Below are 72,089 nucleotides of genomic sequence, written 5' to 3'. Positions count from 1 at the left end.
GTGCATATAGGTTGATAATTGTTATTTCCTTTTGGTCTATTTCCCCTTTTATTAGTATGGAATGATCTTCTTTATCTCATTTGATCAATGTAGGTTTGAAGTCTACTTTGTCAGAGATAAGTATTGCTACTCCTGCCTGTTTTCAGGGGCCATTGGCTTGCCAAATCTTCTTCCAACCTTTCATCCTAAGCCTATGCTTATTTCTGTCATCAGGGTTCTTTTTTATGGAATAATGTTTTATACTTAAACGTAAACTGAGGAAATTTGATTACAGATCTATTCTGTGACTGGCAATAAATTCAGAAAACCCTGCTATATTAAAACTAGAACAATTTTTCTTTATATGACAGTTTATTGTGATTTTGTCAACAAAGTAATTCAAATAATTCTGTGTTGACATCACTCCTTCTAAACCCATAAATCAATAAGCTGTAATGTAACTGCCTTGAGAATGTGCTTATTACCTAGTAGGGACATCTTTGTTGCCAAAGTTCTATATGGAATCCCAAGTCTTGAGGTACTTTGGAAAAGACAACCAGGTTTTATTAAATATATATCTGGGTGACCCAAGGCAAGTATTCAAGTATTCACTCCTTGAAAGCATTGCTTCTCAAAATTTAATTTGACTGAAACATTTTCCTGAGAATCTCCTAGTGAACAGATCCCTGAACCCATACACCTGTCCTACTGTTCTTACCTGCTAAGATTCAGTGCAGGAAATTGAAGCTACCACAGGCATTTCAAACATGAAGAGATTTAAGGTAGGAACTTAGGTGCTTAAAATATCATGGAAACAGGTACAGGAGTAGGCTGTGGGCTTGGACTTCAGAATAAACTAGAGTCAACTCACCTTAAATAGCTATCACCTTTGAGGCTGTCACTGGAGATAGGAATTCAAAGACACATTGTCCTAGATATGGCCCAATTTCAAGATTATATTGCTGCCATGCTTACTGCTGATAGGGCCTTTTGACACCCAGAAAGCTGGAGAGTGGACACCTGTAGCTATGAGCCATGGGTCAGAAAGCCAGAATGAAGAATTAATTCACTGCTGCACCAGCCTCCTCCACAACTCAGGACCACATGACATTTCAAGAGTTGGAATGTTCTGCAGCAAAACTGCTTCTGTAAACTTTCTTGCCAAAATAACAACCAAGACAGGTAGGAAAATCACCTCTGCCTCACTTCCACCTTCCAAATGTTATGTTATGTCCCTCTAATAGGCTAATCCTCATTCATATCGGGAGTCCTAATGGCTTTAGCTTTTTAATCTTTCCAACTAAATTAGAGGCTGGAAGGGAAGTTGAGAAAGTCATCCCTTTGCACTGTGGTTCACCCTTTCAGAAGTGTCTTTATGCAGCTTTTCTTATATTATATGTGTAGTACATGTTAAACATAACACAACCAAAATATATTGTGTCTTCTTTCTCCCCTCAAAATATGTCCTACAGAACTTCATGAAGATATATAAATATAACTCTTTTATTTGCTGCAGAGGAGGGGGAGCAGTACTGGTATTTGAAAGTCGGGGCTTTGTGCTTGCTAGACAGGCACTCTACTGCTGGAGCCACACCGCCAGTCCCTTTTGTTCTGGTTATTTTGGAGATAGGGTTTCTCTTTTTGCCCAGGCCACAGCCTGGACCATGATCCTCCTATTTTATATTTACTGTTGCAGCTGGGATGAGGGGTGTGCACCACCAAGCCCAGTTTTTGTCCATTGAGATGGGGGTCTTGTAAACTTTTTTCCCCCTGGGGCTGGCCTGGAACCATGATCTTCCCAATCTCTGCCAACCAAGCTAGGATAACAGGCATGAGTCACCAACTCATTATTTTTTTGACAGTGCCTGGCATGTACCTATGGGTTATATCTAGTCTTTGCTGGAATTAAAACTGCAGCAGAAGTATGCTTGTACATACATCATGTTACATGATTTTATTGTTCATATTTCTAGAATTCAAAAGTTACCTTATTTAAAATTTTGTTAGATGTTGCCAAATTCTAAGAGCCAAAACATTGAACCCAAGTATCTTCCTTGATGCTTGGGAGGTTCAGGAGGTTCTTGCCTTTATCATGTTTTTTCCAATACTAGATGTTTGATTTTATCACTCTGATGAATGAAAAATAATAATTCATCACTTAATTTGCATTTTTTGGGTTATGAGTGAGGATGTCTTCATAGTAGTTTTTCAAATTTTGTAGAATGTTCAAGTGTTTCACCCACTTAAAAATTGAGTTACCATTTTTCCATTGATTGAAGTAAACTCCTTTACATTGTAAATAATATTTCTTTGTCCATTATTGGTTTCAAATACTTCCTGTCTATCACTTATCTTGTAATGTTTTACGATAGTCTTTTTGGTACAGACTGTTTATATACTTATAACATCAAATATGTCCTTCTTTTTCTTCATAGTTTCTGTATTTTGAAGGCCTTGCAGATCCCAAGATTATTAAAATATTCTCTTTTATTTCCATCTGGATGTTGCAATGACTTTGTGAAACTCAAGATTCAGCCCATGGCCCTGTTCTAGACTGCCATTGCTCTAGTGCTCTCTGCAAGTATGGGATTCTCTAGAGCAACCTTCATTTATAACCAGCTGGCTACAAATTCAGGGGTTCCCATGGCTATGCTTAGGTTTGACAATTCACTAGAAAGAGCCACAGAACTCACCCAAAAGGTCACCCTTATAATTGCAATTTTATTTTAACAAAAGATACAAATTAGAGCCAGTCAAAAGAAAATGCGTAGTTGATGCCTGAGGGAGGTCCAAATGCAAAGCCCTGAGTCCTTTTCTCCCTGTGTAACCCTGGATGGTATCGCCTCCTTCCAGCTCTGAGAGGGAGAGTGCCGAGCATGGTCAACCAGGGAAGTTCACCTGAAGTTTTTATTATTGGAGTCCCATTATGTACACATGATTGAACTATTGACCATGTGGCCAATTTCTGTCCCTTCTCTTAAGGGGGTTCAACTGATATCACATTCCTCAAAGCCCCAACTCTAGTTGCATGATTGCTCTTTCTGTGTGATCAGTTCCTATCTTGAATCATCTTGTTTTTTTTTTTCCTCTGGTGCTGGGAATTGAACTCGCGGTTTTGTACCTGCTAGACAGGTGCTCAATCTCTTGAGCCACTCCTCACCCCTTTTGGAGTTGGTTATTTTTGACATAGGATCTTGCTTTATCTGTGGGCCAGCCTGGGATAAAGGTATGTGATTCTCCTATTCGTGCTTCCCCTTGTAGCTGGGGATGACAAGAATGTGGCACCCATCCAGTCATCTGTTGAGATGGAAGACTAAGAACTTTTGCCCAGCTGGGCTCTGTGATCCTCCTGATTGCTGCCTCCTGAATAGCTAGGATTACAGGGTTGAGCCACTGTGCTCAGACTCAATCATCTTTTTACCACAAACCACTTAGCCATCCATCATGAGTGAACTTGTTAGAACAAACTGTCTGCTGTGTTTCTGCTATGAATAACGAAAGCACTCCAGTCACTTGGAAAATTCTAAGGGTTTAGGGGTTACCTCTCAGGAGCTGGAACAAAAACTAGAAATTTTATAATTTAGAACTTATTAGATTTTGATCTTTTTGGAATATTATTCCTCCTAAATAAGTAGCTAGTTGTTGCACAAAATTTATTAATTTTGCATCCTTTCCTGTTATTTTGAAGGTTTTACTTTTGTATGGGGGGAGGTGCTGGAGATCAAGACTAGGGCCTCATGTATGCTAAGCAAGCACTCTATCACTGAGCTATATCCCCAGTCCTTGAATTGTCATCTTTATCATGTACTAAGTTTTTATATATACATGGCATTTTTTCCTGACTCTCTATTCGGTTCATTTATCTTTTTTCTATACTTGCTCAAATATCAGACTCTTCTGATTACTAAACTTTATGGCATTTAAAAAAGTTATAAACTGTGATAACTGATAGATCAATTTCAAATCAATTGTTCTTTCCCCCAAATGCTCTGACTCTTCTAGTATATTTTCTTTTCCATATATACTTCATACTTTTGTTAGATACTACAAATATGTCTAATAGGATTTTTATTGAGATTTTATCAACTTTGTGAATTGTTTCAAGGAAGTTAGAATTGGTAGCATATTGAATTTTCTCACTGCACATGATGGTGTGCTATTCTATTTATTCTCTTCCTCTTAAAAATGTCCTTCAGTAAAGTAACATTTCCTGTCAATATTTTCTGCATACTTTTAAAGATTATTTCTAAGCATTTGCTTCTTGGTTTGCAGTTGTGAATGGATTTTTTTCTGTTATTGTTCCTGATTATTGCCTCTAAGTAAGAAAGCTATGGATTTATGTCTTAGATCTAGTACAATATTAAATTCTATTTATTGACTAATAATTTTTTCAGCAGAAAAAATTATTTTGAATATTTTTAGATAGATAATCATGTCTTCTGCATAATGATACCACTGTCACCTTATGAATAAATATTGGAAGGTAGAGGTAGAGAAAGTGACAGAGAATGGAAGGATTTTGAGCAGGCACCATTATTCAATTGATAATTTTAATATGAATGCTTCTGGTATTTCACTTTTAAAAAAAAATACATTTATGATATTCTTCTACATTTTATCTTTTGTCAATCTTAGTAAGCTGTTTCTTTTTCTGTCACAATGTCAGCTTAATCAGGTATGAGTGCTTAATATATAAAGTGCTTTGGAAATTTAGCAAGCTCATTTTATTTCATTTGTAATTGTTTATTATAGTGATTTACATAAATACATTTCATAATAATAAATCTTTTCTAAAAATTTTTTTGGTCAATCATAATTGAATCATATCTAGCAGGCTATAATATATCATAGAATTTAATTTGCTAAAGTTTTATTTTGGATTTTTATGTCATTTTGATGAGTAGGGCTTTTTAGTATTCTATTTATGTAAAATTGACATCAGAATAATGCTGTCCTTAGGAAGTGAGGTTTGAAAAGCTTACAACAGTCTTCCATCCTTGGGAAAAACCTAAATAATATAAGGATTATGATTTTTTAAAGTGGTAGAAATTACCTGTAAAGCCACTCAACACTTAATTATTTTTGCAGGAGTAGAAATTTAATCAGCTTTTAAACCTCTTCTCTGACTGTTGGTCTCTTTGTTGACCTGTTTTGAGTTTCTGTGGTTTTTTTTTTTTTGAGTGTTATTAGTTTGCATTTTCTTTAAAGTGACCTCTTGGACTGATGGAGTAGCTCAAAGTGTTAGAGTGCTTACCAAGCAAGCTTGAGGCCCTAAGTTCAAACTCTAGTACAACCACCAAAGAAAAAAGTAAGTAAATGAATAAAGTGACCTGTTCTGCATAAATTTTCAGATTTTTTGTGTATACCTATATTTCCCTTTGTTACTTCCCTTTGTTACTTCAAGCATTTCTCCTATCTGTACCCATTTGTGCTTTTTCATTCCTGTTGCCTTTTCTAATTTGTATTTCTTTCTTTTTAAGTAATAATATGACTAGATTTATAAAAGACATATAATTTATCCTTTCAGAGTCAGGTTTTGGTTTTCCTGATAAGTTTACTTTAAAAATTCATCAACATCATTCATTTCTCTCTTTACTATTAATTCCTTCATCTGACTTTATTAGGGTTGTTTTGTGATTCTCTTTCTAACTTTTTGGCTGAATACTTCTTTATACTTATTTCCTTTAATATTTAATTTCTTCTATTTTCTAATAAATTGATTTAAATCTACATATTTTCCTCTTTATTAACATCCAGCGTATTTTGGATTTGCAGTGCTTCTGTTTCATTAATTTCTGAATAAGTTGCTGTTAAATCTTGACTTTTTCTTTTACCTAAGAATTATTTGTATCTGATTTGAAGTTGTATAAGTGATTGAGTTTAACTTTTAATTTTATTGCATTGAGATCAGAAAAAAATGTGGCTCATATGACTTGTAATTTCTGTTTGGGAATAATAAATTTCTTTATGGACGAAGACATTGTTAAATCTTACAAATGTTTATAGGACTTTTTTTTTTTTTTAAGGAGGAAAGACTTTGGTTTGTGGTTTCAGAGATTTTAGTCCATAGTCCTTGGGTCCATTGATTCTGGCCCATGGTAAGGCAGAACATCATGTTGATGGAAGCCTGTAGTAGAGTTGCTTCTTCACCTCATATCAGACAGGAAGCAAAGAGAGAGAGAGAGAGAGTTAGAGAAAAGAACTGGAGACCAGAAATAACCTTCAGAAGTATGCCTCTAGTGATCTACTCTTCCAGCTAAAAAATAGCACCCCTAACTAAGGATTAAGCATTCAACACATGAGCCTATAACGGACATTTCGTATTCAAAGCATAACATTCTACCCTTAGCCCCCAAAGACTCATGGTCATCTCAAAACACAAAATGCATTTAGTTCATCTCCAAAGTCTTAGCAATTCCAACATTGTTCAAATGTCCTAATTCAGTCTCTTCCGAGACTCAAGCAAACTCTTAGCTGTGAGCTCCTATAAAATCAAAAAGAAAGTTATATGCCCAACATACAATGACACAGAGTAAACATTCTCATGCCAAAAGGGAGAAATGGATGTATAGAAAGGAGGAAGGGGACCAAAGCAAGACCAAAACCCTGAAGAGCAAACATTAAATCCTGTAACTCCATGTCCAGCATCTGGGGCATGTGTTGTCTTGATGTGGGCTCTAACGGGCATGGGCAGCCTGCCCCCATAAGCTTGCCATTTGCAGCCCACATAGCCTCTCTTCAGCTGGCTCCACTTGTTGCCTGTGTCATTTATCAGCAGATGTTCCAGCGTTCTGGCATCTCCTACATTTTGAAGTTTCAACTGGAGTTTAGACTTCATCTTCACAGCTTTATGCATCTCTCTCTCAGGCAGCTGCCTTTAGGGACTCCAACCCTGCCCCATATTGTGTGGCTTCTCAGGCATTCCTTTGAAAAATGGGTGAAAACTTCCATGACACTATAACTCTTGCATTCTCATGGCTACAAAACCAGAATCACGTGGGTGACAGAAAAGTCTACCACCAGCTTAAATAGCAAGTAGGTATCTTTGGGCCATGGATACAGTGCTCAGGCAGCCATGCTCATCAGAGGATCCAGAGATCTCTTCTCAAAGAGGAGTCTTTCAAATAAGCTAACGTCTTTACACCCTTGAAAAAGGAACCCTGAGACCCTGTTGATGGGAATGTAAATTAGTGTAGCCACTTTGGAAATCAATATAGAAGTTCTTTAAAAAGCTATGAATAAAACCTCCATATGACCCTGCTATACCACTCTTGGGCACATACCAGAAAGAATGGAAGTCATTTCTGAGATACCTGTCCACCCATCTTTTTTGAATTACTAGTCACAATAGTCAAATCATATAATCAGCCTAGGTGCCCATCAACAGATGAATGGATAAAGAAAATATGGTACACCTGTCATCCTAGCTACTCAGGAGGCAGAGATCAGGAGGATCATGGTTTGAAGCCAGCCCTGACAAATAGTTTGCAAGACCCTATCTCAAAAAAACCCATCACAAAAATAGTCTGGTGGAGTGGCTCAAGGTGTAGACCTCAAGTTTAAACCACAGTACCACTAAAAAACAAAACAAAACAAAACAACAACAACAAAAAAAGAGAATATTGTATTTACACACTTTGGAGTATTATTAGCCAGAAAGAAAAATGAAATTATGTCATTTGCAGGAAAATCAATGGAACTGGAGATCATGTTAAATGAAAGAAGCCACATGTTTTCTTTCACATCTAGATCTAAAGATCTTTAGATCTGGAACCAGATCTAAAGAAAAACAGAATGGACATGATTGTGGACAACCAATAGGGTGGGAGGGAGGGGAAAGAAGGCAGAGAGAGTACAATTGGGGTGCATTGTATGCATGTATGAAAAGGTGATAATGAGATCCATTTTAGGAAAATGAAAGAAAGATAAAAACAAAGGAGGTGAGGGAAGAAGGGGGATAAGAAAGATTAATGGAGGGGTGAATATGATCAAAGAATATTACATGCATGTATGGAAATATCACAATGAAAACCTCCTGCATTATATGACTAATATGTGCTAGAAAAAAATCTGAGACTCTTTCCCCTCCACCCCCTCTTAGCTTAGTTACAAAAGAAAAACAAAACAAAACAAAAAACCTTTATACCCTTGATCCTGTAGTGGGTGGGGACTGTTCAATTCCTGAGATGTCCTCAAGGCATCTTTCCTATTGTCTTGCTGCAAAGTACTTGATTTTAATGATGCTGATCTTTAGCAACTACACCCTCCTTGTCTGCAGCTTTAAATGCCTCCCTTTTCTGTCCAAACTGTATGTTTTTCAAGTCTTTCTGCTCTGCCTTTTGCTCCCAATTATCACCATAAACCTGGCTTAAAGCAGTCAGCAGTATACATGCCACAGTCTGAATGCTATGCTGTCTTGAAATTTCCTTTGCCCAATTAGCCCATTACTTTTTTTTTGTACTGGGACTTGAACTCAGGGCCTACACCTTGAGCCACTCTACAAGCCCTTTTTGTGTTAGGTATTTTCTAGATAGGGTCTTGTGAACTATTTGCCCAGGCTGGCTTCGAACCATGATCCTCCTGATCTTTGCTTCCTGAGTAGCTAGGATAACGGGTGAGCCACCATAGCCTGGCAGCTCATTACTTTTAAATTCAGTCTCACTCAAAGTCTCAGGGCACAGACAAATGTAGATTCATTCTTTGCCAGAATGTAGCATGCACAGTTTTTAATCCATTTCCCAATGGAGTCCTTATTCTCACCTGAAACTTCATGACCCTAGCCTTCACTGCCCACATTCCTGTTGGCATTCAGTCTTCTGAGCTCCCACCAAAATCACTGATTAAGCTCTGCATATAGCATTTTGAGCTTTTCTAGCCTGTTTTTACAAACTCCTCCAAATTCTTCCCATAAACCAGGTCAAAAGGCTTCTACACAACATGGTCAGGTAGTCAAACCAAGGAACCTACTTTTCTGGCACCAATTTTCAGTATTAATTACTTTTCTTATTGCTGTGACCAAATATCTTGTAATGAAAACAAGGGAGGAAAGATTTATTTTTGATAATGGTTTCAGATATTTAGTCCCATAGTCCTTGGCTCCATTGATTTTGGTCCCATGGTGCAGCAGAACATCATGGTGGCAAGATGATGTAGAGGAGGAGGCTGTTGACCTCATGGTAGGCTTGAACCACACTCCAGGCCTTGACAATCTTTATAAATACACACACCTGTACTGGGTCTTTCATTAATCTGCTTATCTACTTTGTGCCTATGTCACACTTTAAAATCTGTAGTTGTCTTTAGTAGAGCCAGTCTTCCTACTTTCTTGTTCTCTAGCTCCTCTACTATATAAGAATACAATTGATTTTTCCAGTCAGCTTTTTAAAGTTCACCATTAAATAAAAATGAAACCAAAGTTCACCAGATATATAAGGAAAGCCTCTAACATGAGCAGTGGAGACTTACACAGACAAAAGAAGCAACCTGGAAGAAACAGACCACAGAGAAATGAAAACCTAATAAGAACACAAGTCTTTATGGTCCTTAATAATGTGGGGCGATATGTTGTGTTCTTAAAACTAGAACAGTGTGGACTAGGATGTAGCTCGGTAGTAGAACGCTTGCCTAGCATGCACAAGGCCCTGGGTTTGATCCCAGCACTAAAAAACTAAAACAGTGCCAGGCACCAGTGGCTCATGCCTGTAATCGTGGCTTCTCAGGAGGCAGAGGTCAGGAGGATCACGGTTAGAAGTCAGGTGGTCAAATATTTTTCGAGACCCTATCTCAAAAAAAAAAAATCACAAAAAAGGGCTAGTGGGGTGACTCAAGGTATAGGCCTTGAGTTCAAACCCCAGTGCCACAAAAAAAAAAACCAAAAACCATAAGCAGAAGCCAGACATGGTGGTGCACACCTGTAATCCTAGCACTTGGAATGCTAAAGCCTGAGGACGAGGGGAGGGTGAATTTGAGGCCAGTCTGGGGCTACGTAGTGCATTTCAGGTCAGCCCAAGCCACATAGTAAGATCCACTCTTCAAAAAAGAAAAATAGAAATGGAGAAACAATAAGTAAAAAGATTCTGAAGACAAACTTGAACTCTCCAAAGAAAAAAGGTGTAATCATGAATGAAATAAGTCAAGAAAATACCCCCATTACAAAAGAATATTACTTTCTAACCTGCGAGGGCCCACCACAGGCTAGAGACAGATATGAAAATAAACTTATTCTAAGGTACATAGTGTTGGCAATAATGGCGCTGATAGGTTTCAGTTCTTACTGCACCCTTAAGCTTCCATTTCCCAGGGTAACAGTCCTGCCTCAAGTCTAGCCCGAATCCTCCTTCTGCCCCAAACTCCAATCAGCATGAACCATAAGATCCTAATCAATCAGATCATGCTGAGTCTCACTGAGGAGTATTTAAGCCCCTGCCCCTCTCTCTCTCTCTCTCTCTCTCTGTCTCTCTCGGCTTTCTGCTCTCTCCCTCTCCCACCCGGCAATAAATAATCTTTTGGCCAGATCACTCCTCTCCACGTGGTCACTTTTGGGGGCCTATATTTCCTTACAGCCTTTTCATAGGACTTTTGAGTAACAAGTGGAAGAATGGAGAACTAAGATTGGAAAAATATATATGAAGATGGCTTGGTGAGATAAGGAATTCAATTTGGGATATTTGTGTCTGAGGTATCTGTTAAGCATTCAGATAGAGCTACCAAGCAAGTAGAAAGTTCTGTAAGTCAGGAAAATAGTTTGAAGATTTGACCTAAAGATACAAACTTGGGAACTGTCAGTGTATTGATGGCATTTACAACTTTAAGATTGACTGACCTCAACAAGGATTTGGTTTTAGATAGATTTAGAAGGGAAGAAAATTAAAACTGAGCCTCTGAATGTATCTAACATTTAGAGGTTGGAGGGAAGATTGGGAACCAACTAAAGAGATTGGGAAGAAGCTACCATTGAAGGTATACCAGATGCTTAAAAGCTGCTCTTGCTGATGAACATTGATGCTTTACTTGGGCTCACAAATTAAAGGCAGGAAACAGTTAGATGACTGAGACAACCATTCCATAGAAATGGAAGTGAGCGAAGCAGGAAGATAGCGATGGACTTGCGAGTTACCCAGGAGGAAATTAAGAAGGAACCGGAGAAAGACATGCCCCCTGCTGCTGCGGGTCTTCACCACCAATAACGGCCACCGCCACCGAATGGACGAGTTCTCCCACAGAAACATGCCTTCTAGCGAGCTGCAAATCTACATTTGGATGGATGCAACCTTAAAAGAACTGACTAGTTTAGTGAAAGTAGTCTACCCAGAAGCTAGAAAGAAGGACACACACTTCAATTTTGCAATTGTTTTTGTGGATCTTAAAAGATCTGGCTACAAGTAAAGGAGATTAGCAGCACCATGTCTGGCAGAAAGGAGACCAATGATTCCATGACCCTTCAGTCACAGAAGTTTCAAATAGGGGATTATTTGGATAAAACTATTACCCCTCCTGTACCACCTCCTTCAGGACATATGAGACCATGTTAAATTATGTTTACTCTCTTGTATTTATTTTTGAGCCACTTATGTAAAATAAACTTAGATACATTTTTCTTTCCCTAATTTTTGCCATTAAACCTTTAAATTCTAAACAAATTGTAATGCATTTACTTAGGAGTTAGATTTGGATGTACTATGGTATATTAATAGAAAGTCCTCATGTTTCAAACCCTTCTGTAAAATTTGAAGAAAAGTGCCCTTAGCATTTTGTGTAAAACTGTATTGTGAAATATATGTGTGCAATCAGAAAAAAAAAAAAAAGAAATGGAAGGAACAATTTGATAGTGGCGAAAAATATAACTGGGACTACAAAGGGGAGAAAACTTTTGAGGTAGTCAACTTGTGTACTGTCCAAGTTGCTGTGCTTATTATTTAAAGTGACATTTTTTTTCCCATTATTTCTCTCTCCACATGCTGAGGAGCCTAAGATTTAACAGTTTTTACTCTCCAATTAAACCAAGCAACCCTCTCCCCCTTTTTCTCTCTAATCACCATTAAGGAATAAATCTCTGTCAACCAAGACATAACAGCTTTGGAGAAGCGGGGCCTACAAGTTGGAAGATAAAAATCAAAGTTCTGGAACGTGTATTTTGTCATGTACTTCAAACCGAGCCCCTGAACTCCCCTTTAAAAAGTGGGATGACAGAACTGAGAGGTAAACTCTCTCTTTCCTCCTCTTTGGAGAATAAAAACATTATTTCTTTTTCTTCAAAACCCTGCTCCCATTATTTGTGAATTGGCATTGAGGCCAGGGGACTAACTTTCCTGTAAGAGGGAACAGGAAAACTAATGATGACTTAGAAGCTTAATGAAGAGGATCCCTAAGGGGAAGGAGAAGTCAATTGCTTCCAGTGCTAGTAGTGGACCAAGAAAGAACAGGACTGAACATTGACCATCGACTTTAGATGTAAAGGGGTCATTGGGGCCCTCCATGAGAGTATTTTCTTGCTTTACACTTGGTCTTGCTCAGATGTAAAATAAACTTAGCTATGAGTTAGTAAATATATTCATCTGCTTGAGCTGCCATGACAAAACACTACTGACTGGGTCTCTTAAACAATAGGAACATTCCCTCCTCATAGTCTTGAGGCTGGAAGTCTAAGGTTAGGGTCTGGCCTGTTTGGTTTCTGGTGAGGGCTCTCTTCCTGGCTTGTAGACAGCCATCTTCTTCCTATGTCCTGTGTGTCATTTCCTTGGTATATGCCCTTGGAGAGAAAGAGTGAGGATGATGTGAGTTTGTTGGTGTCTCTTCTTATGAATAGTTTAAGGGTTCTACTCTTTTGACCTAGTTTAACCTTGATTACTTCCTTAGAGTGTCCATCTCCTAATATAACCACACGAGATTTGCATAGGGGTGGAGGCTAGGACTTTAACATATACATTTTAGGGCACAAAAATGTTACTGAAATGTCAATCAAAAAATGTGACTAGAAAATCAGCACAACTATCTACCTTAGTCTTTGCAAGAGAGAAATTTGGGCAAGATGAGAAAATGTAGTGAAAGTGATAGTAAAGTTTGTTACCTTTCAGTCAATAGACTGAAAGCAGGTCTTCTCTAGAGTGAGGATGAGAACAATTATTTTTACACTGGAACCAGTTTTTATTAAGGTGGAAGGGGCTTGGAGCATTAAGTTTCTTCCTAGCAACAGCTCACAAGGTTGAGGTCATGGTTAAGAACATGAGGCTATGGTATGTCTACAGATTTACAACATACAAATTATTTTTATAATATACAAATTATTTCCCTTAGGGTATGGTCTTTGTTTTGTTAAGTAAAGATCTATTGTTTTAGGAACTGATGTCAACCCGCCTTAGGATGGGTGACTCAAAACATCTTGTGACATCCCATGACTTTGGTGAAGCTATTTTGATCCCAATAGGCTATTAAGTGTTTCTCTCAGAGACCTTGAAGAATCCTCCATTTTTTTTCTTTGCATATCCCCATCATTCATGGCTAACTGTTACCTAACAATAAATATTAGTACATAACAGTAAATTAAATCCATGGGCCAAATCTGGCTTACTACTTGTGTTTATAAATAAAGTTGTATTGGAACAGAGCCATGTTTGTTAATTTATGTATTGGCTTTTTTGCACTATAATAGTAAAGTTGAGTAGTTGCAACAGAGGTCACATGATCCCCAATGCCTGAAATAATTACTATCTGGCCTGTACAGAAATTTTTGCCAGCTCCAGCACACATCTGAGTTCCTCTAAGACTAAATTGATTATTCTTCTGAACTCCTGTGGTTTTTACATTCTGATCCAGTCATCTGATTCCTTTTAATTCATTATCTTGTATTGTTATTTTTAACTGGGGTTATCTTGTCCAATTATATTAAGACCTCTTCAAAGATAGAAACTCCATGCTATTTTTCTTTGTTTCTACCTTAGTGTTATATACAAAAAAACCCCAAATATTCATTAATTTATTATATATTTGTAGATTTTATTGCTTGTTCTGCTCACAACTTCTAAAATACTTGCCCCACCAACAGCTTGTGAAAGGGGTGGGGCTATGTGGCATATGATTACAGCTCTGGGCAGCAGCTATTCAGATTCTGAATTAAGACACTGAGTGGATGCTGTTGGCAACCTGTGGGAGAATTGCCTCAGACAAACAAGAGGTATTTCTACCATGGGTTGATATGCAAATCCCCTGCTGGGTGCTTTGCCCATCTCCCAAGAGCACTCCCCCACTCAATACCTCAAATGACAATTTCCCATCTCAGTCTCTGCTTCAGAGAATCAGACCCAAGAGCAAAGATAAGGACCTTCAACTTGCACCAGGATTTATGCAAGTTCATGCCTCAAGCAATTTCCAAGTCTTAATCAAATTTCCAGAATATATTATCTATGTAAAAAGTAGGCGGCTACATTGTTGGAGAGATGGGACTTTTCCATAGCATCTTTCTCACTGATGGACAATGGAGTAGGAAAATCTAGTGGGCAGAGTCTTCTTCCTCTTAGGTCAAAGTTAAAGCAGTTTTCTAGCTTGCTAAAAAAATAGCAAAAGGCTGATGTGGTTGAACTTTGTTGAACCTGCCCTGTAATATATGGCAATGTGATCATTTTGCCTCCAGTAGGTACTGGATACCAGTGCTAAAAAGAATATATCTGTATCTGGGTTGGGGTGAGGTGCTTCAGTCAATTTGTCCTACAGTCTGCTGAATATGCTTTAAACTTGTGCCATCACACAAACTTTTTCTTCCTCCCTTCTATCTTTTTTCTTTTATAATTGCCTTGTTTTTCCTCTGTTATTATATATTTGGAAGTGATGGTTAAATCTACTGTTTAATCCATGGGTTCCAAAACTGTAAGTGGAGCTCCAGAAGAAAGTGACTTCACTTGAAAGAAAAATCTCCATGGCATCACCTCAGGACAGTGTGACAGTGGATGTAACTTTGGATCATCCCTGGCTGGGTGGAGGGAAAAGTTGTTACCAGAGAAAGGAAGGGAATGGGGAGGACTCCCCAGTAAGTGAGAAGAGCAAAGAAATTCTCAACTTAGCTTCCCAATTTCCACGCAAATCACAGAAACTTGACATCCACAGTGAAAAGCATTTTGAGGGGCTTCAAAAAAGGAAACTCACAAGTAGAAGTTTAGCAAAGATTTATTTAGCAAAATCAGATAAAGTAGGGAGAAATAGAAAAGAGAAAGAGCAGCACCTATTTCTTTATACACAGGAGGCTGGAACAAGGAATGGCAATCTTTGTCTTGGGTGTATTTATACTTTCTGAGCTAGGGCACTTTCTCTTGAATCCTCATCTAGACACATGTTTACATCAGCTGGCAAACCCTAATCATTTTGCTTAAGTTTTCAAGCATAGAGACAATGGGTGGGTCTAGTATTATCCAAAAGTAGGAGACAAGGGCTCTGCTAAATCTTACTACTCAAAACAAGGAGACAGGTAGCCTAGGATGGGTCTGTTATTACCCAAAACACAGGGACAATAGGTGTCCTTTCTGAGCAAAGGATTTACTTATCAGACATGCCCTTTTATTCTCCTATCTCCCTATCCATTCAAAGAGTTTGCAACTTACTTAAATCTAAAAGAAGGAAGGGTGAGAGAGGGGAGGCTTGCTTTTCTCACTGTTTCTCAGCTTTACTTCCTGATTCTATTTTAATAGCTGAACCTGGCTTAATTTGTGACCCATGTAATTTTTAAATTTTAATTTCCCAGTCACCTTATCTATCTATTCTGCTTTAAAAGTAATTATGGCTTTCATGTGGTTATTCAGACTATTAGGGAGGTACATACACCTTTAGAATTGTAAATGCCATGGTGTGTATGGAGGATGTTCCAGATAAGTTTGATTGACAACACTGGTTCTTTCTCCTATTGTGCTTGCAGCTGTTTTGCCCTGCAGAACTCATGTTACTCTCTTCAACCATTGTCCATTGTAGCTCCCTTAGCCAAAACCAGCTGATCCCATGACTGACCAGTAACCAACCAGAATCCCTCCTGAGGATGGAATTAAGAAAAGAAGAGACTGGAGTTGATAGTTCTGAACCAGCATTGGAACTTTGAGTTAATACAGGCTCAGGAGCAAAGAGGCACATATTGGGCCATCCACAGGAAAGGAAACCTGACAGGAGAGAAAAAAAAATTGAGAGAAATAATGAAGAGATAATAATGATGTTAAGAGATGTTAGAGGACATGGAGAGGGATCATGGGAGAAAAAGGTAGAAATGAAAAAGACTAGAAAGAAGAAGAGACTTTACAGAGACATTGAGAGTCATCTTTGTGCCTCACATTTAAATTCCCAACTCCTCCTCCCCATAATGTACATCTGCAATAACAAATATCATCTGTGCTTTCTAATGGCATCTAATATTAAAGAAATCTCACTCAGATGAACTATCATATATAGAGGACTGACACACTAAGTGCCTAAAGATAAGTGAAAACAAAGCATAATATATTGGAACTAACATTCTATTTTACTTGCTGTCCTTAGAAAGCATGAGACTCACATTCTCTGAACAAACCCATCTTACTTTCTTGATCTAGCATGAGAAAATTTATGCTCCACGTAACTAAAAGAGCCTTGACTACAACATGTCAACTGATGAGAGATATTTTCCAAAGCTTGGCAGAACAGACTTATCAGGTTTCTACATCCTTGGGGACTAAGATCAAAATCTAGAGAAGAGATTATAAACATGGACAATGAAAAGTAGTACAATTATGCAGGGGAATTACCTTTTAAAAACACCAACAGGAAGGCAACAGGCTACATAAAATATGGCAGAAATGATAGAACAGAGACTAGGCCTGGGATATTGTGTGGCTGGGAAGTTTCTTATTGTGATAAACACAAGAATTTATGAACTTTGGAGAACATGTTTCTTTTATACCTAACATTGCAAATTCAAATCCATAAAATGCAGTATGTGAATAAATGTGTACTTGCTTATGGTACCCTTCTAAAAATAGGACTTCTATTCTCCATGACTTATAAACTAAGTCATTGGAGATTAGCTTTAACCTAAAGAAGACTTGAAGATTTATTGCAGCAAATTAAGTACATATAAAGCATTGCTAGAAAAAGTGTTCTGCTAACTTTTAAAGACACTTTCAGTATTTCACATGCTTTTAACAAGAACCAAAGAAATCTTTGGGCTTTGTGGATTGGGTTATCTGACTCTTTGCCACCTCTGGTCTTCCCCCATTTCAATTAATCTGGTTTGCTACCCTACTGAGTTCAGCAGGGTCTTTTTTTTCTGTTCATCTACTGGGGCCCATGGATTGGCCATTATGTTACTTGGAATTATAGTCTCTTGATTGAATTAAAGGTGGGGGCTGGGTGTAATCATCATTACTTTTGAACTGGGCGTGTGTGATTTACTTGGCATAGTTGTTGCCATACCTCAGCAACCTTTGGCTCTGTATACAGGAGCCTCTGTGATAATCCCTTGAGATACTACAAGGTCCTCTTGCTACTCAAGGGAATCCTATAGTTTATTTGTAGTTGAAAAATACATAAGAACATGTTGAAAGAACCAGGGGCAAAAATACATGGGGTGGTAGTAAAAGTTGATTAGCTTATCGTGTGTCCTTGGGCAAGTCACTAGAGAGCCTTCAATTTCTTCATATTTCAAGCTGTGGGTATTGGGGAGAGTAGGGTGGAAACAGGAGGCTGCTGGCTTGAGATGATTTCTAACATCACTTCTGGCTGTAAAATTTGATGACTCTCTCAGACAAGGAATAAATTCAATTTCTTTTTGATTCTGAGGGCTCTTACACAAAAGACAATGGCCAGCTTTCATACATCTTCTCTGTGGATAGAACAGAAAAAATAGATGGAACGAAATCTCCCCAGATTTAGGCTAGAGATAAGGCAGACTTTCCAGACTGTGAGAATTATTTATTGGTGTGAATTAATGAGGGAGAATGTGACACTGCAGCAGGAAAGATTTCTATCTTTCTCTGGACAAAGTTGGTCCCTGAAATGAAGACTACATTTGCAGTAAAGGAGGATAGGGGGTGTGTGAGGTGGCTCTGCCAGCCCCATGGCCCTAGTTAGGTCTCGCTAATCTGTAGTCGTGGGTTTTGACACATTTATGCCCCTTGGGGTGTTTAGTAAGTTTGGTGACTATCAGTGAGTTACTATCAGTATGCTTTGCATTTTGACCTGACAGGAAGGTATTAATTATCACATAGAACACAACGTTTCAACCTCTAGTTAGTTTTACCATTGTGGTTGAAAAGACAGTAAAAGTCCAGGGGATGGTCATGTTTTAAAAGTGTAAATCTTAGGGCTAACAAAATGATGGCTCTTCTTCCCCTACTCTTCCTCCCCAAGTTCCCAAATTGAGCAGACAATGCATCTGGTGGGGTGACCTGGGGTGGAGGGGAATCATCATGCTGACAGCCAGAAGCAGTGGAAGCTGTGGCTGTCATCCTCAGCATTTCAGGCTGTGCTACCTGCCCTGTGGGAAATGACCCTCATCCTTTCACTAAGAGGGCACTTTTGTTGCCTATATTTAGACCATCTGAGCGCTTTGATGTTGCTCCTTTAATCTTTATTTTTAAAATCAGTATTCTTCACATTCACTTTCTCTTGGATCCAGCCTCTTTGTCTAAGCTTCAGTTTTGTTGCTGTTGTTGTTTGTATGTTTTTTTTTTCACAATGGGATTTTTACAGAAAGTATTTTATGACATCTCAGGACATTCTTATATTCACCTATTGTGGTTTATCATTTCATTGCATTTGTTCTGGCCAGTCTTGTTTCAATTTGGAATTACTGTAGGCCCACTAGGGGGCCACAAGTGCTGTAGTGACAGCCTGCAGAATTCTAGAAAGTGAAGTCTGGCACAGACATTAGAAAGGACAAAGTACTGCTGAGACCCTATTGAACTAAAGAGTCCCTTGCTTTGATGATGAAACTGATTGTATCTTCAGAAAAACAGAAAGCAGTAAAAAAAAACCCCAAAAACAAAAACACCTAAATCTGGCTTGCTATTGCAGGTGATAGTGGGACTTGGGAGCATTGTGTTCTTTCAGAAGCAGAGAGGGAACATGAGGAAAGGACAGGTGACCAGGGATGCTTGGGAAGAGGTGGTCAGGGCTTTGTGGATTGGTTTGTCTAACTCTTTGCTGCTTCTTGTCTCTCTTCATTTCAATTCATCTGGTCTGCTATTGATAGCATAGTCTTCTAAAAATTCTGTAATCTTCTTCTCTATCTCAGGAATCATCATCCTAAATTCTCATCCCTCAGAGTAAAAGGTTAAAGTTAAAAAAAATAAAAGAAAAGAAATACATGTCCACACTAGAATTAACTCACTACACTTTTTAGTGAAATTGTATCTGTATATCCATCACAGCATCCTATAAACATCAGCCAGACTCAGAAAGACAAATACCACATTTTCTTTTGTGCTTATTTCTCTTGTATTCAGGATTTGGATCTAAAAAAGAAAATGGACATGAATATAAAAGACAGGGAGAAAATATGATTCAAGTACACTGTATGCATGTACAAAAAATTCATCATGAGACTCATTAAAATTTCTCAAGCAAGTTAAAAAGAGGGGAGGGTTGGGAAAGGAGGAATATGATCAAAGCATATTACAGGCATGTATAGAAATATAACAATGAATTTTACAATTAATATATGCTAATACAAAATGGCCCAGATAGGAGGTGTTTATTTTGTCAAGTCATAAAGCTTGGCTTTCTCCTATACCTCTTGTGATGGCTCCTTGGTCTCCCATGATGAATGTAGCCTGTATTGTTTTCTTTACTCTGGGACTTTTACAAAGTATGGCTTACTGGCAACCTCTCAGTCCTGGGGAGTACATGAGCCAATGTAACATCGGACCTGTTGGTGGGGGCATGATACAAAGTATGGCTGTGTGGAATTCCCAACAATGACTCTCTTGTAACATTCAGCACATGCGGGAAACCTTGCAAGGGCCAACCCAAAAGGTAAGAGTCCAAATGTATAGAGGAGAGCAGGGGTGCATCCTGTGTTCGAGCTTCTGCCAAGCAGAGACTAGTCAGTCAGCTTCCAGCGTGACTAGAGCAGGGCTGTTGTCCCGTTGCTGTGGGGATACACAAGACAACAACAAAGGGGCCCCTCCAATGGGGTTTATTTTTTTACCCAGACAGTATCTTTTTTTTTTCTCAATAGAATTACCATAGCAACAACATATTATCAGTATATATGTCCAAGAAAATACATTGTTTTAAAAAAGTTAAAATCACCTTCTCTATGTATGAAAGGACATGTTTAGAGCCAGTAAAAATAGTCACTTTGTTCCTATTTAAGTAGAAGATCCTGTCTAAAAAATATGAATTTGTGTCTGGAAAGGCTTTAATGCCTGATAGCCACACATGTGTAAGAACCATTTTCTCAATCCTTTGGCCTTGGTTATTTTTGAGGGGTCTGGCAGAGTGACTCCATTTGAACTTTGATGGCATTCCCCCCTTGTCTCTAAACTGCTTGTCTCTGAGCAGGCTCCTGTGAAAATCTTTCTCCCATCCAAGCACTAACCAGGCCCGACTCTGCTTAGCTTCTGAGACCAGATGAGATCGGGTTCATTCTGGGTGGTATGGCTGTAGACTGAAGATCTTTTTCCATTGGTCATTTTTTTCCTTTATCGTGAGGATTTATTTTCTCCTGGATTTTGTTTGTTTGTTTGGATTTGGTCCCACGTCAGGGGGGAATAATGAGCACATCCGGTGGGAGTCAGTGTCAGTTAGACCCTTTTGGCCAAAGTTAAGCAACAAAGAGTCTTAGAAGGAGTGGCTCTTAGGCAGTGGGCTTCTAGACAAGGACAATACAAAACAAAATCAGACATCTAAAAAGCCAACCTGGCTGACACATAAGTACTTATTAAAGTTATTTTTCATAGACTTGATTGCAAATGCCCCAGAAGGATCACAACTGTATGTAAAAACTTAACAGATCCATGGTTAAAATTCTGATTGACAATTTAGCAACTAACAGAACGGTATATCAGTGCCATTAACTTTTTGTTACTGTGTTTATCTAAATTTTGTATTTTAGAAAGCTTGATATACCTGAAAAACATAAATATATTTAGTATACAGGAACCAGCAACAGCATCACAGCTCTATAGAGGTCATATAGAAACCTCTACAGAGGTTTAGTTGTTCTTAAAGAAAAACCTTAGATTTTTTTCATCAACTGGGGTGGGGGAACAGTGTCAGTGACCACAAATAGCCTAGTCACAGACACATATAGGGTACTGACTGCATTAGAATCACTCAAGATAACAGTTGTTTAACCATGAGGTCATCTAGAAAATTTTACATAAACCAACTCTTAAATGAACTTTTATTTAGTTAAGACTCAGTTACCTTAGTATTCAAAATCCTGACAAAAATTACCAGAGGCACAGGTAAATATTTATGGGGACTAAATGTGGAATTAGGAAACCTAATGACCAAGAATCATGGCTCAGATGTTGATAAGGGATCACATCTCAGATTGTTGACATTAACAGATGACTCATGACATAGAGCAGGATCCCACCAACCTGTAGTCAGTTGAGGCCCCCTAAAATAACAGGCTCAATCTGGTCATCCCAGGCCAAAAATTGCCTCTGCCTGACATGTGGAAGGAGTAGGACTAACATCTCCACTCTGTTGACTCTAATAAAAACTAGAGGTCTTGACCTCCAGTGTAGTGCTCCTTTTTGAGTTGTTTTTCCTTTATCTTATCTGGAGGGTACACTTTGGCTTTTTTTTGTTTTACTTTGCTTTACATAAGTAAATCTGTCTCAACCCTCATATGGGTGCAGTAGCACTCCCTGTGCTTAGCTGCCTCTTGCCTCTCTTGTTTTAGTAAATTCTTGTTGTCTTGACAAATTTGTGGATTAACCTGTAGCTGACAGTTATCTTGACAAAACAAAAACCACTTTTAAGACAGCTTTTTTGTAAATGTTATCAAAAACAATATAATATTTTTAAGATAGCCTGGTTGTTATGAGCTTAGAGAATTAAGTGTTAGTTTAACATCAGTACATTAAAATTTGACTTTATAAAACCTTTAATGTAACTGGATTTGAGTCAATTTAATCACTTATATAAGCATTTATAAGTTCTATCTGCTACGGCAACTTACTCTGAATCTTTATGACAACTTATTTTGTATCCTCTGGGGGAGCTTGTTTTTATCCTTTTTTTAAAAAAGTGTTTCTTTAATCTCTTATTTTTAAAAAACCATATCCTTAATACCTTATATATATTTTTGTTAATTGTTGAAAATAACTCATAATCCCTTTTAACTTAGAGTCTTATATTTGTATGAAAAAAAAAGAAAGCAACCTTAAAATTTTTTTTTGTATAAAAACAATTTATAGAAATCCCATTTGTTAATAGACCCATGTATTATAAGAGATAATTAAATCCAAGATTTTATTTATGACAGAATGAAACAGGCTAGGTCATTTTTTTAAGTACCCAAATTTTAAGATTTCTGCTGCAGGCCCCCTTTTCTTTTCTTCTTTTTTCTTTTTTCTCCTCTGCTCTGAGCCAGAGCATTAATCCCTGAATGCCTGTATTCTAGTGAGACCTGATTAAAATAACTTTGAAAACTGGTTTTCTTTAAAGTAGTAGTAGAACAGAGTAACAATTTTTTTTTACATTGACTCTATAATAAGAACCATCCTCAAGATGTTTACACAGTCGTATGTAAAAAGCTTAAGCAGTTTATAATGGAGATCTTTAAAATAAACATCCTGTATTTTTTGTTACCTTGAATATCACATTAACCTTATAATAGCAGTTTAAGAATCATTTTGAAGATGCTTACACACACACACACACACACACACAAAGTTTTATAAATCAAGCATGCCAGGAAAAAATGTCAACTTAAGCGCACACAAGAGGGGATTCAGGAGCAAATTAAATTTTGCCCGATGTTGTAAACAAATCGACACACACAAAATTGTAGTGCACTCTTAGATAAAAACTTTTTAAACCATAACCAGAGGGCTAGCCAGTGGAATGGTGGATGATGCATCTGTTTTCTTTTGAGTCTCCCTCTTTGGAACTGAATTTTTATTACCCATCCTTTAACCTTGGTTGTGGCTATTTTTAGGGGAGAGCTTAAACTCCCTCCTCCCCCAGTACTGGAGGTTTCTTGCATTTTACCCAAAGTGCTTTCTTTTTACTTGTGTTGTTTCTCATCCTGGTCTATCTTGCTGGTGAGAAAACCCAGTAGGTGCTCAATCTCCCTAATTCCCAGAGGTGTTTCACACACTTTGACCCTGCAGCATAAACCTGAGAGATCCAGTTTCACCCCAGACAGGGTTACTCAGGGGTCTCCTGGAGGTGATCAATCTCCCCTTCTGCCTCCCAAGGGTAGGCCTATTATTTGAACCCAGTTCTTACCAGTCTGACAAGTGGTACTCCCCTCCCCTTGCTAGTTCCTGCACCTGCCTGGGATCTGTTGTGCATCTAAGGCCTTCACCCTGATTTGCTGGGAGGATGGGTCCCTCTTCTGGATCAAACTATCTGTTGGCACCTGGTGGGATCAGTTCTCCTGGTGGTCCAGGGGATGCATCCAGAGACAAGGGAGGTCTCCACAATCCTGGCAGCAAGCCCCCAAGAAATGTTGCAGGAATCTCAAGCTGAGATACAGGACACTGAGGCAGTTTAGCAGGAAGCAATGTTTTATTGTGCCAGCACAGATTCAGCAGACTCATGTCCAAAGGCTGAGCCCTGAGAACAAAGGGGTCTCACCTTATATACCCTTGCGAGCAGGTTACAGAAGCGAAAAGTAAAGCTTAACCCAAATATGGCTGCATATGACTTAATTGGCTATTTCATTCCCCCAGTGCTATGTGACCTTCTTCATGTTTCAGTTTTTTAACTTTTACCTCTCTGCTATGCCATCCCTTTCCCCTGCTACATTATCAGAACACAACTTGTCTGTTTCTTTTCTGGTCCTTCTCCCTGCAATAAACTGACAAAATGCCTAAAGTAATAACTAACATCAGGAAGAAAAAAGTATGAACAAAAAGAAGCTTAAGATGGCTTCAGAGGGTGCACAGCAGTCTCCTTTAATAGAAGCAGATGGGTGTGCAGGAAGGCCTTGCCACTCTTCTCCTTGAACACCTGCAGCAGCTCTTCAGTCTCATCTTTCAGGTCCTTGATTTTCTGGATACATTGGCACAGCTCACAGATGAGGAATGCTCCAAGGATGGTTTCTTTGCAGTTGTCTGGGATGTCCACATTGATCACGTGCACAAGTTGGCAAGTCTCCTGTTCTCTGGAATTCAGATCTTCTACCACCTAGTAGTAAACTCACTCTTTGCAAATGAGGATCAGATCAAACAGATCGTTGCAGTTCTGGAACTTTTCAGGATGAGGCTTGATTCTCTTATTTTCTGTCCAGCATATGTGAAATGCCATTATGTGTATAGAGAGCTTTATCTTTCTTAATTAGATCCTTATACATCTGATAATAGTTTTGAAATCATAAACATTTGGCTGGTAGGGTGCTGGCCCTGGAAGCTTCACATGTGCTCTTGTTCTAACTGAGAGGACTTTGAATCCTCATTTGCTGAGGATTTTGTGAGCCTCCATGCTTTGGTTCTGGTTGCTCAAGCACACCACAGCCAACTGCAATGGCAAAGATGGCCTGATGCCACACGGTCTGCAACATTTCCTGCTTCGGGACCCTAGCTGAACTGCGATATTCAGACACCAGCAAAATTGCAGCCAGAAGTCAGAAAGTTAGCCAGATTTAGATTTTCAAGCATTCTGTTGTTATATTTTGGGGTTAGGACACTTTCTTTTGCCCTTTAAATTATACTGGGTAAGTTAGGAGCAATTTCTACCAAAGATAGGGCTACAATGAATCACAATATTCAAATATTCCTGAAAGCTGGATATTTGGAGGCTATGTAGAAATAACTATATTCAGATTGTTCCTAGTGTGATTCTGATATGCTAGGATTCTCAGGTAGTGAGAGTCCTTTCTCTGTGCTTAGATTGAAATCAAAGGCAGAAACTCCAACAGAAAGAATCAGAGAAGTTTTATTTGCAGAGATGCAAAGGGAAAGGCTGCATGGGGGGACATGCAGCAGGACCTGGAAACTAGTAGTCCCCTGAAGTTGGGTTGGACATCAGGTTTTACAGTTCTCTTTATTGCCAGTGGGAAGAGTATGTTTCAGTATGAAGATTTTGGCATAAACAGGTGTTTCTTGGGAAGGAGAGGGGGTGTTTCTCTCTGGCTAGTCACCATCTTTGGGGAACATGTGGACCTTCAAAATAGTGGTATATGCTTATAGGAAAGTCCTTAACAATAAAAGGCTTTTTGCAGAATTAACCTGGCTGTTCAGGATTCTTTATGGGAAATCAATCTAGAATCTATGAATTTGGAGGCATTGATCTTGGAAAATGTTATACTGTCAGCAATGTAGCCAACTGAAGTATACAAATGCTCCATGATTAAAATGGCCCCTTTTGTGTAAATGATTTGACCATACACATTGCTCAAATGTGGCAAAAAACTACACTCTAGATAAATGAATTGATAGTACCAAACTCCTCCCTGCTTTGCCTTGCTTTTTGTAAGTCTGATTTGATGATCTGATTTTTTTTTTTTAGTGGAATTGGGATTTGAACTCACGGCTTTGCACTGTCAAAGCAGGGGCTCCACCACTTGAGTCACACCTTCAGTCTATTTTGCTATGGTTATTTTGGAGATTGGGTTTCTGAACTGTTTGCCCAGGCTGGCCTTGAACCTTGATCCTCCTGATCTCAACCTCCCAAATAGGTAGGATTACAGATATGAGCTGGCAGTGCCAAGTGATGATCTAATTCTTATTTCATCTTGTTTTCTCACTTTTGCAGAGGATGTTGCTGTTTGGTGATTTTTTTGAATTAATTTGAGCTTCATTAAGTATTGAAACTTTTAAAATCACTTTAGTATACAGCTTAAACTTTGTGTTTCAGTTTCTAGCCTTGTGAAGTGGGATTGGTTCATAACCACGTAACTGTCAGATTCATCCATTTTCCCCAGAGAGAATTTGTAAAGATCGATTAAATAATTATTACTGTAGTGTTGTTTTGGGTAGATTCTTGAGAGCAAGAGATAATATAAAAATGAAGTAAGTAAGGTTTTGCTGTGATATTATGTCTTGAGACCTTGATGTGACTTTCATTTTGTCTTTATTCTTCCATGCCATAGCACTTCTTTGGGAAATTCATAAAAACTTCTTCCTACAGAATAATTTATTTCTGAGAATCAAATGTCTTTCAACATGTCATGTACTGGTCATTTTCCTAGAAAGGTAGAACAACAGAAATAAAAAACTCTAAAGGTAAAATGGCAATAGAAGTAACTTAGATCAATACTCATTCTTTACAGATGCTGGAACTGAAATTCAACAGTTTTAGCTGAGTTTGCCTTCATTTTTCCTTGTGGGAACTGCCCAACTCCTATTCTCACTGTGAGTATATGGCCAAGATATAGACAGAGTGCTTCATCCTCCTATTAATTGGGTCACTTAAGAGTCACATGGGAACTCTTTTTGGAGTCCATGGAGTAGAGGAATTCTGCTGTGCTGAGGCTACTGAATGTGGAGGCATGAGACTGGAGGTTCCTGGTGTCACCCCATGGGGAGGACATGCCTGAGGGTGAAGCACACAGAATAAAGAGGGAGAGAGTGAGGAAGACACTGACCTTGATAAGTTGGTTCAGCAATTTGATTTCTCAGCTACATGAGGCAATGAATGATTTCACTTTTTGAATTTCTTTTCCATGTAATAAGAAGAGTTCTAACTTGTACATCATGTCTTCTGAATTCAAGTCTTATTATAAAATTCTCTAACATTTTTATTGGTGTGAAAAATGTTCAATTTTATAAGGACAAGACACAATGCAATGGCATATGTTTAACCCTGTAGAATTGAATGTAACTTTGAATGCACAAAGAAACTAATTTCTCCAAATGATCTGAGCAAGTGAAAAATTCACTTCCAGTCATTTTTACATGACTTTCTATTGTAGGAATTATGTCCTTGGTTTCTTATGTCTATATATCTTCTTGTCACTAGATCTTAAGCGTCCTGGGTATTTTTTATCTTTCATTTCTAGTAACAATACTGACAGTACTTAACATTTTTTGAGTGTTCACTATGTGGGCCAGGCACATATTCATATCCTTTAGTTGTTTAACTATCACAGTAAACCAAGAAGGTAGGGAAAATATGCCCACATTCATAGCTCAACAGTGGTGGAGTTGGGATTAAACCCATACTGGCTATGGGTGCCCTGCACATTCCCCTGACTTACAGTGTGCTTAATAAATGCATGTTAAATGAAAGAATAAATATCTCTGACATTAGGATGGGAAACTTTTTCTTGGAGGTGGGAGGGGGGTGTCGCAAGATCTTGCTATGTGGCCCAGATTAGCCTTAAACTATGATCCTCTGCCATAGCTTCCTGACTAACTGGGAGACAGGGAACATTTATGATGCCCATTTTTCATGTGGGGAAACTGAGTCAGTATTAAGATAACTAGACGCTGCATCTCTGGACTTCTACAGGGGTGCTCTTTCCATTATACAATGCTGACTAATGAATCAAAAATGTAGGCAAATATTTCACTTGAAGTTATAAGTAAGATACGTGTCTCATCAGTAGGACTTATATTTTTACAAAAGACTATCTTTTACATTAAAACATTTTAGAGTTGTCTATTTAATACATAAAAATACAATAATGAGAAAGCCACTTAAAATAAAAAATATATGTCTAAGCATTTTCCTCAAGAATGAAGAAAAGAATTAATGTGGGTAAAGGGTGATCAGAATTTTACATAAATATAGCAGGTAGCATTACTTACATTGCTACATATCACGTTAATAACTTGAAAGCAAGTTAAACTGAATATAAACTATTTCTTTTATTTGTAATTTAGAAAGCCTAGACTTATGGGCTCTAGACAAAGATAGGCCATGTTCTCCATGAAAGATTCCTGGAAGCTGAAAAATAAGGTCTTTTAACATTTTGTGATATAACTGTTTTTCTTGGCTTAAGCGTAGGTTTTAAAAAATGGTGCTCATTGTTTTGCTTGTAGTTCTTTTATGCATGGACAACCGTGCTGATGATGCATTCAGTTTAGGAGAATTTTCCAATTGAAAAAGTGCTCTGGAGAAGTTTAAGCGCCATGAATCACCCAAACCTCATCTAAGTCTCGTGAAGGCAAAGGCTGTGAAAGGCAGTCACAGAGAGAAGACATATTGTAGTTGTGCTGCCTGATTCAACTAAATAGAAAAATATTTTGTAAAGACATGAGAATTTCAGGCATCTGGCAGAGTGGTAAGGATAAATGTCATATTCTGTCAGAAAGGCAAAAATGAGTGACCTGCTGCTCACCCTCCTTCCTCTTCCTTTTCCTCTAGGAGGGGCAGATCTAGAATCCCAGTCTCATTCCTATGTAAAATGCAAACCTAAAGTCTCTTGGTTACAGTTACGAAAGCAGCAGCAATGCAATGGGGCATGTCCCCCCTAATCATTTCCTAATGGCTTTGGACATCTAAAACGGTTTTGATCAGGTGAGTAAGTCAATACATTTTTTCAGTGTGAAGGAAGTGAATTGCTCATAATAATAGTCATGGAGCAGCAGCTGCAAATATCTCCTGTGCAAAGGGATTCTTTCCATCCTCATTGTGCAGGCAAGACCTGGCCAGGGTGAGTAGAACTTTTCCACTTCCCTGCTCTTTAAACAGCACTGACTCTGAATACAATATGTATTTTATTCATTTATTTTTGATTTCCCAATCATTAAAACATAATAAATATACCTAATGCCTGGGCCACCTCTTCCCATTTTTATTAGCCCTTAACATTTCCTTAAAAGTATTCTCTTTGAAGGCTTTGAAGTCTTTCCCTTTTTATCTTCCTGATTCCTTGCTCCATTGGGTGGGAAGTTAAAGTTGCCCTGGAACCTACACTGTTCCAGAGAGGCTATGTAGGGAGAGACTCTTAAATGTCCAGTTGAGGTAGGTAAATTAGGGAAAGCTCATAGAAAAATATTACATCTTAGAGTAACCATGCTTTGGCTCAGGAACTGCCCTTACCTGGCTGGGACTACCCATGCCCTACCACACTCATTGATTATTGGTTGGGAATCACCTGGTTACCTCCTTCCCATAGGTTATGATAGGTTTTAAAAACACCTGTTTCTCAGCTTCGGTTGTCCATTTGGACCCCAGCATGCTTCCCTTTGTATTTCTCTTCCCTAACTTTTAATAAATTCCATTTATACCCATGTGTCCTGCCATGGATTCTACCACATGGGACAAAGAATTTGGAAGTCTTCTGATCATAAACTAAACCAGCACTGTTAACACAGCTTGCTCTGTATCTATCCCATTGCTAGCTTAACAACAATGAAGGCAATATGATTACTACATGGGATGGATTTGTGGTAATTAATTTACATTTTTCTTTGACCTTTACTCTTTCCTTTCTCCCACCTTCTTAAGGGAGGCAACCCTGGTGGAGGCTTTTTCAAAATGCTTACCATACTCCCCAGAATTTGAAATACGCCTGTCTGTAGGGTAAGAGTGCATACAGGGCTCTTCTGAGTACCACATCACTGGGCAGGCTGGATTTTGGAATTTTGAAATCCCTACATCTTGTGGAGCCTTATCTCTTTACAACTGCCTCATTCTGGTCCCAGGCAGCCCGTGCAGCAGCATACTTCTTCCTCAGTTCGACAATTCTATGGGACTCTCCTTTGTGCTGTTAGCTTATTTTCTTATTACACTCTCTTAATTCATAGCCATTAATTCAATTTTTTTCTCAAAGGCTTAATAAAATTGTCTTCATTTAAAGTAAATACCACAAGTTCAACTGGCTATAGGCAACCGTTGGCCAGGTAAATGCAGCCTTGACCCCTGGGCCTGAACAACTAGGCTTATTTGAGTACACCATTAGAACAGTTCTAAAGTTTACAAAAAGATGTAAATCCTAGTTCAGTAGTGATAGTGGGTTGGGGTCAATAGACAATAAAAATGATGGTGAGATCCGGGTGCAGAGTGGCTCCTACATGTAATCCGAGCTACTTGGGTGACTGAGATGGAGAGGGTTGCCAAATAGCTGAATGTGGTGGCATGCACCTGTCATCCCAAGCTACCTGGGAGACTGAGATCAGTAATTGCAGGCCAGTCCATCTTGATGAAAAAGCTGAGCATGGTGGTGCATACCTGTTATCCCACTGATGATTTAAAGCATAAAATAGGAGGATCACAGTCCAGGCCATCCTGGGCAAAAAGTGACACCCTATCTCCAAAATAACCAGAGCAAAAAGAACTGCGACTCAAGTGGTAGAGCACCTGCCTAGCAAGTGTGAAGCCCTGAGGTCAAACCCCAGAACTAAAAAAATAATAATAATTAAAAAGATGATGAGACTGCCTGTCTGTAAGGTCTCTGGAGTTTCTTGGAACCCCTCCATTTTCTGGACTATACCTTCAGCACTACATCAGGATGTGACTGTACTACATATTATATGTGGAGATATATTTGGAACCTGAAGCTTAATTTTCCTTTGCCAACAAACAAATCCATATGTATACTGGTAGCAGATCACACTACCAGTATACTCCAACTGTGAAATGACTTACGAGGTGATGGTTTAATTACACAGCACTAATGTACTGCTTATTGTTTGCCTACTTTGTTTTCCCAAACCATATGGTTTTACTTTCCTGTCCCTAGGTCTAGAGGTATGCATGCAGCCTGCCTTTAATGGGTTATTGGACAATGATGTGTTTCTTAGTTGCTATATGTACAACCAAGACTCACACATTTTTCCTTTGATGGCTTGGGTCTTACAAATATTGTAGCTTAACAGATTAAGAAATGGAGGGTCCAGCATGATGGTAATTAAGGGAAAGAACGAAAAGAAACAGGAGAACCACAGATTTCCCAGAAAACCACGGGGTAAAGCCGAGAGCAAATTGCACCAAAGGGCCTGGGTTCAATTTCCGGTTGTGCTAATGACAACTTGTAAGACTTGATCAGTTTGTTTCCTCTATAAGGCTTGTAGTTCCTCATTTTGGAATAGGGCTAATACCACTCCTTATTTCACAGTGTGGTTGTAAGCATAAAACAAATGAAATAATGCCTAGGAAGATACTGCATAATATGTGAAGCACACCATAGGTGAAGTCGTTAGGAGTATGACCCGAATACTCTTAGTCTAATTATTCTCAGACTTTCAACATGTACTGAGAGAGGTCCCTTGTGTTTCCAACAAGAACTTGGAAAAATTCAGATGCTTCCTACCCATGGTTTCTCTCATTTCTCCTTTCCATTTCCATTCTTTCTCTAAAAAGTGAGACTCTCATGAACTTGTTTTCTTCTTGGATAACTAGCAAGTAATCCACCAGTGTAAAGAAGTCCAGTTGATTCCCATTATTTATAGTAATTGTGTTCTAGAAATTTTCCATCAACACTGAGTTAGTAAACCCTGAACCATTCATCCCTGGGGAAATAGAGGATTAGGTTAATGAGAGCCTCTGGTCAAAACATTTTTGTCAATCAATCAATGTTTTATGCATTTTTGTGGTTGTTATTTAACATGTAGTATTGGTTCATTAACATTAAATTTATGGTCAGTACCACTACCACTTATTCTTGAAGGAAGCTTATCAAACACACTTATTTTGTCCATGAGGAGCATCACAGCCTTTATGTGCTTGGGAACACTAAAAAACAGTTGAGCAGGTTGTTTGGGAGCTATTTTAAACAGCAAAATAACCAACCAAAAGCCCCCAAATACCAAAGAGTAGCACTGAATAGACTGTGAAAAGGACACTTATGTATCAGAGCTGAGACAAGAAGGCCAAGTGTCACTTTGTTCAACATCAGCTGGGAATGTACATGCTCAGCGAGTCAGATTTTTTTTTTTGTAGCACTCTGTACAAGTGCACAAATGACCATGAATGTGCTGTGGTATTTGCCATTGATATTAAAAATGAAGTTTAGTGAGTAGATGAATTTGCAAATATGGAAATCACAAATCGAAAGGGTTGACTGTACCTCTGGAGGGCAGAATGAGGACTGACCAGTGGAAGTCATAGGAAGCAGTTTTCAAATGACTTTAAAAAAGAAAGTATTTCCTATAATTGCAATTGTGCAGCAAGAAAGCTTCTATTCTTGCCTATGTTCTAGTAGAAGGGGCAATGGTTTAAATTGACTTTGGAAAAGAATATAGCTCCTGAGAGAAAGCCACAGGCTAGGAGATGAGTGAGTGATGACTGAAGAGAGAATATGAAAAAAGTCAAATAGTTACCATTGCTATTGATCATTCTCTAAAATCGATCTCCATTTTCTTATACCCAAAATGGAAATTCAATCAGGCCAATACCCAGCACTGTATATTAAAAAAAAAAAAAAAAAAAGCAGTGCTCTTTGAAGTGGAAACATGTGCGTAAGTGTCCTTTATTCTTGCAAGCTGTCAGATGTTAGAAGCCACAAGCAGCACTTAGTAGATTATAAAACAGTGATGGGAAAAATGCTCCGAGATAAGAAAAGGTCACCGAACTGGAAGAGTAAGCTCTTCAGTAAATCATTGGAACATAAAAGAAAGTTCTCTGGGAAGAAGTCACTTTCAGAAATGCATAACCAAAGCAGGCAGAGAGAACATGTCTTCCTGAAGGTTTTAACAATCTAGAGTGCTACATTAACAGGAAGCAACTGTACTCTTTGCTTCCAAATATAGAACAAAAGGACTCCTAAATAAAACAAGTTATTTAATCATCAGGCCCTTAATTAAGGGCACACAGAAAAATTCGATGCTTAAATTTAAAATGTATTTTCAAAGGCTGGGTTGGGGAAAACACACCACAGCTAATTTTAGGCTTTAATTATTTATTTTTTGAGGGTATTAGCGTTTGAACTCAGGGTTTTAGATTTGCTAAGCCATCACTCTAACACTTGAGCCATGCCTCCAGACCTCAGAATCACTTTTAAATATGTTTTTCTTCCATTTCCTACAAAGAGGAAGAGAGGAATTCCAGAAAAACATTCAACTGAGACTGCTTTTAAAGCAGAGCCAAATAGAGTAGCAACAAATCTGTTCATTCCCATCCCAGGCTGGCTTGTCTCCTTGAATTGGATTATGGAGATCTTCCTGTGGAGCTTGTTCCCATTTGCTTTTGCTGGGATTTTATAGATTCTGCAACAGTGGGAAGTTGGTTCACATCCACTCATGGGGCCAGGCTGGGTTTCTGATCTCTCCCTCTTTACCACTCCCAGCTCTGGGCAGGCAGCCGGCAGTCCTAGAGATTCTTTGAGGTTGTGGTGTTTTGAATTTCACATATGAGAGAGTCCTCCCTGGGTTCCAGCAGGATAACCCAGCTCCCCACTTAGCAAGGGTCTGGACTCATCCTCTGCACACCCCAAAACCTATTCTTGAATGCCTCAGGACTGTTCAGTTCAGCTTTTACTCAATGCTTTGCTCTTTAGTTCTGTCCATTTCTAAAAATTGACCTTTGCTGTCCTGCTTTCAAGCTAGCCAACATATTAAGGCAAGAAACTCTAGAATTTTAATGTATTTACAGTAGGGGCTAGGAGTATTTTCTTGTTCCTGCTGTCTGTCAAAATAAAGAGAATAGTACTCCCCAAACCAAATCATTAATCTTGAAAAGTCTCACACTTTCAAAAAAGTTGAAGAAATGGATTAATGACAACCAGATACCCTTCATGTAGATTCAACAATTGCTAATGTGTGGCCACATTTGTTTTCCACCTAGCTTTGCTTATATTTTGCTGAACTATTGAAAGTAAGTTGTACAGATAAAGCCATGACTTAAATATACTTCAGCATACATCTACTGACCTTGGGGTATATACCATCATAACTTATTTGCTATTATCACAAAATGTGACAATAATTCTATGTAAGCTAGTATGCAGTTTGTCTTCCAATGTCCCCTCAAATGTCTTTCATAGCTTTTAAACAATAAGCATAGGAGTAATCTAAAGTTCACACATTACACTTTGTAGTCTTGGTCTTTAGAACAACATCTCTTTTTTTAATTTCTGAATTATTATTTTTTTTATTATTCATATGTGCTTACAATGCTTGGGTCATTTCTCCCCCCTGCCCCCACCCCCTCTCTTACCACCCACCCTGCCCCCTCCCTCTCCCCCACACCCCCTCGATACCCAGCAGAAACTATTTTGCCCTTATCTCTAATTTTGTTGAAGAGAGAGTATAAGCAATAATAGGAAGGAACAAGGGTTTTTGCTAGTTGAGATAAGGATAGCTATGCAGGGAGTTGGCTCGCATTGATTTCCTGTGCATGTGTGTTACCTTCTAGGTTAATTCTTTTTGATCTAACCTTTTCTCTAGCTCCTGGTCCCCTTTTCTTATTGGCCTCAGTTGCTTTAAAGTATCTGCTTTAGTTTCTCTGCATTGAGGGCAACAAATGCTATCTAGTTTTTTAGGTGTCTTACCTATCCTCATATCTCCCTTGTGTGCTCTCGCTTTTATCATGTGCTCAAAGTCCAATCCCTTGTTGTGTTTGCCCTTGATCTAATGTCCGCATATGAGGGAGAACATATGATTTTTGGTCTTTTGGGCCAGGCTAACCTCACTCAGAATGATGTTCTTCAATTCCATCCATTTACCAGTGAATGATAACATTTCATTCTTCTTCATGGCTGCCATTGTGTATTAATACCACATTTTCTTGATCCATTCGTCAGTAGTGGGGCATCTTGGTTTAGAACAACACTCTTATCTTTTTATTTTTCATGGTACTGTTGTTTTGGAACAGTTCAGTCTGTCTTGTAGAATGTTCCACATTCCAAAATGTTTAGATTGTTTCTTCATGGCGAGATTTTTTTTTTGTATTGTTCCAAAATATGCACAACATAAAATTTACTATTTTAACTTTTTTTTGGTCATACTGAGCTTTGAACTCAGGGCCTTACACTTGCCAGGTAAGTGATCTGCCACTTCAGCCACACCTCTAGCCCCATTTTAGCTTTTTAAAATGTGTCTTAGCATTAAGTACATTCACATTGTTAGCAGCCCTCACCATCATCTACCTTGAGAATTTGTTCATCATTCCAAAATGGAATTCTGTTCTTCTTAATCAGAAGCCCCCCATTCTGTGTCCTCCCTGGTAGCCACCATTCTGCTTTCTGTCTTGATGAACTGGACAATTCTGGTGACTTATTTAAGTGGAATGATACAATATTTGTTCCATTTTTTTCTGGCTTATTTCACTTAGCATAGGTTCACTCGTGTTGAAGTATGTTGGAATTTCTTTCTTTTCTTTTTCTCTTTCAGTGCTTGGGATCCAATGCAGGGCCTTACACAAGCTGGGCACATACTGCATCACTAAGCCCCATCCTTGGGAACCTTAGTCTTTTTGAGGGCTGAGTAATACCTCACAATATTTATAGCTACATTTTGTTTAGTCACTCATCCATGATGGACATTTGAGCTGTTTTCACCTTTTGGCTATTGCAGATAATGCTATTATGAACATTGGTCTAGAAATGTCTTTTTGAATCTCTGAAATTTAATTTTCATGATTAGATTTAATTTTTTGTTGTTGCTTGGCCAATGTAGTGAAGAGGTAAAGTTGTATACTTCTTATTGCATCATAGTCACGTTAGGTGACACTTTAATGTCCGTTTTCCTCTATTAATGATGCTAAATTTGACCCTTTGGCTAAGGTGGTAACTATTAGATTTCTCCACTGTAAAACTGCCTTTGTCTTTTTTTGTAGTTAGTAAGTAGTTTATGGGATAATATTTTGAGATATGTATCTACTGTTTCTGTTTCTTGAAAATTTTCTTTCATTTCAGCATTTATTAATGAGTCTTACCAGAATTATTACATTGGTGATTGTGAAATGGCCGCTTTTCCAATGCAATTATACACTATTTAGTTGGAAGTTCACTCTAAAGAGCTTTTTCTCTGATTAGTACTAGTAGTGGATTTTTTCAAAGTGACCAAATTATCTTCAGTGGGAGCCCCCTTAATACTGGCCAATGGGAAAAAGAAAGTTGCCTCATAGGGTTGATAAAATATTTAAATGAGTCAATGCATAATGTTTGGGTCATAGTTGGTACCTAATAATGGTTATTTTGGGTAGAGCTTTTACAGCTCAAAGGACCCTGTAACTGCCTGTGCATCTGAATATATTATAGCTCCTTGCATCTCTTCAGAGCAATAGGACCACAAATGAATTCATAAGATGCAAAAGTAACTAAGTGGTGCTGCTAAAATTGCATAGACATAGGCAAAAAAAACAAGCCTTGTCCTAAATCTCACACCTGATATTAGGATTAATTTATACTGCATCATAGACTTAAATGTAAAACATAAAACTTTTAGAAAAATCATAAGAGAAAATCTTCAGCATGTGGGATTAGAAGAGAGTTCTTAGGCTTTACATCAACAGCAAAATCAGAAAGGAAAAAATTGATAAATTGGATTTCACTAACACTAAAAATTTGGGCTGGTGGTGTAGGACAAGTGGTAGAGCACCCACTTAGCAAGCATGAGGCCCTGAGTTCAAACCCCAGTACAACCCCCCCAAATTATATTCTCATATCCCACTCCCAGAGATTCTGATTAAGTCAGTCTGACAAAGGACTTAGGAATCTGCATTTTCAATAGTTCCATCTACGCTTCTGATTCAGGGAGGTCATGGAACACACTGCAAAACTCTCATCTATGCCATTTCAAGGGAAACATGTGGGATATGTTCTCCCATATTTCCAATTCAAATTTAGCATCCCAGGGTTATTTTCCTTGCCATGTCTTATTCTATATTTGTGTCTTCTCCCCTTGCAGAGAAAACTAGTAGTCCTGATAACATTAGTGGATTTCCTTATTTGTTTCATCCTATAGTACAAGATATTTTGAAAATTATAATACCAATATTCCTCTAATAGTAAGTCCACCAAGTAAAGCATGTTGTTACTTTGCAATTTTTGTCCTTAGATGAAATTGATAGAATACTATGTTCAAAAGTTACTTGAGCTGATTCTTTTCTCCTGGAAGTTCTAATTACTTAATATCAATTATATATACATTCAGTTTACTTTGTTTTTGCTTGTATCACAATTTAGCATCTTATTTTTCATCCTTTTTGATAGCCTTTTAGTTTTGGGGTATGTCAAATATTTATGTAGCTAAAAATACAAAGTGGTTACTGGGTGTGGTGACATATGCCTATAATCCTAGCTACTTAGAGGGTGGAGGCAGGAAGATCATGGGTTGGAGGCCAGACTGGATAAAGTTAGTGAGACGCTATCTCAGAAAAAAAAAAAAAAAACAAGCAAGCAGAAAAAGGCTGCAGGTGTATGACTCAAGTGGTAGAGTGTTTGCTTAGCATGGGATTTGCCAGGTCCAGTACTGAAAAAAAAAAAATCAAAATAATATAAAAAGTGTACTCAGGGAAGCTCACATTTCTTTCTCTGATTGTTTCTGCCTTCATTCCCCATTACAGATCACTAAATTTTTTTTTTTTGGTTTATAATTACAGTATTTCTTTTTAAAATAATTTTGTATATACTTACTTTCTCCTTATTACACTAAAGGTAGCATACTATATATACTGTTTTGTAACTTGCTTTTTTAACTTAAAAATATATCCTGATAATTCCCTCTGCATCAACTCGTCAGAAAGGTACATTTTTAGTAAATATTTGATGATTGAAATCTGACTGAATATTAATCATGCAGGGTTAAAGAAGAAAAATATTACAGAAGGATCAAACCGAAACACTTTGCATTTGAACTCTGAAATACATTTGTGTATTCTCGATTCCATTCTATAAGAAATTTAAGGTTGCTGACTCATGGGAGAACTTTTTTTTTTTTGGGGGGGTGGTACTGGGGTTTGAACTGAGGACTTCATACTTGCTAAGCAGGTACTCTCCCCATTTAAGCTGCTCTGCCAGTCCTCATGGGATAACTCTTAAGGAAAAGACAATACTCTGTAAAGAATGGGGTATCATTTGCTGATAAAAGCTTTTGTTTCAAAGGAGATGAGTTTTACATTGTTTCGAGTTTCATTACTTAAAATACTCTAGTTGCCTCCCCTTCCCAAATGTTCAGACATATTCTTTTTATCCTACTGCAATTTTGTTTGTGTTTAGTTTGCATCTGTGGGAGTAGCTATTTTTTAACAGTGAAATCTTCCTTTTCATTCCGAACTGATCTCAAAACTTTTTTCATGGCCGGCTGGTCCACTCTGGAGACTTTACAGGAAGAATTGTCTTGCAGGAGCTTCTAGAAACAGCAGACCTCTTGGGAAAACTTGACACTGCTCACAGTTGGGGTGGTTAGAAAAGTAGCAGAAAAACTTCTGTAGAAGCAGATTTGGATATGCTTGCAAAAGAGTCAGAACTTCCCAGGTGGGTGCATTTAACAGAGCTATACTAATTTATCATAATTTGTTTTAAAAATCCTTGTGTGAAGTAAGAAAAATATCAAAAGTGTATATTTAACAAAATAAAGTGCCCAGAAATGACCCCAGGCATTTATAGCCAACTCATTCTTGAGAAAGGCACCAAAAACATGTTGGGGAAGGGACAGTCTCTTCAAGAAAAGGTGCTGGGTCAACTGGATGGCCAACATTGCAGAAGGTTAATCTCTATCTCTCACCCTATGTAAAAATAAACTCAAATGGATCAAAGATCTAAATGTAAGACCTGAAAACCTATGAAACCACTAGAAGAAAACATAGGGAAACACTGCATGACATCAGTATGGACCACTTTTTTTTTTTTTGATAAAACTTCTAAAGTACAAAAAATGAAAGTAAAAATAGACAAGAATGACATCAGATGAAGAAGCTTCCACACAGCACAGGAAATAATAGACAGAGGGAAGAAACAATCTGCAGAAGGGGAGAAAAATTTTGCAAACTATACATCTAAAAAGGATCAAAATCTAGAATATATAAAGAACTTAAAAATCCTCAATTATAAAAAACTAAATGTCCAATTAAAAAAAAGGACACTTTAAAAAAGGAGATATGAACAGACACTTTATTTTTTTCTTTCACTTTTTTTATTGTTTTATTATTCATATGTGCATACAAGGCTTGGGTCATTTTTCCCCCCTGCCCCCACCCCCTCCCTTACCACCCACTCCGCCCCTTCCCTCTCCCCCCCCTCAATACCCAGCACAAACTATTTTGCCCTTATCTCTAATTTTGTTGAAGAGAGAGTATAAGCAATAATAGGAAGGAACAAGTGTTTTTGCTGATTGAGATAAGGATAGCTATACAGGGAGTTGACTCACATTAATTTCCACAAACAGACACTTTAAAGGAGAGTTCAAATGGCTGATAGATTTATAAAACAAATGCCCACCTACACTAGCCATTAGAGAAATTCAAGTCAAAGTCACAATGAGATGTCATCTTACCCCAGTTAGAATGGCCACCATCAAAAAGAAAAAACTAACAAGTGCTGGTGAAAATGTGGGAAAAGGAATTCTCATATACTGGTAGTCAGAATGTAAGTTAGTCCAACCGCTATGAGAACATTATGGAGGTTTCTAAAAAAAGTAAAAGTAGACTTACTATATGGTCCAGCTATTTCACTTTTGGATGTATAGCCAAAGGAAATGATATTAGCCTATCAGAGACACTTGCATACTAAGATGCCCATCGAAGGATGAATAGATAATGAAGAAGATGTAGTATACCTACATGATGGAATATTATTCAGCTATAAAAGAATGAAATCCTATCATTATCAGCCAAATTGATAGAACCTGAGGACATTATGTTAAGCAAAATAAGATGGAGAAAGGCAAATACTTCATGTTCTCTCCATATGTAGATGTTAAGATTGGTCAGCATGTATCATCGTGATTAATAGAGGCTGGGAGGGATGGAAGCCAAGAGGGCAGAATAGGAGGTTAGGTAACGGGTACCCAAACACAGTTAGATAGTTCAGTTGTTCTACAGAGCAGTGGTGATGGTGGGGAGTATAGTTCACAACCACTTATTGTATATTTTACTAGTAACCAGAAGACTTGAGCTCAAAGTCTCCAAACACAAAGATAGAAAAGTTAGTTACCCTGATTTGATCAGTATGTATTATATTCATGTATTGAAATATCACACTATAGTCCATAGACTTATGAAATTATTATGTGTTAATCAAAAATTTAAAAATGTTCTGGCTCAGTTTCCTGGAAGTAGGCTCAGCCTACTGGCCTCCCCTCAGCTGAGCCTAGAGAGAGGGGCCAGGTGTTCACCTGTGTGGGAGAGGTGTTTAGGAAAGCCTTGCCCAGGTTATCCTAGCCTCACCTTTACTTAAAAAAATAAATAGATGAGTGCTATTTTAAGCTGCCAATACTGCAGCAGTAGAAAACTCATACACCTACTATGCTTGTGGACTCATCTTTCTGTTCTGTCATTAAAAAAATATATGTTGAAGCTGTGTTGTTTAGATGCATACAATTAGAATTATAATATCTGGGTGGTGAGTTTAATCCCATTGTCATTATGAAAGTCCTCCATTAGCTCTATTAAAGCTGCTTGCCTTAAAAAAACATAAAAATGTTTGAGATGGAAATGCTAACTACTTTGATTTGAGCATTATACACTATATACACATGTCAAAGTATCACATCGTGCCTCATCCATTTGTACCATTAAAATAATAACTAAAAATAAAATAAAAAGCCATGAAAGAGTGCACATAGTTAAAACATAGTGAAGGAAACTCAATAAATTTTGCTTTAAGCTGAAAAACGTAACTGGGCACCAGTCAGTGGCTCATGCCTGTAATTTTAAGCCGATATTGGGGGGGGATCATGGTTTGAAGATCGCCTGGGAAATAGTTCATGAGACCCCCATCTCCAAAATAACCATAGCAAAATGGACTAGAGGTGTGGCTTGAGCAATAGAGCACCTGCTTTGCAAGTGTGAAGTCCTGAGTTCAAAACCACAGTCACAACAACAACAACAAACCCAAATCTGGGGGGAAAAAGTGTATAATTGCATCTAATTAAATTTAGAGACAGGAAAAGAACTTGAAAAGACAATAAAATTTTGGCATTTTACTCTGTTCTGAACATTATTTGGAGAATTGCAGGATTTATGTAACATGCAGATTCCATTGTGCTTGCACAGTTCAAATGCAATGCTGTCAGCTTTCTTTGAGTGGGTGTTCATAACTATACACAATAGTTTAACAATTATTGCTAGAAGCTATTTTATACTGATGATCCATACAAACTTCTGTTTATTCCATGTTTTTATCCTTAATCCTTTTGTAGCTAAAATGTATACTTTTAAGTTGTAAAAATTTTTCTCCTACAGAAAGAATAAAGGTATTTATTTGATAGTTATAAAGCAGTGGTATGTGTGTGAAAAAGGTAAGAGAGAGACTAGCCAAGAACAGAAATAATAATATTCATTAAACTCTGCATCAAGTGCATTGTATTGAAAATCTCACTTAATCTCAAGTTTATCTTCAGATGTTCAAACAGGCTTAGTGTGGTTAAACAACTTGTCCAAGAAGTTGGACATGTATTAACACAGCTCATAGGGATGGAACGAAGACTACAAATGCCTGTGGATGGATCCTGAGAGCCCAGAGAGTCAAGGTTGACACGCTCTTTAGAATGGGCCTGTCTAGTGCTTGTTATGCACCATTATCATTATGCAGTTTAGAAAATAATTGTTTCTCAGAAATAGTTGTATGCAAATATAACTGATTCCAAGAGCAAGTTATGGAAGACCCAATCTCAATCAATCCATTACATAGCTCGATTTCCTTATCCAAGATGGGAAATGACATGTTTTATGGACAAGCCAATGGACAAAAAGCAGAGGTGATTTTCTTCCACCCGTTTTCATTAGATATGCATGTTCCAAGCAGGAAGGAGTCATTTTCCTCTATTATGTTATATTATACTTGTTGTATTACATTCCTTATAATACTGTTATAGAATTTTCATGTTTAAAGCATATCTCTTTATTATATTGTGACATTATTTGCTGAAGATAATGAATAGATCAGAACTTGAAACTAGCTACTAGAACAATGTCTGAGACACACACACACCAAGATATCGCCACTAGGCTGGAGCATCTGCATGGGGTAAAGGGTGGATTCAAGAGGTTGACAGAAAATCCAGCCAGGAGGATAAAGTTATCTAATAAATGTGATGTCAAGCAGTAGGAGTGGCAGTAGGTGTCAGGACCTGTGACTTCCTAACTACCAAATTCATCTCTGAACTACCAAGTTCATCTTTCTTTTGGTTTTTAACACTGTTGACCACCCCTCTTTCATAATCCTCTTTGGGCCAAATATAACTCATTATCTTTCCAGCCCCCAGGCATAAATTCCATTTTGCAGTTATGGCAACATCATAACTAGACATCTGTTAAAAATCTGAGTCTTCCATGAGCTCCTTCCACCCACTCCATTCCTGTATTCATCTGTCACAAATCCTGTTGATTCCATCTCCTAGGAACATGTCCTTCCCGTGATTCTCTTCACTGCCTTACTTCAGTTCTCATCATCTATAAGACCTTTTCAAGTGCCTCCTCCAACCTCCTTCTTCTTACCCGTTCCCCATCCTATCGTCAAGGACAGCTTTCAAAGTCAGGGATCATGCCAGGAGAAGATCTAGGTTTTATAGGACATAAGTGTTATCCAATATAGAGGGCTCTCACAAAAGCAAGAATTTTTTAATCTTTTTCAAATTTTGCCAAAGCCTATGACCATGGGAACACATTGCTAGGATCTTCCTGAGGAGGGGCAAGTGCAAGGGAGAGTTCCTGAACCTTTAATGCCATTTATTTCATCATTGATGCAGCAAATGTCAACTCCAGGATGAAAATGGTTAGTTCCTTTCCATCAGCTAGGATGGTATCAAAAATTTCATAAATAGTTAGCTGGTTATCACCATAGTCATATACCTTTTCATTTCTCCTACTCATTCTATACTTCAGACCCCTAGAATTACTTAGCATTTTCAAGTACAAGATAATTTTTCAGTCCTTCATTCTGTATCACAGTGGTTCCTACATCTATAATACTTTTCCCCCTCTTCTTGACCTGGCCAAATCCTAGGAACCTTTCAAGGAATGGACAATGTAAGAAGTCTTCCCAGTATAATTTATTCATTTCCTTCCCCTCAACTCATAAAAGTTTGTATTAACCTCTATTCTGCATAGTCATCATATTGCAATTGTTAGATTTTGCCTCCATCACTATATTTTAAGGAAGATGCTTCATGACTGAGTAAATACACAATTCTAGCCCTGATGCTGCTCCAAAATTTGAGGACATCATGCTATGTCCAGCTCACATATGACCTCTTTCTGAACTTCCCTGACAGAGCCCACTTGTAGAACAGGACCAGTTCAATAGAAACCAAGGATGAGGATAAACACTCTGAGAGAAAAGGGACTCAGGCACAGGGGAACCAAACAGTGGCTTGCTAGTGAAACTTGAGGACAAGGGAATTTTGGAATCAAAACCTACTTGTTCAGTCACAAGGTGCTGGAAGGATTGCAGCATTCCAGCCTTTCCATAAAATTCTCTCAATTCTCCAGATATGGATAAAATTGTCACTAGCATCTAGGACATACTCAAATGTGCAATTTTACAGGGAGGGAGCACAACAATTGAACAGGCAGGGTGAGGAGATCAAAGATTCAGGAAAAATTTATGGTCATGAAAAAGATATGAGGCAGCCTTTGTGATCTGGGATCAGAAGATAGCATTTCCCGAACTCAGAGGGGAGATATACAGGCCCATTGCCCTTTGCATTTCTACCACTAGCACCACAGTCTTTTGAGGTCATCATGTGATCATTTTGAAGTTGTGGAGAGGAAAAACTAGAGATTTTACTAAAAAGATTCCTAAGGGGAATCAAGAAAAACATAATATAGGTTTGGGGACTATTCACTAAAGTAGTCCTAGCAGCAAAAACCGAAAGAAACTCAGCTGGAATCATTTTATGAATTGCAGGCAAATTGCAAGATTGAATTCAGTCAAGATAATTGGCTTTTAAGTATGTCCTTTTTTCTTTCTCCTATTTGATATTATTAACATGAAGTCTTTTTAAGTGTCAATAATTTAAATGTAATTTAATTTCTTTAATGAAATTGTTTAATATTTTGAGAATATAAGAATAGCTTTTGAGCAGCAGTGGAGGGGAGAAGTAGAAGTGGGGATGCATTCAGCCTTGGAGGGAAAGAAGGTGTCTTAATTTTCTCCAGGGTGACTGTGGTTGATGACTGTGGAGGCCTTTGAAAGACCTTCTGTTTCAAGTTCTCTTAACTGAACATAAGGGGATTGCATGCCAAATACCATTTGGGAGATGGGAAGTGTACTAGAGTAAACAGCAATCCTGTAGTATCGGATAAGCTTTGTCTGCCCACAAAATTCTAGGATTGTAGTAAAGTTGGAATCTGGAAAACAGATTGGACTCTCCCAGCCCCAATGGCCTGGTGTTTAAAGACCTTCACAATTTACTTGTTGCAAAAACACTGAATCATATTTGATTTTGGCAAACTTTTTTTTTTTAAAACAGTCTGAGTTTCTCTATCAAGTAATTTATAGAGTTAAATTTTCAGAAGCTAGAATCAAGGAAGGGACTTGTGTTTATCTCTATTAAATGTTAACTTGTGATTTCAAACTTTGAATTATGCTGCTTTCAGGCTGTTCAGAGCTTTTAGGGTACTGATTCAGATATTTAATACATTGCCTGTTTCTCCCAGTTTTGCACCATTTGTGACTGTAATAATGATATCATTGACACCTTCATCCAAATAATTGATTTGAAAGTGTGGAGGGGATAGGAATAAAGCTCTTCAAACTCTAAAGAATTTCCTGTTATTTGACATGATTAGTTAACTTGGGGAATATAAGGAAAATAACTTTTATGAAACATCTACCATGTACATAATACTTAAAAACTTTCTGCATATTCCAGTGAATTCAGTCCTTAATGAGGGTAAGATAGCTAGCAAATGCTGAACCTAGATTTTGATTTTATATCTAACTCCATATATTTCAGTAAACTATATTGCCTCTAACTAATCAAAGATTTTATTTTGATGGGACTGCCATTTTTTTATCTCAGGATAGGCAGGCACTCTACCCCTTGAGCCACTCTGCTAGCCCTAAAGTCCCTTATGAGGTTGTTCAACCTATAAATTTGCTAAACTGTATTTTCTTCCTAAATTTGCTAAACTGTAGTTTCTTCCAGCCCGTATTTCTTGTTTGTAAGAATGTCGAGAGAGGCCCAACTACATAGCTGAAATTTGAGTATATTACTTGAATTTTTCTGAGTCATACTGAGTCAAACATAGAAGAAATGGCCCAAACAATGTATGCGCATATGAATAAATGAATAAAGAAAAAAAAGATAGTATTGAAGTTGACAGCAAAGGAGGTGAGAGAAGACAGTCTGAACTGATAGGGTCTAGTTTTTTCTACAATGTGGCATTTAATTTTTGTTGCTTTGGATAAGAAACATATGTGATGGTAATATTAAAATAAACATTGCTTTCTGTACTTCATGTGGTAAATTTTATGTACTATCATGTTCTTTAATTTTTTCTAGAGTTGCATTTTATTTTTAGATTTTGGGAAATAGTGGGGAATTCTGTGACATCTGAAGATACAAACTCCTCTCAATATGCCCAGATGTGATAACAAAAGTTCAATAACATCAGTAAGATGCAGTGGTTCCTGCCTGTAATCCCAGCTACTTGGGAGGTGGAAGCAGGTGGATTATGGTTTTAGGATCTTCTGTTTTTGCCCAGACCATCGTCTGAAAAACAAACTGAAGCAAAAAGTGCTAGGTGGTGGCTCAAATGATAGAGTGTTTGCTCTGAGTTCAAACCATAGTACCGCTCCCAGTACAATACTGTTTACATATTTTGTGTCAGACAATATGTAGAAGATTTCACGTATATTATGTATAATTTCACTTATTTTGCATAATATCTCTGAAATGCTTATTACTATTGTCTTAATTTTATATATAGACAAGGAAACAGACTAAGAAGGCAATAGTGTGCCCAAGAACCCAGAAAGATGGGCTTCTCCAGTGCCTGTGGCTCTAGTTATTGTTAGGAGATAATTCTCCATGGGTCACTTACATGTGTTTGTCTTGTGAGTAGAGGCACTGATTGTCTCATTCTCAATGATCTTTTCAGAGAGTTCATATAATGAGGAATCTTAGAAGATATAGTGTTTTCTACAAATCAAAAGGCAAGTTTGTTAACTGAGCAGTATAATAAAGGTAATGTCTCTTTTTGGGGCAAAGCTTAGGCAGGCTTACTGTCTATTATAAAAGATTCAGACTGCCTGAACTCAGCATTCCTTTCTTATGATGCAACCCAGTGTGCACACATACATCACCTGGATCTCTCATTGCTTCACCTGAAGTGGGACTAGGACAACTGGTTTATGCCAATCTTTTGGCTATGGCTATTGCTGTGAGTAATAATCTCTGTTGTCTCTGATTCAAGCATCTCATGTCTTTTTCTATGAAATAGACTAACTTGTCAACTTGCAGGGAGGTTAAAACTCTCAGACCCTTCATAGGCCTTGACTGCCTCTGTATAGGGTATGATTCTCTAAACTTCTAGTCCAGAAATGATATCCAAAATAATAGTGTGATATTCTGTAAAAGAGCTTGTTGCCTGCTAACCATCCAAATACCTTTGATAAAATGCTGCCAAGAAATTAAACTCTAGTGGCAACCTTTGCTCTTTTCCCTATCTCTCAGATAACAATTAAAATGTTTAAATGAGAATATGACTTGCTGAAGTTTAGTTCTGGTTAAGAGTATCTTGAAGTAGAGCTTCTACCTTAAGTTTGTGTGATAGAAGAGTCCTTTGTTAGGTTAGGTTACTTAGGTTGGTGGTTTTCAAGGGTAGAAACTCATTTGATGGATAGGTTTTCTGTTATTTGAGAGCTTGACTTACATTTATCAATCACAGAACCTATCTAGTATCAAGAGGAACAGCCATTCAGGAAAAGGGCCATTCTTGAATAAATAACACTTGTTTGAGAAAAATCTTAGAAGCTTGCTTGAGGAGCTGTTTTTAGTTGTCTCAGAGGAAGTGGTCATTAGAGAGTATAAAGGATAATAAAATGATCTTTATTTGATTTGATAAAGTAATTCTGAATCCCATGCATTTTCAGAGTTTGGAGTGGGAAGGTTTTGAGATTTCAACAGTTATTAGTAGACTTTAGGAATGATTTCCTAAGTTTTATGCAAGAGACACACACTAGAAAAGTTGAATCAAAAAAGTTTCATTTGAACTAATTAAAATTTATATTCATAGCTAATCTTGTCTGAAATTTTCTGCTTAGTAGCTCAGGTGCAAGGCCTACTTAGGACATTGTATGACAAAAAAAAAAAAAGAAACCAAAAAACAGTCAAAATATGCAGGCTCCCAGGCGAGGTTTGGTTAGTGGTGCATCGGAGCATAGATTTCAAATATGGGTGCATGGAATTTCCTTGTTTTTAATTTTGCAACTGAATTAATGGTAATGGATGCAGAGAACTAGTTGGTGGCTGACTTCAAATAACAGCAAGATTGGCTACAGCTGGGCTGATGCTGGCTTCCACACAGTAGATTTCCCATAGGTCAGTAGTTCTTCACAGAGAGCATCAGAATCCATCAGGATCCCCAGAGGGCTGTCTTTGAGCCTTCCTCAGAATGCCTGGTGCGTTAAGTCAGCTGCAGGCCTGGGAAATTGTATTTCACGAGAACACTTTGAGAACCACCACCCTGGACCTTTCCTATGTGACTAAACAGGAATTTATCTCCAGCCTTTCCTATGTGGCTGGAGATAGGTAGCTCATTAGAAAGACAAATATTTGGGCTGGGGATATTGGTCAGTGATAGCACATGACTACCATGTCTGGCATCCTGGATTCAATTTCTAGCATCACAAATAAGAGAAAAAGAGAAATACTTAGAGATTTTTTTCCCCCATATTTCCCTTGGGGAAGACATGGACTTTTGTTTTTTAAGGAACTTTCCTCCTAATTTGTTGATTTTTTTCATTGTATTTCTATTTTACACAAGTCAAAGCAAAATTAAAGACATTTCATCCTTCTATTTTTGTTCTAACATTATTTCTTCTCTCACAGGTGAAGTACACTTACTAATTTGGGAAAGATTTTTTTTTTAATGGATAAAATCGACGCCTATCACGTAAACCTCTTCTAAACTGCAAACAAGTGACCACTGAAATTCCCTCTGGAATGGGAAGAAGGAACCATTTCCTTCTTTCAGTCTTTGTGTATGGGATTTCTGAGTGTTTAACAAATTGGATACTCTAAAAGTCACAACCCCATCTGGGTTCATACTTTTTGCAAATGCTTGCTCTTTATATAACAATGGTCTTTTTTCTGGCTGCTGTCATATATTTTTATTATCATATAGATATATCTTAGTGGGTCAGATTGTTCATAATTGAAGTTTGTCACATTAAATTTGGTATATTAATATAAATAGATTAGTGATCATTGTTTGATAGCCTATTTGGTAATAGGGCTTACTCCTTTGGTTGCCCAATAGGAATACAGTGACTTCCCAGAACCCTTAGACTGAGAAATATTTTGAAGGCACCTGAACTTAGTGGGGAAGAATATTCTCATCATTTATTTATGTCTGTGATGGATCTCTGAGGCAACATGGCAGTATGTAAACCTCATGCTGGCAGACTTTGGTCTTTTGTTTCAGTATCATATGCAAAGAGGAAAGCTTAAGCAATATGATACTGAAATGTCAAAAAGTATTGATATGGAAATTAGAGAAGCATCTATTTTTCTGAGCTTCAGTTTCCTTTACTGTACAATAGATAGATAACATAATATACTTGCTTGGTGGATGATATTGTCAAGATAGACAAGAGATTCAAAAGGTGTATGTGTGGGTATGCAATGGAATGGAAGTGTATCAAAGGAAGGAACTGTGTGGAAAGCAGTGTAGTGTGAAGACAAAAGAGCAGGCCAGGAGTTCAAGCCCACCGCTGTACTCACTAATCACGTTTGCTTAATCTTGCACTCGTAATCTCCTAAACTGTAAAGTGGTAATGTATCTACTTTTCAAGGTTTCATTGATTGAGTTACATGTAAAAAGCATCGATCATAACAGATAGTCAATAAAGGAGAGTGTTATAAGTGAACTGCTGGTATTTTAGATGGAATGTTTAAAGAACAGTTGAAATTTTTGAAGAAGGACAAGAGGATAAATATGTTCTGTATAATAAATGGATTTGGGCCAAATGATAGAAATAATACAAGGAGGAATTATACTGAAGACAAGGAAGGACCATATAAAAAGCAAATAGTGGAATGGGTTTGTGTGTGTGGCAGTAAGTGCCCTGGCCCAGAAAATATTCAGGCACAGACTGTATGGATTTGGTCAGACTGTGAGAAAGATTCCTATATTAAATGGGAGGGTGAACTCTGTGATACTGGAAATTTGTCGGATTCAATTAAACTGTAAATTCACAACTGTGTTTTGGAAAAACACCTTCTCTGCTTCTATTTTCACATTATCCCCAGTGATGATTCACATTCCAAAGGATTTAAATTTCTCTAAGGACTCATGGAACTTAAGAGATTCCCATAAGGGACTGGAGGTGTGGCTCAGACAGTAGAGCATCTGCTTTGCAATCATGAAGCCCTGTGTTCAAACTCCAGTTCCACCAAAAAAAAAAAAAAAAATCTGATGAGATCAACCAGGTTCTGATGACTTGCATCTGTAATCCTAGCTACTCACGAGGTAGAGATCAGAAGGATCAAGATTCAAAGCCAGTTCAGGCAAATAGTTCATGAGACCCTATCTTGAAAATACTCAACACACACAAAAAAGGGCTAGTGGAGTGGCTCAATTGTTAGCAGGAATGAAGCCCTGAATTCAAACTCCACTACCACCAGAGAGACAGAGAGAGAGAGAGAGAGAGAGAGAGAGAGAGAGAGAGAGAGAGAGAGAGAGAGAGAAAAGAGAGATTCCATAAGGAAAACTCATTAAGCCCAGTATTTATATATTAGTTATTCCAGGGATTGGAACCCAGGGCTTTGCATATGCTAGGCAAATACACTTTACTAATAAACTACCAAGTCCCAACCCAGTGTTTAAAACAAAGAAACAGAACAAGCAACAGATAGCCTTTTCTTTGTTTTAAGCAGTCAAAGATGCCTAGCTTACCCAGGAGCTGAAGCGCTGAATATACCCATTTAACCAGTCTGGGGTTGCTACTACTAACCAGAGGACATTCTGAAAATGCACATCAGGACACGGCAATTGAGCCTGGCAGCCCCAGGAAGAAGCACATTACTGTGGCTGGATGTTTCTGGTACAGTGATCAGCAGTGAAATGATTAACAGTGTTGGCATTTAAGTGATCATAATTAGGTTTCAAAGTTAACAGCCCATTGAGATAAATAGTGGAAGTTCATACCTCTCTCAGTGCTATTGTTTATCAGACTGTCAAGTTGCAGATTCAGGAAGACAACACTAATGTGGCTTTGGACACTAATTGCCTAAAGCCAAGTTACATCCACCTGGGAGGGTCCTTTGGGTATTTGCTCAACTAAAATGTCAGGGAATGTGCAGTATTGGGATTTTACATTACCTAAGAGCATTCGGCACTGCACTGATATTTTGATTCATAGAAAGGAAATGATATAAGAATATGTTGTAATGGTCAGAGGAATCTCCTGGTTTAATAGTGTATCTACCTCAGTTTCTCCTTTCCAATGATAATGAAACTGCCCACATGGATGAAACAGTTCCTAAGAGGACTGAGAAATTAAATGATTTAAATAAAAACAATAATAACAAACCCTTCACTTACATGAGTTAGATTTCATTACCCATATTATTCTCCTAAAGGGGTTATATGCACGTTCTGTCAATAGGAAAACACTGAGAGTATAATGAAATTAATTTTCATAGAATTCTGATTTTTTTTTCACAATTAAGTTTACATGCATGATTGCATACTGCCTGATGCTCAATAAGGGTGGAAGTTGTAGTTTTTGTTTGCAAAATTATTGATTTTGTTTTTCAAAAGACTTTCAATAATTAAAGGCAGCCAAAGTGAGGGGAGGGGGGAAGTGCTAAGCCTTAAAAAAAAAAAAGGAATATGCTGCAACTTTATAGAAGTGGTTGTCTTTTCATGAAATAAAGTTCCCTAAAAGTCCAGTCACTGGCAGTTTATTGTTATCATCAACAGGAAATAATTGTTGGACATCCTTTGAAGAATGACACCATTAAGCAAATGTAAAGAAAACGGAACTTTCACGTCTCATTTTACCTTGAGCAGGGTTTCTCTATGTCATATGAGCAAGGTGTTCATGTAGCCTGTGATTTGCTTTTCTATTTTTTTTATCCCTCTAGGTGACAGATTAGTAAATGGATCATGGGTCATGGCACTGTCTTTATCTCTGAGTGTTACCATAAGACCAAGTGGTGACCAAAGAGGGAATGAGGGATCAAAGCAAGAAAAAGTAGAAGAATTAAAGAAAAGAGAGGTGGGAAAGAAGAGTGGGAAAGAAAAGCAGGAGCAGGAATATAGGGGAGAGGATTAAAAGAAAATACACTAGAGGACAAAGGGAAACCCAGGGCTCTGGATCCTTGTGTATGTACTTTCCGATTAGAAAAAAGAGGTCTCACTTCTGCTTCTTTGAAAGTTTGAAGTTTTGGTTTGGGAAGCTTTTTCATGAAAAAATGTTATATGAAGGAAGAAATGGCTCTAATGTTTAAAAAGAATATTTTAATTTTTAAAAAAGTTCTAATCTAGTCATTTATTATTTGTAAAATTAAAATTTATTTTTAGACTGATAAATAAAAACATAAAAATCATACATATCAATGGGACACCCATTAATGTGATGTTTCATACATGTATATATTATGTTATGCTTAAATCAGGTAAGCATACCTACCCCCTCGAACATTTTTCATTCTTTAGTAGCTGTGTATGTGTGTTAGGGAGAGCACTGGGGATTGTGTAAGGTGGGCAAGTGCTCAACCATTGAACTAACATTCCCTGTCCTTTTATTTGGCGGTCCTAGGGTTTGAACTCTGGGTCTCACACTTGCCACATAGGCAGTCCACCACTTGAGCCACTCTGCCAGCCCTTTTCTGTATTGGGTATTTTCAAGATAAGGTCTCAAGAACTGTTTTCCAGGCTGACTTTGAACCACAATCCTCCTGATCTCGGACTCCTGAGTAGTTAGGATTATAGGTGTGAGTCTCTGGTGTCAGGCTCCCAGCCCTTTTTTTTTATTTTTATTTTGAGACAGGGTCTCTCTATGTTGCCCAGGCTGCCCTTGAACTCACTATATAGTGAGTAGGCCTCAAACTCGTGATCTTCCTGCCTCAGCCTCCTGGGTAGTGGGATTGAGGAATGCACCACCAAGCCAGAATTCTAGTTTTTTGGAATATATGGTACACAGCTGTTATCTATAGTTACCCCACTTTTAAATTTTTTGTGCTGAGTTTTACAACTGATAGTCTTTGATGCCCGAGAATCCATAGCCGGTCAGTGAAGGGTATTAGCACAGACATCTGAGCCCAGGTGGCTAGTGGAGTTTGTCATCTGGTGGTTGGGGAAGGATCGTGCTGTAGTGTTGTGTAAATAGCAGCAGACTGTGAACATCCTGAGGCCAGGTTTTGTGCCTTTTTGATTTTAATATTCTCAATGTAAGCTCAATGCCTGCCACATAATTTTTATTAAGGACAAATGCAGAATTTATGCTGGGCACTTTGTTTTTTTGTATGATTTCTTTTTTTTATTTGTGTATATTGTTTGTACAATATAATGAATTTCACTGTGTCATTTTCATACATGTATATTATGTACTTTGATCATATTCAATTTATCTTTACCCACTGATCCTCTTCTTCTTCCCAAAAAGTCTTCCTTCTACTTTTCTGTCTTTTTTCTTTTAACTCTAGATTCCATATATGAAAGAAAACATGCCATATTTGTCTTTCTGAGTCTGGCTTATTTCACTTCACATGATGATCTCCAATTCCATTCATTTTCCTGCAAATGAACATAGTTTCATTCTTCCTATGGCAGAATGAGACTGCATGATGTAGTTATACCACATTTTCTTTATCCACATATCTGTTGATGGGCACTAGTTTTCTACGTGCTTTAAAAATCCATAAGCAGGCATTCTTTGTTAGGAGATATTAAAACCACAGTTGTTATTCCACACACAAGCCTCATATTACAATTAAATAAATAATATATATTTTTCAAAATGCTTCTGTGATACTTTTGACCCTCTGGAACTTGTTATTTGAATGCATGTCAGTGTCAAGGACAGGAAGATGTACCCATGACAAAAACCATGACATGATGTTCAGTTTTACTGTTAACTTGGTTAGGTTACTGCCAGTTATTCAATCAAAAAGTTAATGTAAATGTTGCTGTTAGGGTATTCTGTAGTGTGACTAAAATCTATAATCAGTTCACTTCATATAAGGAAGGTCATTGGAGATAATCTGGGTAGGCCTGATCCAGACAGTTGAAGTCCTTAAGAGCAGAACAGTCTTTCCCAAAGAAGAAGAAATCCCTCCTCCCAGTGCACCTGCACTCTGTACCTGAGAGTGTGTTCCTCTACTTGTCATGTTCAGTTACCAAGTACTGCCAATACCATCTTCTTTTTTTCTTAACTTTCTTCTCTTTTTTATACAACTGCCTTTATATAGAGGGAATAGCACAATGAAATAATAGGAAAATATGTAAAAAAAAAAAAAGGTACATTTGAAAAAAGAAAAAGGAGCCAAATAAAAGTTCTCAAAAAATAATCTTTGTAATTAAAAATCCAATGGATGACATAAATGTCTTATTGAATACAGATAAAAGAATAAAAAGTTTCCAACTGTCAATCTGAGTAACTCCAAAAAATGAAGATATTTCCTGGGGAATAGCAGAGCACTGCAATGGGGATATTGTGCCATGGTAAAGTATGGGCATACTTTAAAAGGTTGGGGGCAGGAAGAAGCTTTCAAAGGCAAAAAGGGAGAAATTTACATAAGCCCCATGGATATGAGTTCACTGGCCTTGGAGACAGGAAACAGAGGTTGGCATCAGCCCATTGGAGGAGGGGACTTGTCTGGGCAAATGTTCTGCTCAAAGCATTTTGTCTGAGTTGTTGCAGTCTTTTAAAATGTTCAAGACAAACAGCTTTTAAAAGAAATCTGTACATATTGTAAGCATGCAAACCATGAGATGCATATAGAATGAAAAGGAATCTCTGGTAGGACGTTTTGAAAGTCCTTGAAACTGTGTCTATTTCAGACCTGTGGGCATGAGCCCTCTCCCTTCATTATTTCACCACTCTAATTTTGTCTGGGTCTGACAAGAACAATTTTATCTAAATCTCATCAACTTTCAAACAACTTTAATTATATCCTAAATTTTTGCACATTTTCATCGGAAGCATGCAAAAGAATCCATTGCAATATTCTTTGAAAATAGAGAAAGATTAGAATCAAAAAGGGATAATATAAAAAAGAATGGCATATTTTTATAGTAGAATGCTATTCAGAGGTTAAAATCGAGGGCCAAGATTTACATCTAAAAAAATCTATGAAAGTTTGTATAAATTACACCAGTATAAAAAGTAAGGCAAAAATAAAATGTTATGTTATGTAAATTTCTAAAACCCAAAAAATAGCATTCAGTTGTTTATAGATATTTACTTATACTGAAAATGAGTGAATGTGGACTAGAAAGGGTGCATACCAGCTGCAGAATATCCCTAGAAGAGAAGGAGGGAATGAGCAAGTGAAGGTGAGAGTTTCAGCTACACCAGTAATGTTACATCAAAAAATATTTTTACCCTAGAGCAAACATGGATTAACTTAGTTCTGTAAGTGTCATGTTCTTTCTTTCTCTTTCCTATTCTAAGGCTTTGAATGAGCCAGGGTTCAACCAGAGGAGGGGGAACAGTAGATACAGATATGTTTAAAAATTATTGCATAGAATTACTATGTGACCTAGTCATTTCATTCCTAGATACATACCCAAAGGAATTGAAAATAGGATTCAAACAAATTTGTATGCCAATGTTCATCACAGCATATTCCCCCCACTCCTTCTTCTTCTTCACACTGGGGTTTGAACTCAAGGCCTTCTGCTCGCTCTACCAGCCCCCAGCCCTTTTTGCTTTACTCTTATTTTTCAGGTAAGATCTTGCATTTTTGCTCAGGGACCAATCTTGAGTTGTGATCCTCCTGTCTCTATCTCCTGAGTAGCAGGGATTACAGACTTAGTCTGTACTCTTATGTTGTAATAAATGTAACTTTGAGCTTAATGAGGTTATTCTGAGCTCCATGAGTTTTTCTAGCCAGCTATTGAATCTGATTATAATTTGGGGGAACTTACAAACTGCATCTTCACAAAAGTTTCTTCAGGTGGGCATTATCAATTTCATTTTTATGAATGAGGATACTGGAGCTCAAATTATTTAAGAAATGAAATTTAGGGCTGGCAGAGTGACTCAAGTGGTAGAGCACCTGCCTAGCAAGCTCAGGGCCCTGAGTTCAAACCCCAGTATCACTAAAAAGAAATGATGAAACACGAATCCCATAACTGTAACTGTGAACTTCCCAAACAAACACATCCTGTGCTCTGGCTGGGGTGACTGGATGCAACTTGCCAAGAATTGGAATGGAGAAGGGATAGATTTGGGAGGAAGTTGCTATGTTCATTTTTGTGGCAGTTGGATACATGGGTCTAGAGCTCAGAAACCAGGTCAGGGCTGGAGATATAAATCTAGGAGTCATAGGTAGGGCTTGACATAGAACTGACCATTACCAAAGGTGAGAGTGTAGGGAGAAAAGAGATGGACTGAGAACATAATCCAAGATCTACCAATATGAAAAGATGGGCTAAACAGAAGGATCCAGAAAAGGATATCAAACACAAATTGTCAGGAAAAAAAAGGAGGAAAATCAGAAAATCTTTACACTAATAAGGGAGAGGAGTGTTTTCAGGAGGAAAGCATGGCAAGTGTTTTCAAAGCTAAAAATGTGCCATATAAAATAACTAAATTGTGTCCATTGGATTTGGAAACTAGGAGAGCTTGATGAGTGCCATTTTAGATCAGTGATGGGGACAGAAACAGTGGCAGTGGATGAGGTAGGAGTGAGGGTGTGGCAGTGGGAAGGTAGACAGCTCTTTGTTAACTGCTCTAGTCATTTCTCATTCACTTGACTCGTTAGGTTGCTATTTTAACTGCTACTTTTCATCTCCCATGAAACTGTGACCTCAGGGCATGGCCTTTCTCTGACTGAGTCCTACACAGAATTTGCCATACTAATGAGTACACTGTGCGTGCAAGCTCCTATTTAATAAGAGTTTGCTAAAGAGAAAATCATGCAGGAACTAGGAAGCTATCCAAAGAGGGTCATTCCTTATGGGACTCAGGGTACACCTGAGTAGGCAAGGGTACACTTTGGTAGGTAGGGGCTCACCTGTTTGGGGGTTAAGAGACTCTCTGGGTCAAAGAGATCCAGTCTCATATCCTGATTCTGGTACTTTCTGTGTAATTTTGAGGAACTATTCTCATCTCTCCTTCTCTAGAAAAAAGGCATTTTAGTTTGCTAGGGCTTTCATAACAAAATAGCACAGATTTCATTTCCTGAGTCATTTTGTTCTGGAACCATCCCCTGACCTACCAACTCCCTTGCCTATGGACGAGTCTCTTTGTTCTGGTCATGTCTGCCTACTTCTACTATGTCACTCCTCTCCTGATTGTTTTTCCTCTCGATGATGAATTCTTTTATGTTAGAAATCATGACTTTCTTTTCTAGATCATCAGCATACAAACAGGACAAACTGCACAAACATTATTTGTTGAATGAATGACTATTAATGTTTCTCTGCAATAATGCAGTGACTCCTTTTTCTCTCATTATTTTTACAGCAATGGGGTACATAAAATAAATGAATTAATAATGCTAACAGCATTGCTTCAAATCACCTTTTCAATGAAGCAGCTGTTTAGGTTTCCCCTTTGAATAAAGGAAACCTGAGAAGTTTGCATAGCATGCAATCCACAGAGTTTTGTTTTCTCAATATTTAACCAGCTTTCTTTTTTTCCCCACTGCCCTAGAGCAAATGTTAAATTTTAATTTAGTAATTTTACATCTACATTTTAGTTATAGCCCTTTCATAGTTATGAATATATAGAACCTGTCTCCCACCAAAAAAAAAAATAATAATATTAACAAAATCCAAACTCAAAATGAGCTGTATGTAAATTTGCCTTCTCAACTTTATACACCTGAGTTAAATGAGGCTCATAAGAACACTTGCAATTCAGTTAATGTTTTCCTCCTGACACAGAATTTTAATTTAGAGTTGTGTTTTTGTACAGGTGATACAGTTTAGGATGCTGACAATTTAGAGGTCATATAAAATGATGTCTTCTCTGTCAAGGGTACAGAGAGGGCTTCTTCTGGGGTATTAACTAGGACAGAAGTTAGTCAGGATTAGGCAACAACAAATGTCCTTGACGCTGGAAGTTCTGTTTGGAAATCCAGGAAGTATGTAGAGTTCCAGTTGTTCTTAATGCTGTTAATGGGCAGGCAGAATGCTAATTAGTAAGATTATCTAAGTGGCTGAGTCATGATGTAACCCTTCTCAAAAAAGAAGGGCCCATTTAGAGATGCCAAATGACAATGTAAAGGCAGCTGGGCATACAATTATTTTGAAAGATAATACAGGACCTGGGAAACTGTTAATACAGAAAGCCAGTTGTTTCATTGTGTGAATGTGTGTTATGAAGGTATGTGTGTATGTATGTGCACCAGGTCTCTTATCTAGAGTCTACTCTAATAAGCGCTAAGTCCTACGATAAAGCTACGATATTTGACCAGATCAGTGTATTCTTTACAGAAAATCTTATCTGTTTGAAATAAAAATCTAAAACTTAAGAATTAAGGTTCTTGAACATGGTGCTGTTTGTATTATAAATGCAGGCGCCAGACGGTGGAGACAGGTTCTGAGGGAGGGTTGTGTCTAGAATATGGGAACTGAGAGTTCAGCCACAATTTCTTGGGAAGGATTGTTACAGGAGTTTTAGATCCCAGGCCTCAATCTCCAGTGTTCCATATACCAGGTCTGGCCACTCCCCTCAATATGCCCTATAAAGAGACAAGTGGAGGGCAGAGAAAGAAATTCCATTGATGTAGCACACTCAGGAAGAGCCAAGATAGCCTCTTAACCCATCTTTCCCATATAGACATTTGCTTTAGTTTTAAAGAGAAAAGGAAGAATTGGGGGCAGAGGAAGAAGTATGCATATTATTAAGCAGTCCCAGTCACAGGTATGTTCCTGTGGTCATAGGTGGCAGCCACAGGTGGTCCGGTAGATCATTGTCAAGATTGATCAGGTGGAGCTTTGTTACAATAAGAGTTATTGCTGCCTGGCAGATGGTCTGTCCTGCAGTGGCCATGAATGGTACTTTCCTTAGAGGCAGTTTGCATTGTACAGATGTGTCACTCCTGTCTTTTCTGGAACCTAAGATGGCTACAAGGTGAAGGCTTAGAGCAAAGACCGATACAAAATGAAGACAGAGATACCAAGCTTTGGTCCTGCTTTTATATAATTTATGGGCCTAAGCAAGGAGTCAGTGCTTTTTAGTAAAAGCAGCTTTTGAATACCTGTTACAGGATGTCATAGTAAAGATTTCTTAGGCTTTCTTCAAGAGAATCTGATTTCTCAATTATTTGCTTGTTTATTTGTAAGGGTTTTTTTTCTGTCTCTACTTGTTATGTTATAATTACATAAGTAAACATAAGTAAAACTATCTTTTAGGCAGAATTCCTTCCAGAGATATTGGTGGACAACCTCAAAGCGTGTTTGTCTTCCACAATTATGACAGTGTTTCAGTTTCTCCTCCTCTAAGAGTAACAAGGACTCAGAGGCTACTTGGCTTTTCACTTAGGCTTGCAGATGCCCAATGGGTAAACAAAAGCAAGGTAAAAGTTTGACATCTCTTACTTCATTTTGTATCTGTCTCCTTCGTTACCTTAAACTTTGGGTTCCTGTTCAACTCTGCACATGGACATGGTAGTCACTTAAAGAGTGCCTGCCTAAAAACTGATAATATAAAATTTATTAGCCTTAAATTTACCTAATTCCTTTTGTCTGCCTTCAAAATTGAAGGAACCAAGATAAAAGGAATTGAGATACTTTTAAGATTTGCAGGGGCATTATAATCAACAGATTGTCAACTGTAAATATTTTATTCCAGATCCCCAAAGAAGCATCTAGGATGCCTCTGATCATTGCCTCCAACCTGCCAGGAACAGCATCCTTGCAGACAGATCACTCCATAATGAGACTGTTCCCTTTAAGTTGGAGAATTACCCCATGACAGGAATTTAGGCTGCACCCCTTAAGCAGGAGCAGTCGTTCATAATGGGAACCAAATTGCTGCGTCAAGCAGTAACAACTTTTCTAGGACCTCATAGAATCAGACCTGAGATAGTGATCAACCATCCATGGTTTGACCAAGATTGATGAATAATGCTTACCTTCATCTTCTGCCCCAGTTCCCTATTTAAACCTGAAGCTCATGTCGGAACTCCTGAAGACAGATGAGGATGCTACTACTCTTATTTTCCTGGTATATCTATGCTGATTAAAATTCCTTCTCTACTACATTTTTTGTTTCATTTTCTTTTGGGGCAAGTAGCCAGACCTTGTTTGTTGGAACCCCCCTCAAAGTCAGGCCCCATTCTGGCCTAAGACTCTGGCAACATCAGCACAGTAGCACTGTTAACAAGGTGACAGATGTAGGTGACTGATGCTTACTGACTTGAAGAAAACCTACAGAATAACTTGCAGAGGCGTGGCTATGGTATGAAGACCAAATCAGCAAGGGCTGTCAATTCTCACAGTGTACTACTAAGTGATATTTAGAAACAAATGTCTTCTGGTTAGGATGACCTGGGCTAATATGAAACATTTTTTTTCCTCTTCTTGCATATCTTTAACACTCCTTGGGGAAGGAAATTCTTTCATTTTGTCAAAATCAATTAAAGGAAGAAAAAACATCATCCTACCTTTGTTGAGACTAAGGTGGTATGTGCTGTGGGAAGGTGTCTTAATGAAGTAGAACCAACAAGAAACTGTGTGGCTGGTGAGTATCATCTCACCGTCCTGATATGACTTGGCAGGACCCTGAGCATCTTCAGGCGGAAAAAGTTCAGCTTGCCTGGGAAGATGCATGTATGTCTGTGCTGGCACAATTAGGGACTGTAAACAATATAAAATGAAACAACATTGGCTTTTGGTACTACCTACTTGATGGTGCCATTTTATTATGCCATTTGAATTCTATTGTAGAATTAACATAATTTTGAACAAAATAATAACATATTTAGGTTTTGGAAAGATCATTCTAGCAGCCAGAAAATTAAAGTGGTGGAAGTAGGTGTATATTGAGGGAGAGAGAGAGAGAGACTGTTTTTGCAGGGGTGTTGCTGTTGATTTAACACTGGCTTGGTTTCATCTAGTAAGGCTGTGTCAATCAAAGAGTGATTGCTGCCCCAGCAGAACAAACACCACTTGCGATCTTATTAGAACTGTAAATTTATAGTCTTTACCCTGGAGAATTTGAATCTCTGGAGATGGGATCCAGGAAAGTGTGTTCTCATATGTTCTCCAGGGAATTCTTACACATATTCAAGGTTGAGGGTGCTGCTGAAAATATACTCACAGGAATGCTCTCATTTCTTCTTTGGTCACCTGCTGTACACCTGTAACCATCCCTGAGTTCCTGCTTTGGATATGTGTACTATTCAGGGTTAACTTTCCATCCCAATGCAATGAGGGAATGCTTTTCAGTGATCTGGGTTCCACTTGGAAAACCACAACTTCCAGGAAATAAATCAGGCCACCTGGGAATAGTTTAGTCTCTTTACTTGAGAGGAGTGTTTCATCAGCTTCGATTCATCAGACGATCTGCCCTGCATAGTAACAATAACTGGATGATGACAACCAGCATTTGTTTAAGGGGGAATGGATGATGGCAGGGGATGGAGGTCTCAAGTGTTCAGCGGCAATAAATCCTCTCTCTTTGTCTTTGTGGGCTAGGATAATACTAATCATTCTCGTCCTTCCTTCCTCTCAGGGCTATGTCCACGTAGACAAAAAGCAGGCAGTAGCATTATGAGGGTGGTTTGGGAGGTACCACAAAGAGTCTAGGAAGTCCCTAAGTTATTATCTGCCAATGTCCCCTGAAGTTCTGGGCACTCTGAAATTCTAGTGCTTTCTTTACTTAAGCTGTAGTCACTTAGAAGAAGAATTTTTCTTAGTGAGTAGTAACATAAATAGTATCCACTAATGAAAAATATATATTATCTTTACCTTAAAATGTACATACACTACAGCACAAATGTTATGTACTTTATAGTCTCACAATGAGAATATAAATGTATAAAAATTAGATAATTCTCTCAATCCTTAGTAAATTGAATAGCAAATTTTTTTTCAAAGATTTCTACTCTAAAGCTTGCTGTCTTAATCTGGGGAAATCCATGAAGGGCTCCGATAGGTCAGATAACCCCTTAAAAGGTATACAAAATTGATAGGCGTTTTTCACCAGAGAAAGTGAATCTATAGCTTTGTAGGCCTTTTCTAAAAGATTAAGAATCACACAGAAATGAAAGAAAGAGCTATACATAGAACTTTTCAGGGGGTAGTTCTACCTCTATTTTACAAATAGGCAAATTATGACTCAGTGAAATGAAATGATTTCCTCAGGTTTACGCAGCACTAATAGATGACTCTGGGATTCAAAGAAGGAGAGCAATGAGTTCCTGGAGTCCAGGAATTAAAGGGCTTAGAACAGAGAGACAAGGGACATCACAGGGACACATCCCTTCTGTGGTCTCTGAGCAAGGTGCAGTGCTCTTCTTATCCGTGAATAACCACTCTAGTTCTGCTGTGGATTTCCTCTCCTCTTGCCTCTTCTGTGACTATCTCTATCGATTATTCCTTCTCTCTTTTGTACCTTCAGTTTCTCCCTCTGCTCTGGTGATTCTCAGTGTGCAAGGCATGTGGTATGTAATGTAAGCAAACCCCAAACATGTCCAGTTCATTCTACAGTTTTATTCTCCCCTCCACAGTTGAGAACTATTTCTCAGTATTTATTGCCTACCCTTTTGCCTGTGGACCTATTCAACCTTCTGTATTACTGAAAAGAAAATTTCCTTGAATCTCTTGGTCTCCCAATATACAATGATTTTCCTATAACCCTGGTGCAGAAACACTTTCTAAAAGTATATGTCATATAGAAAGTAACTTGTTCACTATCTGTCTTTCTCCTTCAGTTGACCATGAAGGTCTGGAGTGGGGTATTATCTTTGTCTACCTGGGCCTGATGTGGTGATAGAACAGAGCATAGTAACACAGGCATGTGGAACTCCATACTTTATATGATGAATGACTATCCTGGTTTGCCCAATACTGAGATGTTTTCCAGTGTTAAAACTGGGAAGAGTTTGTGGCACTACTCCTTAATCCACCATTCCAGGTCCTCTGTGATCTGGCTCTAGAAGATTTTCCAGACTCAACTTGTATTACACCCTCTCAGACATCCTATGTTCCAAAAAAAGAAAAATAAATAAAACATGTCCATGAAGTTCTGTGAAGGTGGACCATTTATTGAACGTGTGATGAGAATGCAGGGCCTGGAGCTTCATCTGTCATGAAGATGTAGTGCTATTTTGGGGATATTTGGTTCAATCAGTGGTTATAGGTTCTGTAAGTGGAGCTGACCCAAACTATGCAGGAAGAGATAGATGTGTTTGGTGGTTAAGAAACAAGAAAGACTATGTTGTGTGGGAGTTCTCAACAATGTAGTCCTTGGTCCAGCAGCAGAAGCATCACCCAGAAAGTGGGTGAGAACACAAATCTCAACAGTCTTCCTTCCCCTAGTCTAATCAGACTTACTGAATCATCCCCTCAGGGGTGGTACCCAGCAATCTGTGTTTTAACAAGCCATTCAGGGGATTATGATACATACACATGAGGGCCACTGAATGGTGAAAAGAACACCTTTATTAGGAGTCAGAAAATCTGGATTGTGACACTAATGTTCACAGAGCAGTGGGATAATGGTGGCAAGTGGAGAAAGCTCTATGGGTCTCAGCTTCTTCATATATTAATTGAGGGGCTGGAATGGATGTTTTGTAAAGTGTTGTCCTCTCTATGTATCCAAGGACAAACTAATGAACTGTTCTTAAATGATATGATTTCATAGTGCAGGTCAGGACTGGAGAGTTCATTCTGATTCTGTACCAGGGACTTCTTAGGGAAGAAACTGCTCTCTATATTTACTTAGAAAGTACCTTCCCCAAACATTTCTAGCTTCTTCTTATTAGCCTATGTGTACCTACAATCCTGTAATTTCTGCATGTGTCAAACTGTTAATTTAATTAAATTTGACCACTTATTGCATGCCTAACACTGTGCAGAGATGGATGTTTTGAACTGACCTAAGCCAATTTGATTATCTGATTAAACTGTCTGAAGAAAGTATTACTGGCCTCCAATAGTTGCAGGTTGGTGAGGGTAATACATCTCTTCCACATATACAAACATTTTTTTTGGAAAGAAGCACAAAAGGAGTCATATAACCTGTTTGATAAACTTGATAATGTCTTAGCCTTAGGTCTCTTTGAGAGCTCCACCAGCTCCTTGCATGAATGGTTCACTAAACACAAAGAGGCATTCAGTTAACATCCTAGCCAAATTCAGAGTAGGACAGTTTTTTGATTCAGCAGCTGGATCCAGGACAATTTCCAAATTAGGCCTCAGGCATAGGTCCTAATTGCTCAGGCTATCTGGTTTATTGGATTCTTACACCCTGTTCATGCATGAGTGGGAATGCTTGCACATCTTGATCACCATTCATCTCACCATTGAAAAATCATTTCTCACACCCATGTTGTTAACCAAGAAAATTTCTGGAGTTGATCAGCTATAAAGATAGCTGGAGTGTTGGTAGAGTCTCGTGTGGAGGGTAACACTTTCTTTAGAATCTTCCAAAATGTTATCTAACCACCCTGGAATGAATGTCTCAATTAGGGCAGTGGTTCTCTCTCCCTCCAGGTAGATAAAAACTACCTAACAATCACTGTCTATGAGAAAGTATTTTAAAGTAAATTATAAGGAGCATGATTGGGGAATAACAAAGAAAAATAACATTATCATATTTTCATATTGCATGAAAAGCTGTATTTTTATGCCAGGAATTTCTAGTTGAAGGTTAGTAATTTCAGAAGTTTCAACCTAAACATATAGCCACTGAGAGTCTCTGAATGTAGTGGCCCCTTTATATTCGTGGGATTTGCTCCCACAGATTCAACCAACTACAGAAGGAACATTTTTTTTTAATTGAATATGTACCGCATACCTACAGATTTTTTCTTCTTGTCATTATTCCCTAAACAATACAGCATAACAACTATTTATATGGAATTTATACTGTATTAGGTATTGTAAGTAATGTGGAGATGATTTAAAATATATAAGAGAATGTGTATAAGTTACTAGCAAATATCATGTTATTTTGTATAAAGGACTCCAACTCCCACGGACTTTGGTATCCATGGGATCCTAGAACCAATATGCCATGGAGACCAAGGACAACTGTACATCATGCTTTCTTTGGTTTTCTGGCCCCAGTTTTGCTGTTCTCCTTGAGTTCCCCCTCTCATCTCCTAACACACTTTGACCTTGGTTTTCTGCCTGAGATGGGCTCTATTCCAATTCTTATCCTGCTGTTACTCATCTTTTGATCCCACTTCGCATACCACTTTACAGGGATCTCTGGACTTCCTCAAAATAGCAAGTGTCTTCCCTGGACATCTTAAACCTCCTTGTGGACTCCCTTGTGAGCCCAGTGTTGTCAGTCTTGCTAATTTTCTTGTTTTGGCTCCTTGGTCATAAGCTTCCCTGGACCTCCTAATTGCCAGGATGGAGATAGAGGTAACAAACAATGTCTTGTGATCCACAACAATATCTCTGAGAAGCTACCTTAGGAGGCAAGTGAGCTTAACTTTGTGGAGAATAATGTTCCTGGTGGACAATACATATCATGTTGCAATTAGGTGTTAAATTTTGAGATGTAGTCTGCAAGTGCCAAAATTTTTGTTATGTTCAGAGAACAGAAGGTAAGGCTGATAGAAAGCCAGTTATAGGGCCAGGCATGGTGGTGCATGCCCTATACTCTCAGTGACTCCAGAGGTGGAGGTAGGAGGATTAAGGCCAAAGGTCAACTGAGTAAGAGCTCCAAACCCTCTGTGAGAAAAACTAAAAGCAAAAGGACTGGGGATGTGGCTCAAATGGTAGAATACCTGCCTAGCAAGCTTGAGGGCCTGAGTTCAATCCTCAGTAATGCAAAAAAAGAAAAAAAAAATCCGGTTAAAGACATTTTAGAGATGGGGCTTGAGCCTGTGTCCTAACAGACAATAGAGATCACAAGTCACTCACTTTACTGACTGTGGGACAGTGAGGTTCTGATTAACTGTGGGGAGAGCTCTGACCACTGACACATCTGTGCATGGTGGACAAACAGAAGGATGAGGAAGGAATAACAATAGCAGTTACACCAGTTAAAATAGAAATGGTATCATCTGGGATCACTCAACCAATTAGCATACAATTGAGTGTAATAAGAAATCCGAGAGAAGGAGAAAGAGAGAGAATGAGAACACACACACATATGCATACCAAGAATAAGAGGAAGCAAAGACCGAAACTGCTGGATTTCAGTTGCTAGGTTTTTCTCATTTGCCAAGAAGAACTGTACCCAAGAAGGAAGAAAACTGTGTCCTGCCATTTTGGAGTCCAGCACACTATCTATTATAGATTTTGATATCTTACTTAGCCCCATGCCAGTCTGATTTTAGGAAGAGTGTACATTATTTACATGAAAACAAATATGAGCATTAGGAGGCATTTTTCCCCTGCGTGCAATTCCTACTAAAGAATTTACATTCTTCTAATTTGCTGCTTTACTGCACCACTTAGTATCCGCCTGAGATATGCACAATGTCCTCACAGTTAGGAAGGTGCTGTGGAAATTTACCCTTTTTGCACTGAATCACTTGCTCTCCTCTTTAAAGCCACCAAACACTCCTCTGAAATTCTCTTTTCCAAGCTTCTGTTTTGTTTTGCAGGTATCAGCTGATCTCAAATCTCAAGGCAGGCTTGAGAAGGTGTCTGATTTTTATATTTAGTTCTGAGTGTACTGTTGAAGAATTCCTACTCTGAAAATGGCCTTTTCAATAACAAATGCAGGGGCATGTGTTTTATTTTCATGGCATTTGATGAGTTCTTTAGAATGGGACTTCTGAATGTTATTTTAGCAAGACACAAACATGAAAACCATATGGCGAAGCTGCTTCCTGCAGAGAGTGAGGATAAGCATCATGAATAGCATTAATGTAAACCACATGTATTAGTGGTACCCATCCTCAAATAGACCCACAGACTGACACTGAACCAGAAGTGTCTTAGAGAACCAAACACTGAACTTCTGAAGGTCAGAAGACTTGGGTGTTTTTTTTTTTTCTGTAAGAAAAAGAAGGTAAGTGTAGAATCTTTTTAAAAACAAACATATGTAAAGTATTCCTATGTGTTTAGATTTTTAGGACTAAGAATGTTCTAAGACATCAACTTTCAAGCCAGCTTTGGATATGATTGTGGACTTTGTCACCTACAAATTTCTATTAAAATGGAAAGAATCACACCAAACTATTGAAGGCCCTTTAGGCACCATAGCACCATGCACTTACAGCCATTCCCACTTAACCTGAAAGAGTTAGCTCACTGGCTCAAGGAGAATTTTTGTGGTTATTGATTACAAATTAGGTAGGTGAGGCTGATTTTTTTTTTCTTGAGTACTGGGGATTGAACCCAGGGCCTCCAGCCCTTTTGCTTGTATTTTGTTTTAGAGATGAGATCTTGCTAACTTTGCCAGGGATTAGCCTTGAACTCATGATTCTTTTTCTGACTTCTGAGTAGCTGGAATTGTAGGCTTGATGATGTCAGCTGATCAGAACAAAGCAAAGGATGATGGAGGGCCAGTGGGAGTCACATTAATGGAAATTGATCTTTGTAGCATGTTTTATTTTCATATATCCACAGGGAGCAAACTTCTCTGCTGTGTTGTTTTTGCTCAACATTTTGTTGACATAATGTTGCATGGTTGAAGTATTGTGATTATAATCTATCAATTGCTATAACCTACATTTTTAAAAATTTGAAGGCTTTTCCAAAGGATTTGTGCCTATCTCCTGCTACTTACATTCCCCACAGATGAAGAGAGATGGACTAGGGAATTCCTTGCTATTTCCATTGTCTATCCCCTTCCACTTTCTACTTTATTGAGTTTTGTGCCAGATGTTGTACTGGTTGCTTTTCTTTGTTCCTGCATTAGCATTCTTCCTCTTTTTATTTATTTATTTATTTATTTATTTATTTTTATTCACATGTGCATATATCGTTTGGGCCATTTCTCCCCCCTACCCCTCACCCCCTCCCTCTCCCCCCACCCCACCTTACTTCCAAGCAGAACCTGTTCTGCCCTTATCTCTGATTTTGTTGAAGAGAAGACATAAGCAATAATAAGAAAAGCAAAGCATTTTTGCTAGTTGAGATAAGGATAGTTATACAGAGAAAGTCCTAGCATTGCTTCCATGTACAAATCTGTTACATCCCAAGTTGATTCATCTCTAACTGACCTTTTCACTAGTTCTTGATCCTCTTCTCATACTGACCTGTGTTGCTTTAAGGTTTCTGTATTACTTGCTCTGCAGTGGGGACATCAAATACTTTCATGTTTTGGGTTTCTTACCTATCCCCATACCACCCGTGTGTGCTCTCCCCTTATCATGTGACCCAAGCCCAAGCACATTGCTGTATTTGCCCTAGATCTAAAGTCTACATATGAGGGAGAACATACGATTTTTGGTGTTCTGAGCCTGGCTAACCTTGCTCAGAATGATGTTCTCCAGTTCCATCCATTTACTTGAAAGCATTCTTCCTCTTTTGAAACCAACTCTCCTATTGCCCAGTGGAGAAGTACCTTCCCATCTCTTTTCTATTTTTATCCTCTGTTCCTACTATTCCTTCTCTACACCAAGCTTTTCCAATGTCTTCAATGGTGGCATTAAAGTTCATGTTGATGAGAGTTGACCTAAGTTTTTGTTGATACTAAGAGAAAAGTCCATTGGGATTCATTATGCTATTTTTCTACAAGGTTGAAGTTAAAACAATCCATGTTGGTGATTCTTCCCAAATCCTAGCCTTACAGTGTTTAAATATAATCTTCATCTCCATTCCAGCTGCCAAAAGTAAGGCCACAGGTTGGCTTCAACATCATGCAGATTATTTCTTCTTCAATAACTCAGACCATGAAATACCCTTTTCTGGACTCACTTTCCACCTTTCTCATCTCTATCCTTACCTCCCTTACTGGATTCAGTATTGACTAACTTGCAGATCTCCCCTTCCTGTACCACTCTCAGTTCTCAGAATTAACTGGGCTTTAATTAAGTTCCTGCTGGCCCTGGATCCCTTGTATCAGGCAATGAAATGACTCACATCAGCACCCTCAATTCCCTTCTCACCTGTCTTTATATTGTATCTGTTTTTCCAGGCTTCCTCTCATGGAAGCCCACAACACATTCTACTCTTGCTTCCTTGCATAACAAATGTGTCCTAGGCCACTCACTTTAGCTTTAGGTATAATTTATGTGCCAGAAAATAATAAATATTAATTTCTTTAGGGACTATCTCATGAGATGGCATTTTCCCTTGTTTATTACTCACATCTTAGCCTTTTAAAGCAACATTGTCTAATAGAACTTTCTGTAGTGATTGAAATGTTCTATGAATCTGTTCTATTCAATATGGTAGTCACAAGTCACATGTGTTATAGTTCACAATGTGACTTGTGAACATGAGAAACTAGAATTTAATTTTATTACATTTTATTGATTTAAATTTAAATAGCCAGAGGTGGAGGTAGTGGTTCCCAAGCAGGACCTTACTTTGGAGCACTGTCTTAGTTTGTAACATTTTGGCAACCTGGAGACTCTTCCTACCAAGGTCTTATATTTTCTTCTCACTGAGAGGGCAGGGATTCCTTATTGTGCCTATTTTCTTTCTTTGTGCTGCCTTTGTTGTTGTCTCTGTCAACAACAACTGTCGTAGACTGAGTTGGGGTAGAGATTGAAGACTTTGGTTGTTTGCTTCTGTAGAATCTTCTTCTCCTAGGCCATCTTTCATGCTTTATTCCAGCACTAACTGCCTAGAATTTCACAAACCCTTTCCTGGATCCTTGCAATCGTCTCTGACCAGTCTCCTTATTGTCACTTTTGTGCCCCTACAGTCTATTCTCCACACAACAGGTAGAGTGAATGTACTAAAATGAAATGTAGACTTTCTTTGCTCTCCTTCTGCCACTTCTAGTGTAAAGCATTAATTGGTTTTATACTAGAATGTTCTTCTTCTGCTTTTTGCATAACTAACTATGCAAAGAAAATCCTTAGAATTTTAGCCTTTTCTCTTCTCAGAAGGAGTCTTTCTCTGACCAGTTTAAGGAATATCTTCTCCCACTGTATAGCTCAGGGTGTGTTTTTGTTCCTCTAACATTTGTTGTAATTTGTAGCTATTTCATTTGTTTAATTGTCATCTATAAAATGTACATTCCATAAAATCTAGGACCATAGTAGTTTTTGGTCTCTCATCATTGGATCTCTTGTACTTAACATGTGTAAGGAACGCAATGAAGAATTGTTAAATAAATTATTCAGTCACTTCCTTTGTTTTGCTATACAGCTGAAACTCCATCTAAGAAGGTCAACTTCTCAGCTACAGAAGCTGGGAAAACAACTGTTATCTTGCAACATCTGATCATCAACTCGGTCCCTTCTCTCTGATCTTTCAGAGCTGTGCAGAAGTGGGAACTATCAGTTTATTAGTTTTTTCTTTTATCCTCCCCTTTCCAATAAATTTCTGATTTATTGCTCCTTCCAGCTAGTTTTTCCCTGTCCCACACCCAAGTTCTCTCAGCCAATGTGATTTCACTCCTATGTTTTCTTTTGAAGATTTTGTTATGATGGAGAAAGCCACATTTGAGCTTTTAGCTTATGGTCTCTAACTGCTCCTTAATATAGCCCTTCCGGGTCTTAGGCATTGACTCCATCACAAATACTCACATTATCCTCCCTTGGATTTAGAAATCCCTTTTTTTTTCCCAGTAAAAGGCTGTATGAATCCATCTCTGTGATCCCATTTCTGCCCTCTGCACCCTATTCATTTGCAAAGTCTGATCTGTGGACATCAGAATGAACTCCCTGGATTTTTTTTAATAAGAAGTACATAAAATAAGCCCTGCCCAAGTGTACCCTATGTACCAGATAATGAGCGGGAATATGTTACTCTTGAGAAGTGATGGAAAGAGTGGAATTTCCTGTGATTAGCCTCCATTTCCCACCACATGTCCTAGACCCCTCCATTTAGGCCTGCATTAGTGGTTCTTCTTTACTCAAGGTGAATAAGAGTTTCTTTCCAACAGTAGACATGTTCAAAGTTTCCTGACCACTTCATGGAAGTGAGGCTTCCAGGACTGCCAGAGTGGCTCAAGTGGTAAGAGCACATGTCTAGCAAGTGTGAGTTCAAATCCCAGGGCTGCCAAAACAAAACAAATCAGAAAAGACAGGAAGTGAGGCTTCCATTTTCATGTCTTAGTGAATTTGTTAGGTCTGTGGGCTCCCCTGAGGCTGGGCTGCAGTGGTGTGCTAATCAAACAATTATGAGTTGAAGGCCTCACTAATTGTTTACTGACTATATGAGATCAGTCATTGTATTAGTCAGAGTTCTCCAGAGAAATAGAACCGATAGGATCTATCTATCTATCTATCTATCTATCTATCTATCTATCTATCTAGATGCAGATATATAACAGGGGATTTATTATGGGAATGGGCTCACGTAATTATGGAGACTGAGAAGCCCACTGGTGTGCCATTTTCAAGCTGGAGGACCAGGCAAGCTGGTAGTGTAATTCAGTCTGAGTCCTAAGGCCAGAGAACATGAACAAGAGTAAGCAGACCTGGGGCAGGGCTGGTGTAAATACCAAACTTGGAAGACTTGAATCAGGTGCTTTGTCTGAGGGCAGGAGAAGATGGGTGTCTCACCTCTAGAAGAGAAAGAAAACTCTGCTCTTCCTCAGCCTTTTTGTTCTATCCAGGCCTTCAATGGATAGGATGATTTTCTTAATCTACTGATTAAAATGCTAATCTCTCTTGGAGGCACCAAGAAATAATGTTTTATCAGCTATTTGGTCCTTAGCTCAGTCAAGTTGATATGTAAATTAACCATGTCAGGTACATTATATAATCTCACTGTATCTGTTTAGCATATGCATTAAAAAATAGCTAGCATTTAAGAATTGATTACCATGAAGCAGACACTGCACCAAGTGCCTTACTTGAATCCATACTTATTATTCAGAATCATACTTATTATTCCCTATTAGATTCATTTTTTATATCATTATATTGAGGATGGAGATGTGGGGCTTAGACACATGGAAACCTTTTGCAAAGTCATAGAGCCAGTGAGTGGCTAAGATGCATTTTAAGCCCTGATCTGCTTGTCTCCAGACTCAGATCCTATAAGGCAACACAGCTTATGGATGATAGCTCTTGGGCTTCTTGTGATAATGCAAGGAAACAATACAATGCTGAGAAACAGATAAGAACTGAATCAGTGCTAGTTAATATAATTTTGAGTAAGGACAAATGCCTGGCTCTTCTGCACATGACAGTCTTGTACATATGGGCCCAGAGTAGTTTAGCTGGTTGTACTATATCTGCTGAGGTTCACAGACTTCAGCCTGTCTCATGGAAGGCACAGTATGATGATGCTACAGGAAGCTAGCTCTCTCCCTGGGCTGCTGAGGTGATCTAGGTGAGAAGCAAACGTAGAATTGCTCTCATCCATGTACAGCA

At 38.2% G+C, this 72,089-nt stretch overlaps 1 non-coding gene and 1 pseudogene across 1 annotated transcript; one reads left to right on the top strand and one right to left on the bottom strand.

The window, feature by feature from the left end:
- Positions 1–24,068: 24,068 nt before the first annotated feature.
- LOC109700577 (RNA polymerase II subunit A C-terminal domain phosphatase SSU72 pseudogene) lies at positions 24,069–60,285 on the bottom strand (annotated as a pseudogene).
- LOC141422993 (small Cajal body-specific RNA 21) lies at positions 40,197–40,330 on the top strand. The gene has a single exon (XR_012447672.1).
- Positions 60,286–72,089: the final 11,804 nt, after the last annotated feature.

The sequence above is a fragment of the Castor canadensis genome, chromosome 4, assembly GCF_047511655.1.
Source record: "Castor canadensis chromosome 4, mCasCan1.hap1v2, whole genome shotgun sequence".
NCBI lineage: Eukaryota > Metazoa > Chordata > Mammalia > Rodentia > Castoridae > Castor > Castor canadensis.
The sequence above is the reverse complement of the archived record's forward strand: the minus strand, read 5'-3'. Positions and strand labels throughout refer to the sequence as shown.